A 72089-nucleotide genomic window follows, 5' to 3' on the forward strand; every position below is an offset into this window, starting at 1 on the left:
TCCAAGCAGTGGAAAACTGCCTAGATGGACACACCATACCACCCTGATGGAAGACTTTGGAATGTCTAATTTGAAAACCAGGCATGTGGCACAACAGCAAAGGCCTCTGCCTCCTTTCTCCTCCATCTCTTTTCCTCTCCCTCACCGGCACCACTGAGCCAAATGTAAACAGTCTCTTCTCTGGAAACTCTAAAATTTTACCGCAATCATTTTGTATTGGTTTTAAGTGAGTACCAAATTAATTAGCAAAATAGCGCCACCAAATAAGTAGCTTAATGTGCTCCCGAGGTAGACAGCCTTTAAAGAATCTCTTTATTCCATGCTGGCTAAGCCACCTCCCTCTAGCATTGGATGCCAGGGAATGCATGGGCTTTGAGCCTGATGAAGTCAGGCTGGAATCCCAGCACTGGGATTTCCTAACCATATGATTTTGGGCGACTTGTTTGTTAACATTTCTGGGCCTCCACTTCCTCATCTATAAAATTAACCTCATAATAGCTATTCACTATTGTAGGTGCTTCACATAGGTATCCCTGGAGCTGCACAGTAGCTGCTGAAGTTGGTGTCATCTGCTTTTGTTGTGAGGGTTATGCAAGATAACTCAGGTAGGCACCCGGTGGGTTGCCAAGGAAAATGGTGGCCAGCGATTACTGCATGCAGCTTTGTGCTAGGTACTGCAGAGGAAATCAAGAACTATCTATTCGCCAAACATATATTTGAGCACATACCATGGATTTCTTTTAAAACGTGAAGCAGGCATGGTCAGAGAAGGTACTTGACTCAAGTTTCTCCATCTTGACTAGTTCTCTTCTGTTTGGAAGGATTTAAGGTAGGTTGAATTAAATTCCCTTCCCAGCCAGATGAGCCTCTAGGAGTCTAAGGTTTCTCTCCTGTATTTCTTTGTTGTCTCCTATCATCTCCTGAGCTCAAGGCTATAAACTAGGACATAACCTTTCGGGGTGAGGGGGAAGCATCACCAGCATTGCTAACAAGGCTGGATGTAGACCACACCAAAGGCAGAAAAGATTTAGAACATTCAAGTGGTCTCTGCAAGAGAGGGCAGAGGCTTGCACACCAATCCTGCAAATCCTGCACAGAAAGGCCACCCCCCAGGTAGGCCTTGGTCCACTGACTAACCTTCCCATTTCCGCTTCTGTCACACATGCTCCTTGCAAAGCTTGCCAAACTCCCCCTCTTCCATCTTCTCAGCATTCATCAGGTTATTCCCTAGGTCTAGGGGAAGACTTTTATGCCTATTGAAATTCAACTCATCTTACAAGTTCAAATGGCCCCTCTGGGGACAGTATCAGGACTAAAATTTGAGGTGCCTATCTGTGGCATACAGTGAAAATAGCAGCTCTTTAAAATGATGAGACCTGATTAGAGCAGTTAATCCCTATTAAAGCCATCACAAATGTAAGGTTAATTTTTTAAACAAAAATGAGAGTGATATTTATGTAGTATGCATAAACCAATTATGAACATAAATCAATTAATAAAAAGTTAGTATGACACACCATATGTCAGCTTATTGCCAGATGCCAATATTTATAACCATATCTATCTATATCACAAAATACCCTGCCACATAGATTAACATATAAACACTTTTGTATTATAAGATTACATGTGATTTGTAGATTTATATATGACAAAACACAATTAGCCAAGGGAAAAACTATAAAGATGATTGTCATACTCAATAGCCTAAACAATAAAGGAATGCCAAAAACTAGAAGATGATACCTAAGCAGCAATGATTTAAAGACAGAAATTTAGTATGTAAAGACCAAACACTCAGGTTTGAGGTTACCATACTGAAAGGAAACTCTGGTTATAAACTGTAAAGAATAGAATAGAATAGAAGAGAATTTTTATCCACTTAATTTGACTAAGCCAATCTAGTGGGTGAATAGTACCCCCCCATGTCCTTCTGAAAGCTCAGACTGTGATTTTTTTTTTACATTTTTTAAATTTATTTATTTTTTTCAGCGTAACAGTATTCATTGTTTTTTGCACCACACCCAGTGCTCCATGCAATCCGTGCCCTCTCTAATACCCACCACCTGGTTCCCCCAATCTCCCACCCCCCACCCCTTCAAACCCTCAGATTGTTTTTCAGAGTCCATAGACTCTCATGGTTCACCTCCCCTTCCAATTTCCCTCAACTCCCTTCTCCTTTCCATCTCCCCTTTTCCTCCTTTCTATTTGCTATGCTCTACAAATAAGTGAAACTATATGATAATTGACTCTCTCTGCTTACTTACTTCACTCAGCATAATCTCTTCCAGTCCCGTCCATGTTGCTACAAAAGTTGGGTATTCATCCTTTCTGATGGAGGCATAATACTCCATAGTGTATATGGACCACATCTTCCTTATCCATTTCGTCGTTGAAGGGCATCTTAGTTCTTTCCATAGTTTGGCGACCATGGCCATTGCTGCTATAAACATTGGGGTACAGATGGCCCTTCTTTTCTTTGGGGTAAATACCCAGGAGTGTAATTGCAGGGTCATAGGGAAGTTCTATTTTTAATTTCTTGAGGAATCTCCACACTGTTCTCCAAAGAGGCTACACCAACCTGCATTCCCACCAACAGTGGAAGAGGGTTCCCCTTTCTCCACACCCCCTCCAACACATGTTGTTTCCTGTCTTGCTAATTTTGGCCATTCTAACTGGTGTAAAATGGTATCTCAATGTGGTTTTAATTTGAATCTCCTTGATGGCTAGTGATGATGAATATTTTTTCATGTGTCTGATAGCCATTTGTATGTCTTCATTGGAGAAGTGTCTGTTCATATATTCTGCCCATTTTTGATAGGATTGTCTGTTTTGTGTGTGTTGAGTTTGAGGAGTTCTTTATAGATCCTGGATATCAACCTTTTGTCTGTACTGTCATTTGCAAATATCTTCTCCCATTCCATGGGTTGCCTCTTTGTTTTGTTGACTGTTTCCTTTGCTGTGCAGAAGCTTTTGATCTTGATGAAGTCCCAAAAGTTCATCTTTGCTTTTGTTTCCTTTGCCTTTGGAGACATATCTTGAAAGAAGTTGTTGTGTCAGACTGTGATCTTATTTGGAAGTAGAGTCTTTGCATTGTCATTAGTTAAGGATCTCAAGATGGAATCATTCTGGATTTAGGGTGAGTCCTAAATCCAATAACTGGTGTCCTTATGAGAAGAGGAGAAGACATGGATAGCATATAAGAGAAGGCCATGTGAAGACAGGGGCAGAGCGTGGAGTGATGCAGCTACAAGTCAAGAAACACCAAAGATTGTTGATAAGCACGAGAAGGCAGGGGAGAGACAGGGAACAAATTCTCCCTCAGAGCCACCAGAAGGAACCAACCATACCTATGCCTTCATTTCAGACTTCTGACCTTCTGAACTGTGAAATAATGCATTTCTGTTGTTTCAAGCACCCAGTTCAGGATTACTTGATACAGCAGCCACAGGAAACTAATAGAGCCACTTTAACTCTGATATCTAAAGGTGCCAAAGTACCAAAACCAAGAAATAAAAAAACCTATCTAATTTGTGAATATAGAGGCTTAAATTCTAAATAGAATATTAGCAAAGAAATTCCTGAAGAATAATACATACTAGTTTACTATGACTGGGCACATTTTTTGTAGGCATATATAGATGTTTGATTACTAGAAAAACCTTTGAAAAATATCCATCACATCAGAATCAAAGCTCTATGACCATCTTGATCAGTGTCAGGAAGGCAACTTTTAAAATCCACATAAATGAGTGCCTAATAACTTTTTTTTTCTTTTAAAGATTTTATTTTTGTAAGTAATCCCCTCACCCAATGTGGGGCTCAAACTCATGACCCCAACATCAAGAGTTGGCACACTCCACTAACTGAGCCAGCCAGGCACCTCCCCTAATAACTATTCTTAATAAAGTGTGATTATAAAGATAGTTGCTTAGTGGGCCATACAATATACATCTGGATGCATATATGTGTGTATCTGTGTATACAGACATATACTTCCTAGGTCTAGCCATTGGAAGGACCTAAAAGCAATGGCCCCAACACAAGCTGGGCCACACTTAGTGCCCAGATCTTGATTTCTAAATACCATTGTTTTGGAGAAATGGGCTGGGGCAGCAAACGTACAAGATGAGCCTGAAGCATCGTGTACTCACAGAAAGTAGGAAATGCTCAAAGAATAAAAACATGTCAATGGGATTCAGGAGGCAACCTGAAAGAGTACTCAATGGCTCAAGTTGAAATGACTTAAGCAACAAAGTAAAGTTGTATTGGAGTATAACCCAAAGTGTAAAATAAATATCCATGAGTCCACACTGAGCTAAATACATGATTGAATAAATAAATGAGAGGGAAAGGAAAACTCTTTCAATTCATAACTAGAAGGAATGATGGACATAGAAAATTACCATTTGGCAAACACCACAGTAATAATTACTTCTAGAAAAATCATCAGCAAATGCTAAAATTAGTGGGTAAAAGTATGATGAGAAACAGGATATTTACATAGTCTCAAAATATATTACCATAAGATATTTATAATTACCAAGGGAAAAATAGTAACTCCACAGTGAAGAAACCTGACAAACAATGATGATCATCATTACCATCATTAGTGTTGGGGCATAACTTCATGCACCCCTTGACATGGTGCCCTAAGAAGGGCCCATCACCACTTCTGTTGCATTCTTGCTAAAAACGCAAAATCTGAATTTCATTAAGGAAACCTCAGGCGGCAAATTTGAGCAATGTTACAAAATAATTGGCCAGTTCTCTTCTGAATTTTCAGAATCAATAAAAATAAAGCCTAAGGAACTGTCCTCCCAATTCATAAAAGACAAAGGAGACATGACAACTACATGCCATATGTGTTCCAGATTGGATGCTGGAGCAAAAAAAGAAAATAGATATTAGTAAAACAATTGATAAAATTATTTTTATCAATTTGTTTTTTATCAATATATAGGCCTTGGTTTAATGATATTGCATCATGTTAATTTTCTGGTTTTGATACTTGTACTATGATTACATAAGATGCTAACATTTAAGGAAGCTGGATGAAGGCTAGGTAAGAATTCTTTGGACTATTTTGCTATTTTTTGCAAATCTGGAATCATATGAAAATCAAGAGTTAAATTAAGAAATAAATTTAAAGAAACAAAACTTTTTAAATTATAGTGTATCTCATACAGTGGAATTTTATGCAAATATTAATCTTAGGGTTCTCTTAAAGTAATGGAATGCCAATGAGGAAATGCTCACACTATTTTAAATGGAGATATACATGAAAATTTTCTATTGTATATGATCCCAATTGTATATAATTATCCATAGTTATATGATAGCAGAGCAAGAAAAATAAAGGAAATATATCATCACATTCTCCTTTTACTTAGGAATGCAAGAGATAAACTCTAAGAACTTAGGATAATTCAGTTAGGTGGTTATGAAATAAATGTATAGAATTTATGGTATTCTGTATGCAAGCAATAACAAGTTAGAAAATAAAATATTTAAATAAAATCCTATTCACAATAAAACCTTTAGAATACTGGGAAGAAACTTCCACTTTAGTCAGAAGGATATGAAATCCAAGTAAGTAAGAAGAGCTGGTAGAATTGGATAAATATGAGGGGAGACAAAAGAGTGAATCTGTATCTTGCACTCTATGTTACTGAGGGTAACAGAATATACCACCACCAAATATGTCAATTTGGCATAAGGATTATTTTGAGCTAATTATTTTAAGAAACTGCAGACACAGGAGGGGCTTTGAAAACAGAGGAGAAGTGACCCCTTTGTAAAGGAAATTTACATTAGAAAGGTGGCCTGTACTAAGAAGAGAGCTATTACTAGAGATCCCTTTCTCATCTTAGACACTTATCTGCAGGAGACAGGATAAATTTTGTTTACTAAACATTTTCTCATCTCACCTTCTTAGGAGTTGCCTCTGCTCCACCCTTTTGAAGCAGCAGGCCCCTACCCCTTTCCACAGCTCAGGATAGAATATTAATCTCAATAGTTTGGTCACCTTCTGGGTCTCATATCTTTGTGGGGCTCCCATACATGCCTGCATGTAATTAAAATAGTTTATTTTCTTCTGTAAATCTGTCTTTTAGTATAAGGGGTTCTCCGCCAATAAACTAGAAGGGTAGAAGGAAAATTGTTTTTCTTCTTCTACAACATTATAAATACCCTATAACTATGAATTAAACTGTTAAATGTGAAATGTTTAACCACTGGGGTAAAATAAGCTGGGCATCATTAAGGTAAATACTTAATCTTAGGGGAAGGAACAATTCTTTGAGAATAAGTAGGTAGACGCTGTAAAGAAAAAGACTCCCACTTTTGTCTACACTGACATTTTAAATTTATTTATTTCAACATGACCATAAGTAAGAATAAAAGTGAAATGAAAAATTTGAGGAGGAAATTAATATATGTGACAGACAAATGTCAATAACCTTAATATGTAAAGAGCTCTTATAAATAAGCAGGAAAAAAGGCCCCAACAAAAGAAAAAGCATTGGCAAGAGACATGGACAGAAAAACTACAAATGGCAAAAGAAAGAGAGGGAGAGAGAGCGAGTGGTGGGGGAGAGGTAGAATGTGAGGAAAGGACAAAGGAAAGAACAGAGGGGAAGAAAGGAAAGCAAGGATGTGTGACTTCATGAGTAAATGAGGAAATGCAAACAAAATACGTTCTTGTCTTTGAAATTGGCAAAAAGTACAAAGAATTATGTGAGGTTAGTGAGGATACAGAGATAAGTACACTCCCATAATGTAGTGTGAATAGGATATAAATTAGTGCAACTTTTCTGAAGTGCACTTTGGCAATATAACAGGAGCCTTAAAGAAATTTCATTCACTTTGATCTAGAACATCCAGTTATTCAGTGGATATATCAGAACTGTTCCAAAGAAAGTATGCATAATATACAGCAGTATTTATATGAGAAAAATATTGAAAACTGTATAAACAGGCAACACTAAGGACATGGTAAAGAAATCTTGGTCCATTTCTCTATTAAAAAAATACCATGTAGCCATCAAAAAATTACCAGAAAAAGGTGAAAATTTTAAGATAAATATGAAATACATTGTTAAGTAAGATATAATATGGGGTGAAGTGAGAAAAAGCATGCTACAAAATAGTACTAAAATATAATCTCAATTTAAATGTATATATGTTTAAACTATATAAACACCTCCACCATTTGGCTTATTTCAAATGTAACAACAAAGTCTGTTTTGAATATATTGGGAAACTTCTACAAGCAAAAAATTTTAAGACATAGTTGAAATTGAAATGTTGTGATATTTTAATAGAAGAAAATTCAATTATATGATTTGAAATCATCTACATGCATATATATATATATATAAAATTCATATCTTTGATAAATATTTATCAGGCACCGATTATGTGGCAAGCACGCTAGTAGGCTCTGGGGACAAGATCGTGAACAAGAATACAGACTTGTGCTCCTGGCATTTACATTCTGATGTAGCAGTTGTATTCAACATATAAATACACAAATAAATACATAACTACTGATTTCAATAAGTGCCTTGAAGAAATATTATAAGTTCCTACTATCACACATAAAGGGGACTGATTTTTTAGGTGAGTGAGCATTGTGTGCAGAGCATGCCAAAAGAACTAAAAATTGTTTTCCATAATGCCAAAGTGATTCTTATTTTGATGGGATCGTTAGCAATTATTAGTGATTTTTCCTTTTTATCACTTTTGCTATATTTTCCCAATTCAGCAACACACATGTATTACTTTTATAGTCAAAAAATAGTAAAATACTTAGCAACACACTTAGCCAAGGAGGTAAAAGTCTTGTACACTAAAACCTGTAAAACACTGATGACAAAAATTAAAACAGACACAAATAAATGGAAAGATATCTCCTGTTCATTGAATGGAAGCATTAATATTGTTATAATGGCCACACTACCCAAAGTAATCTACAGATTCAGTGTAATCCCTATCAAGATCCCAATGACATCTTTAACAGAAATAGAAAAAAAAATCTTAAATTTATTTGGAACTACAAAAGACTCCACATAGCCAAAACAACTTTGAACAAGAACAAAGCTGGAGATATCACACTTCCTGATTTCATAATATTATAAGCTACAATAATCAAAACAGTATGATACTGGCATAAAAACAACACATAAACCAATGGAACAGAATAGAGATCACAGAAATAAACCCACGCACATAGTCAACCGATGTTCCACAGGGTGCCAAGAATATGCAATGGGGAACAGATAGTGCCTTTGATAAGTGGTGTTGGGAAAACTGGATATCCATGTGCAAAAGAGTGAAAGTAGGTCCTTATCTTACACCACACACAGAAGTAAACTCAAAATGCTTTAAAGACAAAACGTAAGACCTGAAACTGTAAAACTCATAGAAGAAAACTGAAGGCAAGAGCTTATTGACATTGATTTCAGCCCTGATTTCTTGGATACAATAACCAAATGCACAGGCAACAAAAGCAAAACTAAACAAGTGGAAGCACATTTAAAAAAAAAAAAAAAAGCTTCTGCACACAAAGGAAACAATCAACAAAAAGACATTTTAAACCCACAGAATAGGAGAATCTATTTGTAATCCATATACTTGATAAAGAGTTAATACCCAAAATATATAAGGAACACTTAAAACTCAATAGAAAAAAAAAACAAATAGTTAAAAACTGGGCAAAGGACTTAAATAGACATTTTTCCAACAAAGACATACAAGTGGTCAACAGGTACACGAACAGGTACTCAATGTCACTGATCATAGAGAAATCCAAATCTAAATCACAGTTGAGATATGTTACCTCAGACCCCTTAGGACAGCTATTATTAAAGATAATAAAGGATAGCAAGTCTTTTGAGGATGTGGAGAAAAGGGAACCATTGTACAGTGTTCGTGGGAATGCAAGTTGGACCAGCCACTCTGGAAAACAATATGAAGGTTCCTCAGTAAATTAAATAGAATTACCCTATGATCTAGCTATCCCATTTCTAGGTATATACCGTGAAGGAATTGAAATCAGGATCTCAAAGAGATATCTGTATTCCCATGTTCATTGCAGCATTGTTCTCAATATCCAAAGAATGGAAACAACCTAAATGTCCATCATCGGATGAATGGATAAAGAAAACGTGATTGTCTTTATCAACTGGGGATGCTCTCACAAAGTACCACAGCTTAAGCAACAATTTATTTCTCACCATTCTGGGGGCTGGAAGTCTGAGCTCAGGTTGTCAGCATGGTTGAATTATACTGAGGACCCTCTCCCAGGTCACAGTCAACTCCTATCCTCACATGTCACTCAGAAAGAGAATGAGAGAACTCTCTGAGGTCCTTTTTCAAAGGGCACAGACCCCACTGATGAGGGCTCTGCCCTCATGACCTGTTTTAACTTCCTAAGATCTCACCTTCTAATACTATCACATAAGGAGTTCAGGTTTATGAATATGAATTTTGGGGGGGGAGAGACACAGACTTTCAGTTCATAACATTGATATATACATACAGTGATATTAGTCAGCCCTTAACAAGAAGAAAATCCCACCATTTGTAATAACATAGGACATTATGTTAAGTGAAAGAAGGCAGGCACAAAAGGACAAATACTATGTGATACCACTTGTAATGAGGAATCCAAAATAGTCAAACTCATAGGAGCCAAGGGTAGATGATGATTGCCAGGGTCTGGTGGAAGGGGACCCAGGGACTTACTAGTCAACAGGTATAAAACTTCAGTTCTGCAAGCTGAATAGGTCCTAGAGATCCACTGTACAGCATAAGGCCTGTAGTTAAAAATACAGGATTTCATACTTAAAAATTTGTGAAGTGGGGGGACACCTGGATGGGTCAGTGGGTTAAGCCGCTGCCTTCAGCTCAGGTCATGATCCCGGGGTCATGGGATCAAGTCCCACATCGGGCTCCTTGCTTGGCAGGGAACCTGCTTCTCTCTCTGCCTCTGCATGCCTCTCTGCCTACTTGTGTGTACTCGCTTGCTCTCTCTCTCTCTGGCAAATAAATAAAGTCTTAAAAAAAAAAAATTTGTGTGGGACGCCTGGGTGGCTCAGTTGGTTAAGCAGCTGCCTTCGGCTCAGGTCATGATCCCAGCGTCCTGGGATCGAGTCCCATAACGGGCTCCTTGCTCCGCAGGGAGCCTGCTTCTCCGTCTGACTCTGCCTTCCACTCTGTCTGCCTGTGCTCGCTCTCGCTCGCTCTCTCTGACAAATAAATAAAATCTTTAAAAAAAAAAAATTTGTGAAGGGGATAGGTCTTATGTTAAGTATTTGTATCATAAAAATATGTTCATGGCATAGATGGTGGTGATGGTTTCACCATGTATATTTGTCTCCAAACTCATCAAGCTTTTTACACTAAATGTGCACAGCTTTATGTATGTCAATTAGACCTCAATAAAGCGTTTTTTTAAGAAGTAAACAGTAAGTATAAAAGAAAAACATACCAAAAGTAGAATAAAATTGTTTAAATATTACTCCTTAGCTTGCAGTCCTCCAAAAATCATACTAACAAAGGTAAGCAGACTTGTCTGACAAGAGTCCCTGTATGTGCCTCATCCTTTTGTCCTGATGAACACATAGCCTTGTCCAAACTGCCTCTCAAGCCATCTTTCAAACTTTGTCATGATGTAAATAAACCTACTGTAAGCTTACCACAAATACAAAAAGAAAGCCTATTTTGAATATACTTGAAGCATACTAAGAACAAAAATTTTAACATACTTGAAATTGAAATGCTGTGACACTAACAAAAGAAAAAGAAAATTCAAATTACAGTTGACCCTTGTACAATACGGGTTTGAACTTAAACTATGCCATTCACTTATATGTGGATTTTTTTATGAGTACAGTACTGTAAATGTATTTTCTCTTCCATATGATTTTCTTAATAACATTTTCTTTTCTCCAGCTTACTTTATTTTAAGAATATAATATATAACACATGTAACATACAAAATATATGTTAATCAACTGTTTATGTTATTGGTAAGGCTTCCAGTCAACACTAGGCTTTTAGTAAAGTATTGCAGGGGTCAAAAGTTATACATGGATTTTTGACTGTACAGGGGCGGGAGGTGTTGTTGGCACCCTTAATACTTGCATAATTTAAGGGTCATTTGTATGTGATTCGAAATAATCATTAGTGTAGACCCCAATTATACGAAAAAGATACTGGGATGATTTGTGTATAGCAGTATCCTCCAACAATTATAGGATATTGATGTGGAAGAGAAATCTGATAGTGACTAGAAAAGAGTCTGGTTCAGACAAAGTGTGATTCTAAAGAACAATTAATGACAACAGAACAACAAAAACAACAAAGCAATGGGAATATATTGTAGCGCACTCAAGGCAAATGTATGTTTTAGGGCCATTTCTTGTGATCCCAAATTGAGCAATGCTCACTGGGCAAAGTTCCAGAAATCAGGAGGCTTTCAATCAACTACTGTAAGTGCTTCAGGGGTTACCTAGTGCTAGTTACAAACATTTTGGCATATCTCCTTCTGGGCACATGTAGTCAGATTGAAATTCCTCAACCTATTTGGAGAATATAACTTGCTTCTTCCCATATGGGTTGGCCAAGTTCTTGCCTGAGCCAATGAAATATGCAAGGAAGTAAGGCAGGGCCAGTGCCATCATGGTCATCAAAGCCTGTATGGGGCTGGAGGCTCCAGTGATGTAAGTGATCATAACGAGCAGAACTCCTGTCATCTGTCAGGCATGTATCATGGACAGTAAACATGCTTCTCTGCTAAGTCACTGAGATTTGAGGGTGTTTTGTAACTCTATCAAAACTTAATCCATGATGACCCATACTGTTATTAATCCAGAACATCAGCTGTCCTGGATCAAATTTATCTGAACTTTTATTTCTAGTAATAGAAAGTATAGTTGCTGATATACAGCTGGCAAATAAATAAATAAATAAATAAAGGATATTGGTCTAACTTTCATAGGACAGAGAGAGAATAGCTCATAAGTAGCTATTACACGTGCTTTGGATTCTGTAAAGAATAAGAACGGCGTGTTCAAGTTCTTGCTACTCTGAGCGATATGCCATAGGCCAGTCATTGACCTCACTGAACACCATTTTCTTTTTCAGATTTATTTATTTACTTGAAAGAGAGTGAGCGTGCAAACTGGGGGGAGGGGCAGAGTAGGAGAATCTCAAGCAGACTCCCAGCTGAGCACAGAGCCCAAAGTGGGGCTCAATCTCAGGACCCTGAAATCATGACCAAAGTCAATACCAAGAGTCAGATGGATGCCCAACCAACTGAGCTACCCAGGTGCCCCAGAGCACCAATTCTTCTTAATCTGGAAATCACACAGTAACTATTTCTCAGGGTTACTGTAAGGAGAAAAAAAGACAATGGATGTTAAGCATCTGGCACTGTGGCCAGAAGACAGCAAGTTCAGTAAACAACTAGCAGCAGCAGCGGCATCATTATTACTGCTCTGTATGTATTCACAATCTTCCTTTTGAAATACCATTAGACCAGTAGCTTGTGAACCTTCTGGCTCCCCACATAACCTGAAATAAGCATTTTTTTTTGCAGGCAAATACGCCATATTTATTGATTCCTCTGTCTCTGCTCAATGGAAGAAAGTACTGTTGGTAGAAATAAAATATCAGCCTCAACTTGCACATATACCCAAGATCTTGTAAGTCATTACAATGTGTTTTTGAGAGTTGCCACTTCACTGCTCTATAAAAAGCTTCCTGGAAAAAGTATTAACAGATGGCCTCTTACTCTCTGAGACTGTTAGTAGCACACCAGATGGCAACCCAAATGAGAAGATTCAACTTAAATTCTCCAAACTGAAGGAAATGTGACACTAGCTTTTTAATAGGTGTGCAGCATTAAAGGTAGCAAAGAAATGATCGGTTAAGATAAAAACTCATTTTCTCTCCACATTTCAATGTGGAATACAGTTCCCATTGTCTCACCAGCTTGCCAGATAGTTCATATAAAATGCGGGAAGTGGTTTGCCCAACACAAACAGAAATTTTATTTGAAATGACTGACAGATTTATGAGGTGTAAGGCCAGTCTAAAGAATGAAAATACAAGGCAGTGCCCCAGGGACAAACGCTCTGTGCCACGGACACTCCTTTCTCTCTAGGACCAGTCATTAGTTTGCAACATTTTGCTCTTATTTTTAGAAATATTGGGCCTCGGCTCAACTGTCAAACTTTTGACAGAGAGGTAATAACTATTCCAGGAAACTTATCATCTTTCTTGATGCCCAGGCATCACTACTATCCAAATTCTCCCCGGTGCCTTTGCCTTCCAAAACAACCCTCTCCCATGAAGGTTCAGGAAAAGCCAATGGAGTCTTTATATTAGCTTAGGAAGATATCCTTCTGCTATCATAGGTTACAGGAATCAATGTGTATATCTTTAGATATCAGAGAATCCCCAAATATCAATGTTTCAAGAGGCCATGGACCCCAGCCCTAAAATTGGTACTCAGCTATGCCATTCTGCAGGACACTGGATCTTCAAATATGGAAGCCAGTGGGACACATGGTACAGATGGGGTTTTGGCAGAGCACCTGGAAATACGGTCTGTAGCATGAACACACAATATTAAAATATGCATATATATTCTCTGAATCAGTCAGCTGGGGGGAATGGTAAATCACAGTCTCCCTGACTACACAGGGTCCTCAAACGGTCAAACCTGGGGATCGTTCAGTCTTGACCACTGCTGTCTTCTCCTGTCTCAACTGCAGCTATAGTGTAGTGTTGGAAACATGACTTCCAAAAACCACATCAAATTTTCAGGAATTCCTTCCCATTTTCTTTTTTTTTTTAAGATTTTATTTATTTATTTGACAGAGAGAGAGATCACAAGTAGGTAGAGAGAGGCAGAGAGAGGAAGGGAAGCAGGCTCCCTGCCTAGCAGAGAGCCCGATGTGGGGCTCGATCCCGGAACCCTGGGATCATGACCTGAGCTGAAGGCAGAGGCTTTAACCCACTGAGCCACCCAGGCGCCCCTCCTTCCCATTTTCTTATGAACTCTTAGGCCTGCTGGATGCAGTGAAACCCAAGGATTGGAGACCTTCCATACCTGTGAACCATTAACTAAGACTATGGGCACCCTACAATTGGAAGAGACTGGCATGGCTCCTGGGCTCCAGGGAACAGGAAAAATCTAAAGAAAGTATGTGTCCACCAAGGGGACTGACTAGCATAGGAAACCAAGTTCAAAGAAATAGAAGTCATCACATGTACCCAGCACTATCTAAGGGAGAGAAATCCTAAATCTGGGATCTTTAAAGAGACAACCTCTGCTGGGAGGTAGAGACAGATCACTGAGCTCCCTCAGAGCTGGTGTAAAAAAACCTACCCCCCAGGCCTCCTACCTCTCCCAGCAATATTTGGCTCCATGATTCTGCTTCCCAGATCTGTGGATACGGAGAAGGAGACACAAAAGCACTGTGGCCACTGGAAAGAAAGAAGGCTAGTTATAAACACTTTCATTTTTTGCTTTGTACATCACTGGCTGGTGTTGCAGTTACCATGAGCGTATGCTCATTTCTGATACCCCAACACAGTTCAGGACCGAGAACCAGACCCTAGAACTGGAGATCTTATCCTGGGGTCCATGATCTTTTGGAATAGAGCTTTAGTAGTTCGGTGAACTCATTGGTAAACACATGGTGGTGCTGGGAGGGTGGCATACCTAGAGCGGGCCAGGGAGCTCTGTCTTGCCCCCATCCCTGTAATACCTTGCCCTGTACCTCTCTTCCATCTGCCTGCTCCTTCTCTAGAATGTGGTGAGCCAGCCAAGAAGTCACTCTTGAGAAACCCTCCCCACAACTAATCACCCACCTGAGATGGCATCTAGGTACCTAGAGGGCACCATCAAATCCCCCTAAGTTAACAACCACAGCAGGTGTGCCATTTCTACTCTTCCTACAGATGATCAGAAAAGCTTTTGCCGCCTCTCTCAGTTATAACCCACACGACTGTCCTCAAAGTAAAATAACTCTTACATTATTTGCCAACCAATTACTTGCCCCACAGATTGGTTTGTCTTTTCTGCCCTGCTAAGTCAGTACAGTTGGCTCATCTTCCAAGAATTAGAAGAGAGGGCCAATAGAAGTCTAGTTTTTCTCGATGCCAGAAATGTCTGCATTTTCTTTCCCATGTGAGGTGCTAGGGCTCCAAAAGAGGTTACATTAATCTCATAATAATTAAAGGAAAACATGATTGCCAATTAATGGCAGGGACAATGCATCAACCTGCAAACCACAGGCGATCCTCTGAGACAAAGAAAGCATTGATATAAAGGCAAATATACTGATAATAACCTCGTGTATTTATCATGGTGGTGGATATAGGCAAATCCCACAGAGAAAGCCTTCCTTTCGGCTTCGGCATTGGCTGCCATCCAAAATTCACAGACTATAAACAATGAAAGCCTTTCCATGAAGAAAGTTCGGAGTGGAACTCACTTGGGGTCCCCAACTTTCTGAGGAAGTGCTCAAGCCATAACTCAAAGGAACATTTTCATCAGCCCGAGGTGGCAGGCAGGATAAATGGCCTGGCCGTGAATGCACGCGTTGAGAAGGAACTGAGAGGTGCTCAGGAAATGCCTGCGGGAGGCCGCGGCCCTCAGTGGGCCGTGCCATGGAGGAAGGCCCAGACAAGGTGTTAGGCCGCGGTGGGAAGCCTGGCTCCTCCAGGCCCAGCTCACTCCGGTGGAACACAATGGCATCATTGTTGACTCTCTATTGCAAGGAGTTTGAAGTTCTGCTAGCAGCCTCATTCGGGGGAAAGAGTCGACTGGGCTTTTCTGTTCTAGAAAGCTCTGAAGGTGGAAGATGGCCCTGGGTCAGGTCGTGGGCACTCAAGCCTGCTGATGGCCTCATCCAGGAGATTCTAAGATCAGTGCTGTCACTGCCGCTCCCCCTAAACAGATGTCCACATTAGTTTACACTCTCTTTTCCTGAGGTGTTGACGTTTTGCAGCTTTTGAAGAGGTAAATTTGTGATGTGTGAAATGAAAAGTACAGTCCCAGGTCCTTTGAAAACTGAAAAGATAAAAGCCATTTGGAAAAAAATCTTTCCCTTTGAGGTCACTGGGTTGATTTCACCTTGGGCTGGGTGTTACCAAACTTAGTGACGAAGACTTCCTTTCTAAATATCCAAGTTTTTGCATACTGAGAGAAGGGAGGGTAAGGGGTACCCAGAAGAGGCTGGGAGAAAGACGGGATGATCAGAAAGAATTCTCAGGGGGAGCCTGGGTGGACGCCTCTGCCTTCGGCTCAGGTCATGATCTCAGGGTACTGGGTTCGAGCCCCACATTGGGCTCTCTACTCAGAGGGGAGCCTGCTTCCTCCTCTCTCTGTCTGCCTCTCTGCCTACTTGTGATCTCTCTCTCTCTGTGTCAAATAAATAAAATCTTTAAAAAAAGAAAGAAAGAAAGAACTCTCAGCAGCTGGGTTGACTGAGGTCCAGACCCCAAAGAAGGTGGTGCTGGAAGGCCTAGAGCAATGGTCTCAAATCCACAAGGAGCTTGTGGGAATGAACACTCCTCGTGCTTTTCTCAAGTGGTGAAATAGCCGTGGGGTGCTCTGGTGATACAGAGGAGGAAGAAGTCACTTCCTCCTGCCCAGTGAATCACAATCGAGCCCCGCACCTCCTCTGGGCCAGGGTCTCTGGCCTAAGGAAGAGGGAATGTTGGAGATGATGATGGATGCCTGTGGCTTCCAGAATACTTGCAACCAGAGACATAGGGTTCAGAGACAATGCTTACAAAGAGATCCCACACAAGAAGAAGTATCACCAGGGAATTTCATGGGCACTTGGGGACCCTCAATTAGAGCTTTTCTGTGGGCAGACGCTGGGGACTGAGTTAGACTCCTTCCCACACACCAACCCCCTAGGGCCTCCATCAGAGTTACAAATGGCTGCGTGTTGTGGAACAGTATACACAGAATAAACACATGTGCAAAGGCCAAATACCTATTTTATATATACTGAATATGTAAAGTGTCTGGGACAGCTGAGAGGGGTCAACACATCATAGATATTGATTGTGATTATCACATGATCAGAATTCTGAACAAGTTCCATCCCTGGACTGAATTCCCTGGGGACAGGCTCCTCTTGGGATCTCCTGCATAGTTCCTGGAAGAGAGTGTCAGTGCAGGTAGGGTTCAGTAAATGTTTTTCAATGAGTAGATGAATAAAAGAAGAGAAAGAATGAGTGAATAAAGGAAAGGAAAAACATGACATAGGGCAGGGGAAAGAAAGAACTTTCTCTCATCCTCCACCTCAAATCAACACTGTTGATCTTACCTCCTAACATCCTTAAAGTCATCCCCTCCCTCCTCTCATCACTGCCCTGACCTTGTCGCCCATTCAGCCTGGCCTCCTCACAGGCCTCCTAGCGGGTCTCTCCTCCCCAAATCTTAATTTCCTTCCCAAACTATGCTCCACTCTGCAGTCACCAGGATTGGTTTAAAATTCATAACTAATCATTGTGCCACCCTCCTTCTTAAAACATTACAAAGATCCTTTGCACTTGGGATAAAGAGCAAACTACCTACCATGTGGTGGCAGATGTAGGCTAAGCTCTTGGAGAGATCTGCGTGGCCACAGTCACGGGACTTATGAGCAGGGAACAAGGAAGACGATTCAACTTCCAGGTAAGAATACCCACACCTGGGGCACCTGGGTGGCTCAGTGGGTTAAGCCTCTGCCTTCGGCTCAGGTCATGATCTCAGAGTTCTGGGACCGAGCCCTGCATCGGGCTCTATGCTTGGCAGGGAGCCTGCTCCCCCCTCTCTCTCTCTGCCTGCCTCTCTGCCTACTTGTGATCTCTGTGTCAAATAAATAAATAAAGTCTAAAAAAAAATAAAAAAAGAAAAGAAAAGAAAAACAATACCCACACCTGGGGAGGGCAGCCCAGGCAGGAGTGGCAGATACTCTACCCAGATACTGAAGACACCTGTGGCTGAAGCTGAGTAGAGGAAGAAATTTGAGAGATCAGTTTGGCTTTTGATTTCTTTGGAGTTAAGAAATCTGAGCTGCGGACTTCACTTACAAGGAGAAGGGATTTCTATTTGAGACCTTAACTTCTTTAGACCTTAACTTATAAGAACAAGAGGATTTAATTTATTTTTGTTTTCCAACATTTTATTATGATATGCAAAAGGTAACCTAACACAGTATCTATTCTAATTGGAACTGAGTTTTTTCAAATATGGATACATATATACTTTGCAACTCATCTTGTGTTTCCAATCTTAAAAGGAGTATAATATCATCTTTTTTTCAATTTTAAAATAAATGTTTTCCCTGGGAAATCTTCCCATTTATTTAATTTTCTGATGTTTTATTGTGCTAACATACATATAAGATAAAACTATCTTGAACATTGTTAAATTTTTAAATTTATTTTTATTTTAATTTCAGTACAGTTAACATACAGTATTATGTTAATCTCAGGTGTAGAATATTCCATACATCTCCCAGTGCTTGTCACACGTGTGCTCCTTAATCCCCATCACCCATTTCATCCATCCCCCTAACCTCTGCTTTGGTAACCGTCATGCTTTCTACAGTTTAATAGTTTAATTCTTGGCTTCTCTCTCTCTCTCTCTCTCTCTCTCTCTCTCTCTTTCTCTTTCATTCCTTTACTCGTTTGTCTTGTTTCTTAAATTCCACATGAGTGCAATCATGTGGGATTTGTCTTTCTCTGACTGACTTATTTTGCTTAGCATAAGGCACTCTAGCTCCATCTGCATAATTGCAAATGGCAAGATTCTTTGTGATGGCTGAGTAGTATTCTGTTGTATATATAGACCACAACTTCTTCAACCATTCGTCTATTGATGGACTACTTCCATAATCTGGCTATTGTAGATAAGGTTGCTATAAACATCAGGGTGCATATATCCCTTTGAATCAGTGTCTTCGCATTTTGGAGTAAATACCCAGTAGTGGGATTACTGGATTGTGCAGCAGTTCTGTTTTTAAATTTTTGAGGAACGTCCATACTGTTTTCCACAGTGGTTGCACCAGTTTGCATTCCCACCAACAATGCAAGAGGGTTCCTTTTTTCTCCAAATCTTCACCAACACTTGTTTTTTGTGTTTTTGATCCTAGCCATTCTGACAGGTGTGAGGAGATATCACATCATAGTTTTGATTTGCTTTTCCCTGATGATGAATGATGTTGAGCATCTCTTCATGCATCTGTTGGCCATCTGAATGTCTTCTTTGAAGCAATGTCTGCTCATGTCTTCTGCCCACTTAGTTGGATTATTTGTTTTGGGGGTGTTGTTATCTTGACCATTCAGTGATACTCAGTACAGTCATACTGTTGTACAATTTTCAGCACCCTGTATCTCCAGAACTCTTTCATCCTGTAAAACTGAAAGCCAATACTCCTTAACTAACTCACTCCCCATCAGCACCTGTAAAAGACCATGCTACTTTCTTTTTCTATTTTTTAATCTCCTCTTTTCGCCCTTGCCCTAACTTCTGGTAACCACTATCCTACTCTCTGTTACTGTGAGTTTGACTCTTTTTTTTTTTTTCAATTCCACATTTCAGTGATATCATGCAATATTTGTCTTTCTGTGTCTGGTCTACTTCACTCAGCTTGATGTCCTATAGGTCCATCCATGCTGGTGTAAAAGGAAGGATTTCCTTCTTTTGTAAGGCTAAATAATATTCTGTGTGTGTGTGTGTGTGTGTGTGTGTGTGTGTGTTCTTTATCCATTCATTCGTTTTCTTTATCCATTCATTCACTGATAAACATTTAGGTTGTTTCTGCATCTTGGCTATCATGAATAACACTGCAATGAATATGGGGGTGCAGATACCCCTTTGAAATAGTGATTTCACCTCCTTCAGATATATACTCAGAAGCAGGATTGCTGAATCATAAGCTACGTCTATTTTTAGTTTCTTGAGGAATCTCCATACTGCTTTCCATAATGGCTCTACCAATTTACATGCCCACCAACAGTTTAAAAGGGATCCCTTTGGTGCCACATCCTCACTGACACTCATTATTTTTGACTTTTTGGGAATGGCCATTCTAACAGGTGTGAGGTGATAGCTCATGGAGGTTTTGATGTGCATTCCCTGATGATTAGCATTCTTGAGCTCCTTTTCATATACCTACTGGCCATTAGTATGTCTTTGGTAAAATGTCTTTGAGGTCCTTTGCCTATTCTTCATTGGTTATTTGCTTCTTTCCCGTGTAGCTGTATGAATTTTTTATGTCTTTTAGATATTAACCCCTTATCAGATATATAACTACATCATTTTTTGGTGGGTGCCGGAAGAGCCTGTGCATAATTCCCAATGTTCCTGGCCCCCACCATGATGTGATGAAAACAGAGGTGGACAAGGGAGCCTCCACCAGCCTGCATCCCAGCAACTATGAAGAGCAAAGTCCCCTGCTGATCTGCATTGGAAAATTCATGGGGATGAGAAACTGAATTTAGTTGTGTTACTGAATGAAATGTGTTACCACAGCATAACCCAGCCCATATGGACCAATACAGACTGTCTTTGATGAAAGAGTTTTCTAAGGAAATTAGTAGTGCAAACAATTTCAGGGGCCAAATAATCTATGTAAGGATGTAACTTCCCTCTAGTACTTGAAGAGTGCCCTTTTAATTAACATGTTGATAAAAGTCATTATTGCCTCCTCATTAAGCAAGTTCCCAAAGATCCTATCTGATCCCAAGTTGAGTTATGTGAATTTATTTTACAGAATTCCACAATTGGTAATGAATTCTGGTAAAGACTTTCTGCCACATCTTCATCTTTTTGACTGAATGCTTACTGAACACCTACTATGTTTCAGGTACTTGTTCTAGATATTGGGGTATCAAGAGTAAATAAGAAAGACATATTTCCTTCCTTCAGGGAGTGGGGAAATGTTCTAAAGGAAAAGAATAGGGTGCTTGGAGACCTACCTGGCCAGAGGAAACAGAGAAGTCCTCCTGGAAAAGATTGCATTCTTACCGAAACTGGAAAGATGAACAATCAGGAATTAGCCCGAGATGGCACCTGTCAGTACAATCTTGATCGAATGGAATATTCAAGAAATAGGGTATTTAGGTTCATTTAAAGTCCTAACTTTTAAATTAAATAATTAATTATACCTCCTTTATAAAGAGAAAAGTTTCAGTACTCTCATAGCTGTCTTCTCATCTGATTGTTACAAACTCTCAGTGAGATGGGGAGTTAAGAACATACTATTCTCTCTGGTTTTGTAGACATTTTCTGTGCCCTACCCATGTCCCTCAGCCCTGACTCTTTCCATGCATACTGGCCCAACCTCCAGCTGCCAGCCCCTGAGTCCCTCTACCTGAGCCCTATGTCTGACCACTAGTGTCTGATCTCCCTGCCCATGTGGCAACTGCAAAAGGTGAGGGATTAGCCACGGCTCTGAGCAAATGGCTGTTGGAGGTTAGTATATGAGTAACCAAGTGCCTTCATCCCTTGAGCAGGACAATTCAGAGGCACGTGTTCTACTCTGGTACTTAGAGATCTCCAGGATTATGTCCCTCTTGCCCTCTGCGGTGGCTGGACGGTAACACACCCTTTATTGGCTACTTTCCTGGGTCATTCTTTCGTTCCTCTGCAGGTGTTTCCTGAGAGCACACCTCTGTGATGGTTAATTTTGTATCTCAACCTGACTCAGGCAGGGTGCCCAGCTGTTTGCTCAAACACTGGTCTACATGTTTTATGAGGGTATTTCTTTTAATGTGATTAACATTCGAATCAGTAGACTTTGAGGAAAGTGGCTTATAAAGCAGATGATCCTCCATATAGGGGAGGGCCTCATTCATTCCTGTGTTCGTGGCAGACATCATGAGTTGATCCCCCTTCTCCTCAGAAACTTCCATGGTCAATAGGGCTTGGCAGACCAGAAGGCACCCAGTGGCCGTCCCTTTCTGAAACGCATCACTGTGCTCTCTGAATTTGGCAGCAGCTGACAGTGTCTGCCTCTTATTCCCACCTCTGGTGTCTTACCAGCCCCTTGAAGCTGGAGCCAACTGTGCTCATCACTCCCCTACCACCACTCAGGTGCTGATGCCAGCCTGCTCCATTTCCTGTGGTGCAGAAACCACTCCTTCCCCCACAAAACCTTCCACTGGGGGACCCCGGAGCTGGAAAAGAAGCATCGATCCTGGAGCCCAAAGCTACAGGGCTGCCCACGGCTGAGTCTAGCGAGTCATAAAAAGAGTCACAAAGCTCCATCCTGTGATTCTTGAAGCTCCGCATGCCAACCCAGGGCTCATTTCCCCTGCTGGCCAGAGTGCTTACAGAACCCACCAGCTCCAGAGACCATGCTCAGACGACACTGGGCAGGGCAGCCCATGGAAGACAGGGCCCCCACAAACTTAGCTCATGGTTGCAGCAAGGCGGGACCCCCCCACACACACCCAACCCCGGGGACCGGAGCACACTCAGCTGCAGCCCAGGCAAGAGAACGGACAGAATGGAAGCACTGGAGGCTGCAGGCAAATGGACACGGTGACAGCGACCAGGACAGACACAGTCAAAGCCTTCCACAAGGAAATGCAGCAACTAAGGTCAGGCCTCTGTGCCCTCACCCCACCTTCGAGCAGCCATCCTGTCAGATCAGCATGGGCCAGCTGGGCAGGCCAGGGTGTTAGGAACTCCAAAACCCTCGACTCCCAGTGAGAAACCAGTACATCACTCTCCAAGGTCACTCTGATGAGGTCATCCACAGTGAACCAAATGCCGTATGACCTACACAAGGGAGTAAGAAACCAGGGCACTAGTATGGGCATCACCACCAGCCCCCAAGATGACACACCCAAGGTCAAGGGCTATCCACATGCAAGATCACATTGCAGTAGCTCCATGTGGTCTGATCAAATCCCAAAAACAATCCAGTGATATAGGCGGGATGTATCACCCCCTTTTATCCACAAGGAGACTGATGAAGGCTCTGAGAGGTTAATGTACTTATCTATGGCCACACAGCCAGTCAGGGGTACAGTCAAAGTTCATACTCCCAAATCAGGGCCCATTCACACCTGCAATGGTTTCTCTCCCAAACTCTCAAACAGTGATCACAAAGCAAAGCAACACATACTTTCCAGAGGTTTGTGTGGCCCTGTGCTGAGTGCTGGAAAAGTAGTGGTAAATACGATACCGCAAAGTCCGTGGTCTCTGGATCCCATACAATAGTGGGGGAAATGGACAACGACCCAAGAACAAGAACACAACTCAAGGGCACAGAATGGCGGGTGCTGTGAAGAAAAAATAAAGCCAAGAAACGCGAGAAAGATGTGACTAGTCTGGAGAGTGGGTGGTCAGGGAAACAGGGGTAGGAGGAGATGACGTTTTCAATGACCCCATGCATCTAGAGGAATTCAGGCTCCCCCAGCCTGCGCCTGCACAGGGCTAACTGTCCAGATCAGGTCTGGCCTCTGGCTGTGATGACCTGCAGGGTCACCCCATGTCCCCACCCCCTCCACCAGCAAGCCTCCCCCAGTCCTGATTCTCCACCATGGAAGTGGCCCGCAAGCTACAGACTGGGCCAGGAGCATGCAAGTCTTGGCACACTCACGTGTGTGTGTGTGTGTGTGTGTGTGTGTGTGTGAGAGAGAGAGAAAGAGAGAGAGAGAGAGAATGAGAATCTGGCTTGAGACAAAACTCAACCAAGTCTAGTTTATACAGAAGGAAGGAAAAGAAATCCATGAGAAGTGCATTGCTGCTCACAGTGGATACAGCTCCCATGTAGAGAAGAATTGGCCTTTCCCAGGACTCTAGAGTATGACAGCTGGAAAGGATAGCCCCTGGTAGGGGACACCCAGATCCAGGAAGGAGATCTGTCCCAGCTCACCCCATGGGTCACTGTCAGGGTCAGGGTCAGGGCTCGAATTTTAGTACCGGGAGGGCAGAGACTGAAACACAATTCCTAACCTCCAGGTCCTTATGGCTTCGGCAAACAATGAAGAAATGTCCCAAATAATTGCCCAAGACCTTGACACTAGACAAGTAATAATTCCATTCACTAGCTGCTTTTTTTTTTTTTTTTCAGAAGTCTCCCTTAACCAGAGACCTGCTTCCCTCTTAATTGTTTCTATTCTGCCTATAGTGGTCTGCAATGGGCAGTCATCACTTTCAAGGGGGTCCCACTTTTGGGAAAAGAGGAGAAGATGCCAGATGCAGCCCAGGTGTGGTATGGACTCAGTTTACCGAGCACCCCCAGCACCCAGCATGAGCAGCTCTGCCTCTCCCCTCCCCACCACCCTCCCCTGGAGGAAAGAAGTCCAGAGAGGGTAAGTGACTTGTGCAAGGTCATCCAGCTCTCGGGTGGCAGAATGGGATCAAGCCAGGCTCAGGGGAAACCAAACATTCCAAGCAGACCCAAAAGAGGAGACCAGAGGACCAGAGATTGGGGGCTCCTCAGGAAATCTGGTTTATTTGCCAAACCAGAAAATAGAAATTCTAGGGCGGAGGGAGACTGCCTATCTCCACTGAGTCCTGGAGACCTCCAATCAGATGGGAGAGAGCCTTGTGAGGAGTCAGAGAATCCCAATGGCATTTGTTACCACCCACCTTGCATTAGGACTCTCTGTGCCCAGCTTCAGCCCTGGCCACCATGAGTCCCCAAGCACCCTCAGGGCATTCCGTCCCTCCCCAACCCGAGTCATCCAAGACCTCCGGTTAAGTTGGGTTTTCCGATAAACAACAAATCTTTAAGTATGACCCATGTGATATCTGGGATAGACTTACAGAAAGCAATTATTCCTTGTTCATCTGAAATTCATATTTAACCACGGGTCCTGGATTTTACCAACAGCCCTATTCTTGCAGTCCCTCTCGGTGGCTAGCACCTGCTGCCAATACTGGTTGATGGAGAAAACAGTGTAATATCCCGTTTTGCAAAAGTATTTGAGGGAGAAATACTACAGGCTGCCGCCACATTTCTTCCTCTTATGTCATTTTTGGAGGACGTTTTCGCCACATAGAAAGCCAGCCTCTTGCGGGATGCAAATGAGGCCCAGTCCCAGAGGGGGAAAAATTGAGTTAGAAAGCAGTTAGAAAACAACCCCAGGGGATCCGAGACCCGCGCTTCATCTGCGGAGTCTTTTATTCTCGTTAATTCATAACAGTGTCTTTTAAATCCTGAACTAGAATTCGAGAACAGTCAGCTTGTGAGTGTGACAGTCATTACTCCTAGGAAAAGCCCCCTCCGGTAGCTGGGCGCCCTCCGCGCGTTCTTGGTGCCACAGCGGACTCCAGTGGTCACGCGGGGAACCGCATGCTGTCTGCACCGCCCAGCTGGACCAGAGCCCTGCCCCTGGGCTGGTGAAGACAGGGCCGCTTCTTTGGCTGCCCAGGGGCCTGGGCTGGGTGGAAGGATCTCCGCCCAAAGACACAAATTCAAGTGCGCCACGTGGAGACAAAGCCCTGTCCTGCTGCTGTGAAGCTCTGACCAGAACAGTGTTGTATTTCATCTTGCATGCCAGTGTACCATTGCTGACCCAATTTCACAGATGTTCTCTTGAAACCGGACTGTGCCTTGTGAATAGTTTTAACTATCAAGCTGCGGTGATGGAACCGTCAAAAAAAAAAAAAAATCCTTTAAATACATGAGAGGCAGTTGGGCTCAGAATTGATTCTTCTCCTGTCAGTTGGTTATACTTAAATGGTTAGCTGGGGGATGTGGGCAAGTTAAGAGGACAGGAATTAAGACCCCCCCCCCATTCGCACCCATTGCTTCTTACCTCCAGCTAACAACAGTCTCGCTTCATTTCTGAGAAACGGAGGCACTACCGATCGGTTACTGAAAAAACACACAACTCCCATAACCTTGTTCATTTTCATATACGTAGCTCGGAGCAAGAGGTCCTCTGCCTTTGATTTGAAAGGAATAAAAGAATAAAGGGAAATGAAAAATATGGTCACAGAGAGGCGGGCTCTTGATCCGTACACACACACACACACACACACACACACACCCCTTGGTGCCTTTCCCCTTTCACAAGTTGGTCTTCACAAGTTGGTGGCTTCGCAGTTTTTAGTTGGCTCCTTTGCACATCATTTCAGCTGAAATCTCCCTCCTCGGTGGGGACACCCACAGAGAGGAATGTTGCCTGGGGAAGCAGCCCTTGCAGGGGACCATGGAGACCTGAACAGGGAGGCAGCCACAGAATAGACTTGGTAGGTTGGGTCTGAGGTCTGCTCCACTGGGCTGAGTGGCTTCCCTCCTCTGGGCTTCATCTCCCCTCCTGGAATGCGGATTTGCGCAGTCTGAACCTGTGATTCTAGCTATGAGGCCTCTGGTCAAACTCTTAAAAAGAATTATTTTCATTCATTCATTTTCATTCATTCATTCATCTGTTCAGCAAACATGAGTGACTAAAATGTGCCACACACTGTGTTAGAGGCTCAGCATAGAGAAATTAATAAGGAATGCCTCCTTCTAGGATGAGGTCACTGCAAAGAGACAGAGGTATCAGAGAAGTACAAAGCCAGGGCCTGGATGCCCACTGATGGCAATGAAAATTTGTGCACACTCTCTGGAGGCCAGTTTGACCCCCACTCCCAGATTGCCAAATGCACACACCACATGAGTCAGGAGCCCCAGTTGCCTGACTAACTCTAGTTATCTTAAGCAGAAAAAAATAATTAAGCTATTGAGTCCCAGGGAACCCAAGGGAAGGATGAAGGCTACAGTCTTAGCCCCAGGAAGGGACACAGGTGACCAGGCAGTCGCCATGACCACAGTTGGAATCACACCGTAAAAACTAGTGACACCCGTGCTATTACCATTGCTGGACGCCTGCGACCACCACTCGCCTACCATTATGGCAGAGCCTACGCTCTTTGCCCTGCCACCATCCTACCACAAAGCTGGAGTCACCACAGTTCCTGCTTTACACACTCAGGGAAGAAGGTGTCTGCTTAGCTGGGTCAAGGTCACATGCCCACATTTGAGCCACAAGGGAGCCACAGGGAAAGCAGGCACCCAGCATTTGTTTCCTCCACAGCAACAAGTGGATTCTGCCTCCCACCCAGAGTAACAGCTCAGGCAATTCCACATGCAGACAAAGACATTTATAATGCCAGTGGCCAAAATCGTGACAAGTGTCCTCTACACACACCCTCGACCCAGAAATTCCAGTTCTACAATCTCCATGTCTGCAGAGAAACGTTAATGCTTTACACAAGGGCACACAGATGACTGCTTAGTGGTGTTCTCTGCAGAGAAACGAAGTCTGAAACACCTGAAGAGTCAGCAGTAGGGGCTTAGGTGAGTTCTGGACAACAAGGCTGCCGTTAGAAAGATTGTACTCATTCATTCCATGAACATTTGTTGCGGGCGCCTTCGGGAAGACAGGGGAGGAGCTGAGACAAGGAGTTGTGGCTGGCCAGCAGGGACCAGACCCCGGAGGGACTACATACACAAAGGCCAGGAGAGAGTGTTTTCTGCTTGTTCTCATTTCAGGGGGAAGCCACTGAAATGTCTGAGGCCAGGGGAAATGCAAGCTGTGGGCAGTAACGCCATCAGATTCGTGTTTTTCGGAGATCACCTTTTCAAAGAACCACGTGAACTTCATTGTAGCACAGTGCGAGTGGAGACCACTCAGGAAGTGGTCGTGTATCCCAGTGATAGGGGATGGGGGCACAGAATGGTACTGGTAGAGATAGAGATCTGGACGGGTTCAGGATATTCTCACAGGGGTAAAATCCACACAGTCTACGGGTGGATATCTACGCCCCATGGTGTTGTGAAGGCCAAGGCTGGGCATAGCAGCAGAATAAATGAATAAATAAAATCCTTTTACAAAAGATTTTCAAGTTTACATGCAAAGAGCCACTCACCTTGTGTAGTCAGCAAGTTATTTTAATAATTGAGTGTGTACTCTCCAAATCATAAAAGTCTCAGAGACAGAAGGGGTCTGAATAGTTAGTTCGGATCTGGCAAATGATTGCCTGTGTCAGGATCAGGCTTTCTGAACCTTGGGACTCTGGCCATGGGGGTGCCAAACGGCTCTCTGTCGTGGGGGCTGCCGTATGCGCGCCTGCTGCCATTCCTGGCCTCTCCCCAAACGTTTGTGCTGGTTCTTCCCTGGGGGCCGTGAGAGTTTGTCCAATCTCTCTGGCCTCAGAAGGTTCTGCAGAGATTTCAAGACAGTGCCATGCTCTGCCCTCATGCCTCACCCCCCAACCCCCACCCTACTCCCAAGTCTTCTCTCCTCCAAGTTGAACACTCTTCCTTCAACTGTTCCTCACCTGACACATCGGGTCTCCTGTGGGGGCACATTTCCATGACCGCTCCCGGTCCTCAGCTAAACATGGTTCTCTGGGTGCTGGTAGAGCAGAGGCCGAGCAGCCGACGACCTCCCTCCCCCGTGATTCTCGCATGTAGCCAGACATGGCTTTTACTCCCAGACCTACGTCATCCAAAGTCCCACACTGGGCTGCTTACCAAAAATGTTGAAGATTCGTTCTCACACGTGACCCTGCTCCCTTGGGTCACCCCAGCTTAGCACCTTGGTCCTGGGGCCTAGTGGTTAGGCCTATGTTTATCCTTCTCAAACTTCACCAGTTCCCAAGAACTGGGTACCCAGGCTTGCCTCTGAGGACAGAGAGCCGGCTGGGGAGGGGATGGAACGGCAAATGACTTGTCCTTGCGCACCTGTGCACTGGCTCAGCTCCGCACCCATAAACTTGGTGTGTTGCCTCATCACAGTCCATGGGTGGGCACACAAATCCACGGGGCCCACTTCACGTGCTTAGATTCACCCAGTCTGCCCCGCCTGTCCTGATCCACTTAGAAATTTATGATGTCTCACTTTCCTCCCCAAATACGACACACATGCCTTCCAAACCCCCACTCAGAGCCATCCCCAAGGCAAGGTGGAAAGGACAAGCCAGGGTCTGTTAAGGCAATTTTAAGTCATGGCACTGAGTGGGTGTTTTTCCAGTTGCCACCCCACGAGCCCGCCCATTTCCCTCAAGAAGGCAAGTCAGCCCTCCTTTAAGTGGTCTCTCTAAATAGGGGCCCACCTGATTGGTGACCCCACTTCTTCCTTCTCCCTGGGGAGTCTCTAACTGCAGGAAAAGCTGAAAGAGGTAGCACTATCCAGAAAGGCGCTTCGACACTCAAGTAGAAAGAGAGGAGTAAGTGGGGTCACACAGGTGGGAGTAGGTCGGGTACTGTAAGGGGCGAAACTGGCACGTCGGGAGGAAGGTCTGTTGACTGGCTTCTTTTCAGGCAGCATCATGCAGTCCCAAAACGGCAGCAAGAATTGCACACACGATGATAATGGCAAATTTAATATGATTTATTCATACAATAACTCATGCTGCACTTAACACAAATACAAGGATACCTTTTTCAATAGTGTGGAAGAGATGAATTCATAAAACCTTTAAGTAAATAATGAGTTTTGAATATAAATCACCTGCAAAGGTTCTTTCCAAAGCACACCCGAAACGACAATAAATTAGGGCGAGGGTTTTGTAAATGTCAGCCTTGGTCCCGCTCTGAACCGTCTTACCCACATAAATCACAGTCCCTGACTTTTACAGGCAAGAAAACACAAAAGCCGTTAACCCCTGGCCTTTGCTCCTCTCTGTGCCCACGTCCTAAGTCTGGCTTCCTCGCAAGTGCCAAAAACACTGGGCATCAAGCCTTTGTTCCCCACCGCAGGCGGGATTCCGCTCCTTCTGCCTGGGCTGCGGCGCCCCGCCCTCTGAGTGCAGTTGTAGGTGGCCTCCCTGACACCTCCCCCAGAGACAACCCAAGCCACGTTTGTCTTCTCCAGTCTGGAATCACCCCCTTCAGAGGCCTAGGACCTTTGTCCAGAATCCAGAGCTCACCTCCAGTGGCTGCCGGCAATGCTGGATGGGACACGGAGTAACAGCCCCCGAGCAAAGCCCTTGAGGATGGGCTCTCCACCACATCAGACCACCTAGATTTCAGCAGACACCCAAGAGGAAAGCAGCATCTGCCCCACTGGGTAGCTAAGTGGAGCTTCCGGAGCACATGGGAGGCAAGTGCCAAGAGCAGCTCTTCCCCATCACAGCAACGCCGTAGGCGATCCAAGGGCACCGACTAGTGACAACTTTCTTGGCTTCAAGCTCTCGTGTAGGGGAGAGACTGTCCAGGAGAGGTAAGTGTATGCTGAGTGCCCCGGGGAGGGAGAGTGCTGGGCTGATGGCGGGGTCCACCACAACGGGCTGTACCTCCAGCCAAAGAGATACTGGGTGGAGCCAAAGAGGCCAGCTGGGTTCTAGTTCAATGCCTGCTGGACCCCCGGCCAGAATTGAAGAGATTCCTCAAAGAAGCTGTAGTCTGCAGGCTGGACTTGGGCAAGAAGGGGCTGAGCTTCATTCGGGAATTGACACTCAAAGCCCCTCACACACTGTCCCATTAAACACTAACTCCCCAGCCCCTGCTAACCACCATTCTACTTTCTGTTCCCATGAATTAGACCACTGTAGGAAACTCACCGAAGTGGAGTCACGCAGTACTCATCAGTTTCTGTCTGCTTGCCTTTACCTAGAGCAGTATCTTCAAGGGCCATCCATGTCGTAGCACACGTCAGTTTCCTTCCTTTTGAAGACTGAGGAATGCTCCATTGTACAGACCACATGTGGTCTCTCCACTCACCCCCCGCCCCCCGCCCCCCGCAACGGACACCTGGGTTGCTTCTACCTTTTGGCTATTGTGAATAACGCTGCTGTGAACATGGGCACACAGTTCCCCATCCCAATCTCTGCTTCTAATTATTTTGGAGTATATGCTCAGCCTTAATCACTTAAAAATGTTGGAGTGTGTGTTGAGATGAGCAAGGTGGATGGAGAAGACTCACCCTGGCTACAGAGGGCGACATTTCTCGGAATGATGGCAAAAAGCCGACCTCCCTTATGCCTCCCACGCAGCAGGGAGGGGGGAAGAGCAGAGGAGAGGGACAGGCAGACTCTGGGCTGAGCACGCAGCCCGATCCCAAGATTACGACCTGAGCCAAAATTAAGAGTCAGACGCTCCACCGAGTGGGCCACCCAGGCGCCTCGGTAATGTTATTTTAGATCACAGAAGCAGGATACAGGATTGGATGTGATAGATTTCATCTATGTAAAGACACAAATGTCCTTATGGCTACATATGTATGTGGGCAGGAAAAACAGCAGAGAGAAATGCAAGACTGTCACAACGGCTGTATTCTGGAAGGTGCTCTGCTTTTCACCCTCACCATTTTCCCCATCTTCCACATTTTATACGAGCATACAGTACTCTGCTAATGGCTGAAGAGACGGGGCCGATGAAGTATAAAACCGAACCACAAAAACAGCAAAAGAAAATTAATATTGTTCAATCTCCATATGGGGAAGGGTCTCTATGTTTAACGGGAAAAAAAAAATCAGACAGGAAAAGAGCAATTTGTTTATTTTAAAAAGTGAAACCAATAACCAAAATTTAAAGGCAAATTCACAGGACTGGAAATACAAACACCCAACAGTTTTACAAAGAGAACAATGATCAAGGTCACGGATAAGCAGAGAGTTACAAGCTCAAACAGGATACCACTTTCACCTGTTTTATATATTTGTTTGCTTTATTTCTAGTTTTACCACCCTAAGCTGCAGGAGAGTGGGGAGAAGGGCCAAAGAGAGAAGCTTTTAACAATTTGGCACCAAGAGACAAGCCCAAGGGAGTAATTTGAAATACATAAAAACATTTCATTTGCAAAGTTGTTCATCACAGCATTATTTACAATACCGAAATTTTGGAAATAAGCTGAATTTTCAATGAAAGAAGGTTAGGTTAGTTATGAAAAAAGTTACACAAGAAAATACATCACCACCAGTATAAGCATCTTTGCAGAAATTTTAGTAACCACATATAATATTTAATGATAAAAAGAATATAAAACTGGAAGATAAAACACACAGGATGATCACAGCAATGTAAAAAAATTCATAGCCCAAAGAAGGCAAGATATTAAGTGACCATCTTGGGGCAAAGTACTGGTGCATTTTCTTGCCTTTTAGTACATTTCTGTTTTCCAGTTTTTCTATGATTAACACTTTACTTTTGTGCTCAGAAGGGGATACCTTTTTTCAAAGTGGTCACAAGACTCTTCAGCGATGTTCCTGGTCAGTTCACGCCACGCCATGCCACGCCAGGGCCTAGAGTCACAGAGCGCAGCCTCTTGGAGATGGCAGGGGCGGGGGAGTGGGCGTGAAGAATGGTCATGAACAGAGGGGGAAGGGGAGAAGCTGGGGGTGGGGCGCAGGGAGGCAGGGATCGGCAGGGAAGAGTCAGGGACCAGTGTGCACACTGGTCGGCCGAGGAAAGGGGCTTTGTGGAGCCAGGGAAGACTCTGACTGCTCAGCGAAGGTCGGTGTGGACCCCGTAGTAGGCACTGGCGGTGTTCGCAGAGGGCGGGGTCTAAGAGGGAGTTCAGGAAGACACGTGGATTCTTCAGGAGCAAGGGAGGAAAGAGGAGGGGGGGGCAAGCTAGGCGGGAAGGTGGTGAGAGGGCTGGTGATGGCAATGGCACTGGAGGGGGGAGCGCCGAGGGCCAGAGGGTGTTCCCTGTGGTGTGCCTCAAACCAACAGCCTTTGCATGCACACACAGAGTGGACAATTAGCCCCCAGGAGGAACCTGCCCGTCGCTGGGTAGACCCGGCTTCCATTCAGAGTGAGTGTAGGGGCAGCTCCGTTCCACTTTCTACCACAATGGGAAGGTTCTAGATCTGTGCTCTCCAGGATGGCGGCTGCTAACCATGTCAGGCTGATGAGCACTTGAAATATGACAAGCCTCACTGAGATTCTGCTTTGGAATCGCTTATTTCATTTGAATTCATTTAAATGGTTGCATGTGCCCAGTGGCCACTGGACAGCACGTACCCAGGGGCGGTGATTCTCAAAGTGTGGTCTCAGGAGAGCAGCGTGATCTGTAGGAAATGCACATTCTCAGGCCCCACCCCAGCCGCAAGGATGCAGCAACTCTGCGGGTGGGGGCCCTGCACGGCTCTGGCTCATCCTCCTGCTTGGGGGCCACTGAAGCAGGGACACACAAAATTTCTGCGCTCGCTAGTTCTGGTTTCCTCTGAACTGTATGCAAGAACCACTGCCAGAGTGAAATGGGCTTTATAACAAGGAAGTGCCCAGGGGACCATGAGGAACACACGTCCAGCTCGGCGGGCCAAGAAAGGCTGTGTGGAACCATAGAGACGTGCTCACTCCAGGCTGAGGCCAGAGAAGGAGCGTGGTCAGCTTGGACGCCTGAAAACCAGAAAGTGGCTGTGCATTCCAACATGTGTGGGAGACGGGCAGAAGGGAAGAAAATGTGGCTCTACATTGCGTTCAGGGTCAAAAACAGTGAACACGCATAACCTGTGAGCCGATCGGGAAAGCAGGCCACCCAGCGGGCAACTCAGCCTTTGCTTCTAACGGGAGAGAGACTGAAGGGAGGCTGAGAGCAACCACCGCACCAGAATCAGCTCGGACACTGGGTCCTCGCACAGAAAAGAGGAGACAGAAGGACTTCCAGCAGAGACAGAGGGACACACAAAAGCCCCAGATGCGGCTCTGGTCACATGGGCAGACAAATTACTGCCAAAACGGCAGCCGCACCCCCAACGTAGCTGTCACTTCCCTCTTCTCTGACGCAGGTCAGTTTTCAACTTCAGCAAGAGCAGAACTGGGACATTTTTGATAAAACTGTGCTTCAGGAAGTGAACCAGGACGAAGTGTACGCACTGCGGCCAACAGACGCACGTGAAAGAAAAGCCCGTGTTAAAACTTCTCATCTTAACCAGGGAGTAGGAGATAAAGCTCAACACGCTGAAAAGATGGCGTGAGGAATTTCCAGACCAGATTATAAAAGTCTTAGTGGAAGTGATGAGACCGATGAAGAGGATGAAAAGGAGAAATAAAAGGCCCAGGGACCCCATCTACTAGTATAAGCCAAGACTTCCAGAAGAAAGATGAGCCTCGGGATCAGGAGAGATGAATAGGGCCCTTCACTCTTCAACTAGAAACTGCTGTTGCCAAGACACTAAGTCACTTAATCACTTAGGAGATCGTTGTGCTACCATATATGCCTCTGTTGTGAACTAATTAATTTAAAAAAAAGCACTGTCTGAAATTACTGATTTGAAGTCTTCTTTTACAATAATATCTTGCCTTTTTTGTTACAATACACATAAGTATTCTTTCACAAACATTTACCTTTAAACACTGAAGCACTTGTAAAGAGAATTACTAGAAATCACTCACTTTGATACAGGACAATGTAAGATGTTTATTTAGAATGTGGCTGACTCCTCTGATGAGTGCTGATAACTGATCAACTTCCACGTGTTACAAATAGGAGTCGTGATCATCCCATCCTTTTTAAAGACGATGTAGGCTAAGCTTATTATGATTACCACCTGCCTTTCTGGTTACTTTCATATCTAGGGAATACAGAACTATGTTCTGGGGGATTAGAAATTACCTAATATATTAAGTGACGTTTTCACAATTCTCAAAATAATTCAGAATTTAGTAAAATTAATGTTGTCTTTAATCAGCTATTCAAAGTAGATTATTTCCTGCCTCCTGGATAAATGTATACCTGCAACCAACCATTCCTGAAAAAGGAGAACACAACAGTTTTGAATTACTTGATTTGTGGATACAGTTACACCTTTAAATGTTTTCCACCGTGAATAACAGGGCCTTTCAACAGGTGATCTTGGAGTTTAATGGTCATATTACTTGCTAACAAATTACTATTTGGGCCAGAAGTTCCTGAACATTTCTAACTAAATTTCCCAAATATCTCATGCCTCTAGTTGACTTAGCATCATTTATTTGATGCAGAAATTCTACATTAGTCGCTTCATGCATATTTTATCTTTGGATTTTGGAAAACTCGCAATCTTATTAACAAAAGTTGAAGATAAGACTTTAAGGCCTTAGTGCCTAGCATTATTATTTAACTTCACATTTTACAAACCTGAAACCTGAAATACTGATATAATACTTTGAATATATTTGGTTAAATATATTATTAAATTATAAACAAAAGAACCAGGGACTTTGTGTGAAACCTTATGTGACATATGGTTACTTTTTGAAATACACTAGATTCCAGAAGTAATTAACAGTATTTCTTGAGTACAGTGTTGTGTTTGGTTATTATGGGCTCAATGGATAAAACCATGACAGATTTAGGTTGTTCCCTTTACACTTATCCACTCAATAAACAGGCCGTGATTGCCCCAAAAAGGACAGAACGGTTCAGCCTAGCCCCAGTCCAATTACCAAGTGGATATTAATAAAGACTCAAATTAATAAAGAATCAAAACGTTAGGCGATCACATATTCTTGGGTCAAGCTGGGGACATATGCTTTGCGTGCCTACCCCTTGGGTTGCTCCTAACAGTATGGATGATCACCAAGTGACCAGCTCTAATGCCTCCTCTCCCCAGCTGCAAGGGAGCATGTGACAGCTGCCCTCCTCCCCGGCTGGCCGGGGTCATGGCATCAGTGATTGGAGGAGGTCTCTGCCCCGGGAGTCATTATACATGTTGTGGTCCTGCAAAGGGTCAGAATCAACAAAATACAGTTCCCCTGCGTGGACGTCGGAAAAGTTAGCCAGAAACTCACGGGGATTGAAACCAACCCACACAGTGTACCGATAGTCTATTGTGCGTATGGAATAGCCCATGACCTTTATATCTTTTAAGCTCGGCTTGTCAGAATTCCACTGGGGAGAGTCTGCAGGCCGGGGGTACTGGCTATAGGCAATAGACTCACGGGGATTACCAGGAAGGTACTGGTCCTCGTCCAGGTCCTGGAATCGGAAATATTTCACAAGGCTCTGGCCTTCTCGGCACTGAGCCACACGAAATGAGGGAACAGGACAGCGAGGCGGCACGTGCAGTCCTGCAAGTCCCGCGAGCGTGGGGAAGAGAGACAGAAGTTCCACGAGGTCCGTGACTTGCCGGCCTGAAACGGGAACCGATCCAGCTGAATGCAATGCTGTACAGAAGCCTGCACAGCTCACAGACTAAGGAAGGGAGCGCATCTGGGCTCCACTGGTTCTTTTCTCCTTCTGCGTTTATTTTGGGCCCATGAGTTCAGGAACAACGCCAACTCGGCACCTCCCCCCACAGGAGTATGCAAAATGAAGATGCCTGCAGCCAGTTGGCCCTTGTAAAAACTACGTGTAATTTGGGAACCACCCGTGTAATCACTGATTCTGGCAAGGATCACCAACAGAAGCCCTATCTTTTGGGTAAAACTCGGTTGGGGGGGGGGGGGGGGACAGGATATTGGGAGTCTCAGCGGTCGCACCCTGCAGAGACTCCCTTCTGGATGTCAGCATACCCCCTTGAGACCATGGGAGGTTGCAAAAACAGCACATTCACCGTCTTAACCATCCCGTAGCGTCCTGTTCAGTAGCACCACAAACATCCACGGTGCCATGCAGCCGTGCCCACTGGCCGTGTCCAGAATGCTTCTCATCTTCTTCACCTGTGATCTGTCCTCAGCGAACACTCCCTTCCCATCGCCTCCTCCCTGCCCCCCGCCCCTGGCAACCGCTATCCTACTTTTGGGGGCTCCTTGCAGGATCTCTTGTAAGGGCAATCACACGGTCTTTGTCCCTGTAGGACTGCTTCCTTCTCTGAGCACAATGTCCTCAAGGTTCCCCCACGCTGTAGCACATGTCAGAATGCCCTGCCTTTCTTAAGGTTGAGTAACACACCACTACACAGAGAGACTACATGTGGCTTCTCCACTCACCCAGCAACTGATGCTGGTTGCTTCCACCTTGTGGCTACTGGACATTCATGTACAAGTTTTTGCTTGAATACCTATATCTAATTCTATGGGATATCTACCTAGTAGTGGAATTGCGGAGTCACACCGTAACCCTACATGTAACTTTGTGGGGACCCATGAAGCCACTTTCCATAGTGGCTGCACCATTTTACCTCCCCACCAGCAACGGGAGGGCTCCCCTTTCTCCACACCATGCCAGTGCTGTAGATTTCTATTTATTTTGCGAATGGGAATGAAACGACACCTCACTGTGGTTGATCCATCTTTAAAGTCTTAATCCTACGCTTTCTATCACCGTTAAAACCATGGGCTTTGAGCCAACACTCTGGCCTTCTTGGATCTTTAAGAGTTTGCTTTACACGGCCCAATTTTATTTCTGATACATCTGATAAGTCAAATAAAAAGAAAAAAAAAGGTAAAGAAGCTTAAAAAGATACTTTCTACAATGGCAAGACCTGGTTGACCTGACTACCTTCATCAGGTGATCAAATCTGGCACCAGTGACAATGGCGAAGGCCACCGTGAAGTGCCCTCACTGTGACACACTGGGAGCATGTGAGCTCACGTGTAGTGCACGTGTCTAAAATGTTTACCCTGAATCTAGTCATGAGGAAGCGATGAGACAAATCCAGACTGTGGGCTGCTGCCCAACACAGTTACCTGGAATGCTAGTAAAAAGATGAGGTCGAGGAGAAATGGAGGCCCAGACCACGTTAGGCCTTGTCAGCCACTACAAGGGCTTTCACTCAGAGACAGGAGCATAGAAGGCTCCAGAGCAGGGCTCTGACACCACCTTACTCAAGTTTTAACAGGATCACTTTGGCTACTGTGAGGAGGAAGAACTCCGGGGGACCAAGGGCACAAGTAGGAAGACTTCAGGAAGCTGTTGCAGGAATCCAGCAGGACACGGGGTGGTATGACCCATGGTGGCAGCGTGAGGTGGCAAGAAGCAGTATAGCCAGACTGAATGGAGAGCGAGAGGCTTGCAGACAGACTACGTTTCACATATGGAGGATGGGAGACAGGCAGGGGCAGGGGCCGGCCGGGAGGGAGACAGGCAGGGGCCGGGAGGCCTCCATAGTGAGCACAGCCATTCCCTGAGAGGGCAAAGAGGATCGAAAAGAAAGGCTCAGCCTGGGGCATGCCCAAGCTCGACTGGCCAAGTGAAACAGGCTGCTGGAAGTCCCATCCAAAGTTCAGGAAAGAGACAGAGGCTAGAGATAAAACTGGGAAATAAACTAGGAACAGTACAGCTACATGAATTTACGACTTGCTGAACATGTCCCCAGAAAACTTTCAAAAAACCATCTCAACCTGTCAGATTCCTCCAAGCAAGCAGAGGCCTATAATCATGCCTATGGTTCGAGCTTTTTATAGATGACTTGAAAGAAGACAGAGCATGAAGCACACAAAACTCAAATGTAGAGAAAATAAAACTGGGCCATGTAAAGCAAATCTGGAAAGATCCATAAAGACCAGAATGATGGGCCAGAACCAAAAAAAGAAAAAATATCAACAGAAATTGACATAAAGGGCATGATTTAGATGTTAAATGGATTTAGATGGATTAAATGCAGAAGCCCAAAAAGCGGGCAACCTAGTTTCACAGAGTTCATAGAAAAAGTACTCTAACTCATACACAACTTGTCTCTGTGCTAAGCAGATCACCTCAGGAGAGAACAAAGAACCCACACAGGTCACCCATGCAGCCGCAAGGGGTATCTCATTGCAGGGGCATTTCTGGAAATGCTTTCTCAAGCTGGCGCTTTGGGGAAGGCAGAGACCAGGATAACTGTGGGTCTACCACCACTACTGTGAAGGAACTGCAGGCCTGGGGGTTTCTGCCTAGAGAAGAAAGGCATCAGGGTCGCCTTCAAGGCTGGGATGGACCGGCACATCGAAGTCAAAGCAAACTCGCCCTTCACTGCGCTGCTCAGCCGTCGGCCAACCCCTTCCTCTGAGCTTCGGAGCACCCGGTGGTCTCTGGCACGACAGTCCTCCTCATCCTGGGGATGCCACCTACTCCTTTGTCCCTCCCTCTTCCAGGCTCCTCTAGGCCCAGACCCATAGGTACTCAGGAGTGCCAACCCTGGACAGGAAGATGGACCAGGAAGCCCCTGGCTGTGCATCAGGGAGTCTCCTATCAAGCAATATCACTTCAGCGTGCTTTATACCTGGCTCCATCAACTCCACGATGGAATCGAAAGGGTCGATGTACGGGAAAAGCTTCTCGCCCGCCTCCAGAAGCGGAGCTGTCCTCCCGGGAACATAGAACATCAAGGGCACGCGAGTGGCGACGTCAAAATTGCTGTATTTGGCCCACTCTCCGTGTTCACCGAGAGCCCACCCTGGTTCATAAAAGCACAAAATAACAGAAGACAAATAATGACATCACTGCTCGTTCATTTTCGATGCCATTTCATTCCCTGTTGTAGAAACCAGAGGAAGCAAAGTTCATCACAGAGAAGGAATTCCTCTGTGATTACCACAAAAAAGGTGATTTCTCTAAATACTGCTTTCTTTGAAGTTAGACATCTTTCTTGAATGAGGAAACCTCTAAAAGGGGAAAAAAAAAAAAACCATACTAAATTCCCAAAACAAAACTATCTTCTTTAAAAGCAACTGACGTTTGCGGCCAGCTCGGGCTCCCAGGGCCCAGCCCCTACCCCCCAGCCCACACACAGGCCAGGCCTCCCCTCCCAAGAGGGGCTCCTCCTGACAGGGTGGGGGCCAGGGCAGGGCCACTGTCCTGTCCTGCCTTCTCTGGACACAAGTCCCACCGGGGCTGTTTTCCACCCAAGGGTGCGTGCCCCCAAACCATGAGCAGTGACGCTACTGCACTCACTCCCATTTTATAAGGCAAGGATAACTTGTTCCATTTTAAAAAATAGACCACAGACCAAAAAAAAAAAAAAAATAGAACTTGATTCCAGACCCTTAACCTTCATGAAAAATACAACCCTCTTTGCCTGGACTGAAAACTCTCCTTGCGCAAGACAGCTTGAATGCTCCCCCTGGAAACGTCTAATGTTCTATCTGAGTGCCCTTTTTGATATTAAAAAAAAAAAAAAAAGAGATTGCACGTTGAGTATTTCATGTTACAAAATAACCAAAGCCACATAAAGCCGCCATGTATGGACTGGAGAGGCTTCTGTGGTGAGGGGGCAGGGAGTCTCAGGAGGGCCGTTCGAGAAGGGCCATTTGGAATCAATGCAGCTGCCTCCGTGCAAAGAGAGCTTCTGAGTGGCCTTGCCTCCTTCACAGGCGCAGCGGCCTCTGTCCGCACTGGAGGAAACTGAGCACTGACAAGAGAGGCCAGAAGTGGATGGCGAACCATTAGGGAGACAGCGAAACATTATGACACTTATGTACATAACAAAGTAATGTGGGTCTTGACAAGGCTTAAGGTAGGCCCGTGAGAAATCACACGGAGGACTGTCTATGACATTAAGTGCAACCAGCAAACGAGGGGACCAAAGGGCTGATAAGCACAATCAATCCCGCCTTGTTCCGTGACTACATATTCCATACACACTCACACGGACATGCACCACAGCCATGTGTATATCCACAACCAAAGGCTAAAAGACAGCCCCCAGGTCTGCCAGCACCAGCTCGCTCCGCGCAGGTGGGATAAGAGAGCAGGGTGCTCTCGCCCTACATTATATGCTCTATGCCTTTTCCTTTTTACAATGACTCTAGGTTGATCCCATCCCACTGTACAGTTGACGATCCTCAAGAACTGTTGTCCCCGGAGTATGATAATGGTAGTATGGTTATACTTTAAAAGAGCTGAATTTTTTAGAGATACTATTCAGAAACCTGAACAACCCGGGATTTGCTTCAAAAGAGCTTGGTGGGGGGGGGGGGGGGGATGAGACAAACAAGACCCCTGGGAGTGGGTAACTGGGGAGCAGGATGATGGGGACTGGAGGTTGTTGTTTATTCTCTATTCTTGGACATGTTAAAAATTTTCAAATTAAGAAGAATCTTAAGTAAATTGTTTCCATTTTTGGAAAAAGTGGGAAACTGCCTGAAAAGAGAGAAAGCCTTGCCAGCACCAGGCTCTTGACAGAGAGAACACTGGGACTGGGGGTGGAGGAGTGAAGTCAGGTCTGAGGGCCTTGCTGGGCCATGCCAGGACTGTTCTGGTTCCTCCTAAGAAAAACTAAATGCCCTCCAAGCCTCTAGATTGGAAGCATGGCTTAAAAGGGCTCCCCACACAAATTGAGGGTTTGTGCTGCATTCATCAAGGATAAAAAAGGTTGCTACGAGGTCCCCACCCAAGCATCCAACATGGTCCTTGGGCCTCTATGGAGAAAGGTCCCAGGCCATCAGAAAACAGGCCATCATAAAAGCACCCCAAGACCCCAGACTTGGGGTACTGCTGATTCCTGAAAGAGAACACGCTTCTGTTTAAGGCAATCTAGAAAAGCACATTTCCCAGAGAAGTCCAGCTGCCCTGATCGACTCCCCAGGGCACAGGAAAATGCTTACCGTGATCGGAGACAAATGCGATGATGGTGCTATTGGCCAGCTGGAGATCATCCAAAGCACTCAGAAGGTGGCCAACCTGTGTATCCAAATATGAAACGGAGGCAAAGTAGCTCTGACGGATTTTCCGCTGCACGGTAAAGGAGGAGGAGAGTGAGTGTGACTTGAACCGCAGTAGCACGCACAGAGCGGTGTCACCTGAGTGCGCCTCCACTGACGCCCGTGACTTTCCGCTGAAACGTAAAGCACATTTCCCCACCATCTGAGTCGCTGGGCCCCCATGCTCCTGGTGAAATCCTGGATCCATGGCAGATCCAAAAGGAGGATTCTTTTTTAAGCAAATCAGATTTCACTGTAGGGCACAGGTCACAGCAGACAGATGCGCCACTTACTGTCCCTTTGTGTCTCCTTCACCTGTTCTTAAGGGTCCCAGGAGATGACCATGTAAACTGAAACACATGCCCCATCATTCCAAACTCTGCTGGGGGGGCGCCAAGGACCCCATGAAGCTGTACTCCTTCCTTAAGGACCAGAAACCAGGGGGCTCAGAACAAGAGAAATGTTCTGGGATGTGGCCGAATCACCCCAATCTCTCCCTCTATCCCCACATGGCTTTCTTCCCGCATGTGTCTCTCTCCTCTTCTTAGAGGGACACCCATCCTATGACTCCAGTATGACCTCATCGTAACTAATGAATCTGCAATGACCCTAGTTTCACGCGAGGCCCCATTCTGAGGTGCAGACGGTCAGGACTTCCAGTTTCTGCGGGACACAGCAGGACAGCAACTGCTTGTCCTCAAAGACGGCGGCGGTCATGTGAGGCTCATGTCTAATGACCTCCCAGCAGGCAGGAGAAGAGCAAAAGGGAGGGACCCAGGCTGGAGGCCAAGGGAGGCACTGAGGTGATTCAAGGCAAGATGCTGCAGCCTGGGCTGCACGTGAGTGAGAGTCTGACCACAGCCCAGAGCACCTGCCGTGGGCCTGAGATGAACAGCACTAAATCCACGCTGGGCACACGGGAGCAGCTCCACGGACGCTCGTTGCATGAACAAATCGAACCCAGACCCACTCAGGTGGTCATGAAAGACTTGCAGATGGAGCCAGAGGGCCACGCGGACCTGGGAGGAAGGCCGGGACAACCAGCCCAAGTGCGGGGGGGCGGGGCGGGGCGGGGCGGGGGCGCAGGGAGAGCCCGCGGGGAAGGAGATAAGGACTCCGGGGCTGACTGCAGGGTTCTGGTTCGGCTGGCGGCACCATTCAGTGGCTGGGGGAGCACAAGGAGAAGAGGAGCAGCAGCAGCGGCGGCACGGCCCCAGGAGCCAGTGAGGCAGAGGTCTCCATGGGCACTGGTGCGGCAATGACCCTCAGGGGCAAGTGGACAGACGTGTCTGAAATCAGGAGCCAGACTGGGACAGGAGGGGAGAAGGGGAAGAAAGCTTCCAGTGGAGGCCCTGGGGCTGACCCACTGGACAGAGCCTCCTAAGCAGCAGACACAGAAAGAGGGGTCTGCTGTGTGGAGGGGGGCGGAGGGGGTCCAGGCGGAGGACATGTCCAGGAGGAGTGGCGCCGGCCAACACTGAGAAAGCAGCAGGGACTCTGGGAAGGTAGGACCCACAAGGAGGAATTTCATTTGCCACGGGGGTCAGTGCTGACCTTGGTGAGAGCACTGAGTGGGCTGGGGAGGCAGGAGGCTGGGCAGAAGCGAATGAAGAACGGGCGGACGCTAAGGCCACATTTCACTCCTTCTGCCCTGAAGGGCAGGTGAGGGCACAGTGTCATCATCTGCTGAAAGATGGAGAAGAGTGGCATAAAGGACAAGAGGTGAGCGGCTCAGAGTGCAGAGTTCAGAGCAGCCGAACGGGCCGAAAGTCCTGAGCAGAAAGCCCTCGCGGATGGGCCGTCAGGGCTGGAGGCTGGGCCCGTGTGTGTCCACCTCAGCACCACACGGACTCAGGGCAGCAGCCTCAAGACTTGGGCTTGAGAGCGGCATGGTGGCCGGACCATCCTGTCATCGGGGCACAAGTGCAGCAGGGGGCTGGTGAGAACAGAATGCCACTTGCACAGGAGTGAAGCCCGGAGGGGACCTAGACCCGGGGTAGGGAAGTCCCCAACCATGATCCCCAGGAGGCAGGTGGGGAACGAGCATGTGGAGTGAGGCAGCTGTGAGAAGAGACTGTGGTCAGGGTGGTGACTGCAACCAGGGAGGAGCCAGCCTGGGAGGCCCGAGGTTGGGCCCTGAGGTCACTGGCTCCTGTGGAGCAGAGCCAGAGTGCGGGCAGAACCGAGAGGCTCAAGAGTGCGGGGAGATGCGGCCTGGGCAGAAACAGCCATGAGCAGGGCCCAAGCTCCAGGTGCATGTGGGGCAGGGAGCAGGACACGAGCACACCAGGGAGGTCCTCTGGGCAGCGACAGCAGCAGTGGGCAGGGGCATGGCAGGGAGGAAGGCATCTGTCCTGGACGCTTTTGCACGTTCACTGAGCTCCCTGCTGGAAATCTGTCACCACCTCATTTCTGTTTTACAGACAAGGAAACAGGCTCAGAGAGCTCAAGGGACCTTCCTGGGGGCTGTGCGGCTGGTGTGGGGGAGAACGGGAATTCGAACCCAGGCTGTTCTGAGCCGGTAAGACAAAGCACAAGGCCCTGGCATTCCATGTATCCGGGAGGGAATTCAGACTCCCCAAGGCCGCATCCGCATGCTCTGGGGCAAGTTATCACACCTCCCTGCTGTCTCCCCACCTGGACGACCTGATGGTCACAAACCTCAGTCAGCCTCCACGAGGACTGGAGGAGAGGGCACACAGAAAACATGGAGCACCCTTCCTGGGACACAGTCCATTTTAAAGGGACATTTGAAGTGACGGTCACTAACAAGGCCTCCGGGTGCAGCCTCGGAGATGCCACTCAGACAAGCCTGCTCTCAGAAACCCCGTAATGGGAAGTCAGGGATGGAGCCACAGGAGGAATCCGCTTCTTTGCCAAGTCTCACCACCGCCAGGCGAACCTAAGGAGGCCCACGGACACGAGGGGCGCACAGTCCCTAGCCCCTAAGCCCTCACTATCCAAACAGCTCTGAGTGGCAAGAGACGCCTGGATGTTTCATCTGGTTTTGAACCATACCCTATGGCAGTGCTCACAGGCTTCTGCGTGCCAGCAGAACTGCTGGGTTGCCCTTGCAAATGCCAGTCCTCAGGCCCCACTTCCAGCTCCCAGTCCCCTAAGTCGGCACTTCCGACAAGCCCTCATGGGGATTACGATGCAGGGGGTCCAGGAAGCACCCTCTGAGACCACTGCCCTCTACCTTTCACTGCAGGCTGCCTATGGAGTCTTCACACAGTGACCTAAGGGCAGAGCTGCATGTGGAATATTCCAGAAAGAGTGCTGGTCGGCGTGTTTTCTGCACTCCAGGGAGAGGGTGACTAACGAGTCCACTGAGGAGTTGAACTCTGCGGCTACTCCAACTGCAACATCCAGATAGCACTGGCCACTTCGGTGCCCCTGCCCCCTCTGTGTCAAAGCCCTACTCCCCGCACCACCCCTCGAACAGGATGGGTGCCTGTGTAGGCTTTCCCCCAGAGGGGCCGTGCAACTGAACATTCTGGGTTGCAGGGGAGCCGCCCACCACTCTACAGCTGATGAACAGTCACGTGGATTAAAGAGCATCTCCCATGATTTAGTGACGGGGTGTCCCAGCCTCCTCCTTCTCCCAGGGCTCACACCCAGCCAATCACCAAACCTCCAGATGCTCCCCTGCTTTGCAAGAGACATGGCCTGGGCGACGATATCCACCCAGCACTTCCCAAACCCTAAATTCCTCCAGACCACCCCCAGCCCCAGAGCCTCATGAGACACCTGGCACAGAGAAGAGTCTCAGTAAGACACCACGGGTGGGGCGGTGTCTACTGAGCAAAGTGGTGTCACAATGATGCCATGCCATTAAGTACCCAGCAATTCCCCCAAATATGCCCTTGGTACCTGAAAATCCGCAGGAATTGGGCCATAGGGCACACTGAGGTTCAAGGCCTGGACATCCTCCCGCTGCCTGATGTCCATCCAGGGGTTGTAGGCCACAGGAGGGAGGCCAGCAGGGACCTGGGGATCAGGAGCCAGGGTGATGTTCTCCAAGGGATACAGCTTCTGAAACTCCTTGGGGGGAATAGCGCACAAAGACACCAGGTTGTCATTCTTCCGGCAAAGGCACAAAGCTGGGACTCTCCCAGTCTCTCTATTGCCTTTTCTCCAAGCCGGGGATGCGTTTACATGGTAGCTCACTGACACTCCCCAGGTACTTCCCCCTACCTGAAGGTCAGGCCTAAGGTCACTTCACAAGACGCCAATGGTAATGAAATCATGCCACTTGTGTCCTATAAACCGAGCAGCCACACCTCTCTCTTTTCATACAAATCAATACCCCCACTGCCTCCCTCCCATCCAGCTGGAAAGGGGTGGGTGGGGTGTGTTCAATTCCCAAAACCCCCTCAGCTTTGGCCACTCCCCGAGAGTGCTCACAGAACTTGACACAGTCCTACCTGCAGCTACCACACACAATCAGCAAAGGGCAAAGCCACATGGGCAAAGTCCAGGGAAAACCAGGCACAAGCTTCCAGAATCCTCTGCCGGTGAAGTCACACAGGATGCGCTTAATTCTCCCGGTGATGAGTGGTGTGACAACATGCGTGAGAGGCTGTTGCCATGGAAGCTCATTAGAGCCTCAGCACATGGGTTATTTACCGGGGCTGCCCGCCCAGGCCCCCTCTGCCGGCACAGATCGACGCCAGAGACTCCATGCAGAAGAGTAGGGCCATTCGTAAACAGTGCAGGCACAGAGAGCCACTCCTCGCTTGGGGAGTGGTGCGAACTCTTCCAGGATCCACGTTCCCAGAAGTCAGCCAAAGGCCAACCTTGCAAGCAGGCCTTGCTACGGAGAGGAGCTCGGCCCACTAGGGGAGCTCCTGTCTGCATGAGAGGCAGAAATGAGTCTCCCATCATCAAAGGGGAACAGATCCAGCTAGGAAGGCGAGATTGGCCCTGCGCAAATCTATCAAAGCATCAAAGAGCACGCCTTCGGCTCCCAACTCACACCACGAATGAAGGGCATCCTTTAAAAATTCAAAAGAGTGGGCTGCTCAGGCCCAGGGAAGACACAACAGGGAGAAACTGAAAAAGATTTAATAAAAAGAAGGGACCATACATTCTAAATGATGGACAGGAGAGCACAGCATTCAGGGTTGCACCGAGCAATGCAGTGCCCTGTGTGGGAAGGGTCTGAGATGCCCTTCCCTGGAACTGTGCCCCAAGGACTGTCCCTTAACTGCAGCCATTGGCGGCCAGCTCTGGCTGACTTCTCTACGTTGATATTCCCATCCAACCCAATATGTGCTCCCGAGTTCAAGGACAAGAATAAAACCTTTCATTGGGGAGGGAGGAAGCCAAGCATTTCCAACAGGATTCTTACGTGCCTTAAGTCTACTTTTTAGCCTCAACCTCTGATCCCATCTTCATGCCACTAAGTACAGTGGTGCCATCAGGCAGCCCCGGTGACCAGGGATGGCAGGACATGCCCCCACTAAACCAACCCCTCCTGTAACAAATGACAGAGCTGTCACAGAGGTGTGGGGTCAGCCCTCGGGCAGCTCTTCACCTTGGGGTATCTGAAGGGGATGTGCGGCTTATGATACCCAACAGCCAGGAAGAAAGGGCGGGCCGATATTTTCATCTTTTCCAACAAGCGTATCGCTTGCTCGGTGCTCTGCTTGTCAGGCAAGGTGCCCTCTGGCACATCCGCCACGTCCACGGGGCAAAGCAGGTTGGCATGGAGTTCTCCATCTGGCCCCCTACATGTCTTTCAAGACAAAACAGTGCAAGTCAGCTCTTTAAATGCAAAGAAGAGAAGTCATGAAGGGGCATACACAATGGATTTCGCATTCACAGCAGCAGCCCTCGAAGCCCACCTCATGAGTGCTGGCCAGGCATGCACGATGGAGAGCTAAGACAGAGAAGCATCTCCTCTTTCCTAGGCAGAGGCCAGAAACCTACCAGCACTTAGCTTCTTGCTGTTAATCTTCTGTCTCCAGGTCACAATTAATTAAAGGAAACCCATGGAAACTAATGATCAAAACAAATCTGTCTCTGGCTCAATAATTTTAAATAAAGCCAATTTAAAAATGGGCAAAGGACTTGAATAGATCTCTCTCCAGACAAGATAGATAAATGGCCAACAAGCACATGTGAAGATGCTTTGTGTCATTATTCATCACAGATATACCAATCAAAACCACAATGAGATACTGTCCCACACATGCCGCGATGGCTAGAATTTTTAGAACTGGACAATGACAAGTGTTGGTGAGGATGGCAAGAGCCTGGACCCCTCCCTCACACAGGGCCCCTGGGGGTGTGAAATGGGGCGCTGTGGAAAACACTCTGATGGTCCCTCAAGCGGTTAAGCAGGGCGTCATTACGTAACCCAGCAATTCCACACCTGAGGGGCAGCAAGAAAAACGAAAACCTAAACCTACACAAATACGTCACCTAGCGATTCCACCCAAGAGAACAGGAAACCTAGGCCACATACAAACACGTCCACGAAGGTTTACAGCAGTACCGTCAATAGTAGCTACAGAGTGGAAATAACCCAAGTGTCTGACAACTCATGAATGGATAAAAAAAAAAATGCATTCTACCCATACAACGGAATACCATTTCCCTATAAAAAGTAACAGGGCTTTGCAACACCTGGCTGGCTGGGTCGGCAGAACATGCAACTCTGGATCCCAAGGCTGTGGGTTAGAGCCACACGCTGGATGTAGAGATTACTTAATAAAATCTATAAAAAGAAAGCAATGGACTATGGACTCTGAAAAACAATCTGAGGGTTTTGAAGGGGTGGGGGGTGGGAGGTTGGGGGAACCAGGTGGTGGGTATTATAGAGGGCACGGGTTGCATGGAGCACTGGGTGTGGTGCAAAAAACAATGAATACTGTTATGCTGAAAAGAAATTTTAAAAAAAAGAAAGGTATTAAAAAAAAAAAAAAAGAAAGCAATGAAGTTCTGGGGATCCTGAGTAGCTCAGTCAGTTAAGCGCCTGCCTTCGGCTCAGGTCATGATCCTGGGGTCCTGGGATCGAGCCCCACATCAGGGAGCCTGCTTCTCCCTCTCCCTCTACCTGTGGCTCCTCCTGCTTGTACTCTCTCTCTATCAGATAAATAAATCTTTTTTAGAAAAAAAGATCCCAACATCTGTCTCTGCCAAGTCATGATCACAGACAAAAACTACAAACTTCACTATAAAACCAGCTTGAAAGAAGTGGCGTATACGCAGCAGTTAACCTGAATCCTCCCAGACAGGAAACAACAGTTCCTCTACAGAACAGTGCCCTTTTCACATCCTTACCTTGGTGTTTTCATACTTTTCAGAGGAGGGATGATAAGGTGGAACAGACCAACTAAATGGGGAATCATCACTGTAATTGGAAGATATTCCTGAAGGGGGAGAAAAGAAAGCCATTAAATAAAACTGAAGCGTCCTTCAATGCCTTCCCCGCCCCAAATTTAAACTCTGTGAGCAACTACAGAAGTATCACCCCTTTCTTGGGGACTTATTTCCTCATCTATAAAATCAAGAGCTCAGGCAGACGATGAGAAGTCCCCACGAAAGCCAACTCTCTAGGTTTCTAGTTGAGTACTGAGCATGTGACCTCCTGGTCCCTTGAGCCCTGGCGATTCATGCAAAGCTGTACGGAAGAAACCCAGAAGGGCAGGCTCAGCCAACGGGCTCCAACGCTGCGGCCCCACAGAACCCTCACAGGATGGAGCCTCTCCCCCAGAACAGACGCAGCACCACCAAAGGCCAGGTGCAGAAGGGGAGGCTCAGAGAAGGCCAGTGCCTTGACTGACACCAACCACGGAAGGTGAGTGAGCTGGGACTCAAATCCAGGCCTTAGGACCCCAGGTTCAGTGCTCATTCATGAAGCAGAAACCCACTGCCAAGCTCAGCAGTCTGTCGTCTATTCGGGAGGAGAAAAGAATGGTGAGCTACAGAAGGATGGCCAGCTGTCTAGAGAACAGAAGTGCTGTGTGAGTGCGGAAGCCACAGAGGTGGTGGGCCGAGGTAGCATGGGCAGTGAGGGCCATGAAGACGCAGTGAGGCTTGTGTGGGAGCGGAAGGGAAGGGCCGCCTCGCGGGGTGAGACAGGAGGAGCAGGGAGCGCAGTGTCGGTAGAACCACAGGGGAAAGAGCATCACCAGCACAGTGACCGTTGGGGCTCCACCAGGGAGCACCAGGCAAAGCGAGACCAGAGGGAAGGGGGCAGTGGGCGGCGGGCTGACCAACACAGCAAGTATAGTGGAAAGAGCACAGGAGGCCCACAGACCCAGGTTCAAATCTCAGCACTGCCCCTTATTACCCACGCAACCTTGGGCAAGCTACTTGACTTCTGCAAGCCTCGAGTTCCTCCTCGGGAAATGAGGATGATGATAAAAATGATAAAAACCCACCCTGCCTGCTGCTGAAACATGGCTTCCCTCGGCCCTACTTCCTCTTCTCCCGAACTTGTCTCTCCCCTCCTGCTGTGCTCAGGCAGGGGCTGTCCAGGATGTAAGCGCCAACTGCGGAAAGTTCGGACGGTGGGCTTTTGGTGACATGACAGGATTCCTGACCGATTCTCTTTCCAAAATCTGGCCTTCCTTAGCCCAGCCAAGTGTTATCCTCAACCGGGACCGGCCAGCTGGGTTCTGGAAGGCTGCTGAGCCTGCCTGTGTCACCAGCGAGCAAAAGGAAAGCTACTGAAAATGTTCAAGTCATCGCCCTTAGCAATAAGCACAACCATCGTATGAAGTGGGCTTTCAACCCACTCTCACACCCCTGAACCACCGGAACTAGGACGCTACCCTGGGAGTAATCCAAGCAGCTATGACTCATTTGCCAGAGAACTAATCTGAAGTGGAGAGGAAGAACGATCTGCTCAAGGTCAAGTGCACAACTACGACGTGGCAGAGCTGGGACTGGAACCCGGGAGCCTGGATCCCTGGGGCCACTGCCCACCGGTTCCCTCTGCAGAGGCATTCATTCCAGCAGTACGTGTGACAATGGAGACCTGAAATCAACATGACACTCAAGTACAGTGGCTTGTATGTGAGATGACTGTGCTGTTGTTAAAAATGATATGCCAAGGGGCACCTGGGTGGCTCAGTGGGTTAAGCCTCTGCCTTCAGCTCAGGTCATGATCTCAGGGTCCTGGGATTGAGTCCCCAATCAGGCTCTCTGCTGAGTGGAGAGCCTGCTTCCTTCTCTCTCTCTCTCTCTCTCTCTCTCTCTCTGCCTGCCTCTCTGCCTCCTTGTGATCTCTGTCAAATAAATAAATTAGTTTTAAAAAATAAAATAAAATAAAAGATGATTGTATGAAGGGCAGCCAAAGGGGAAAAAGTTTGTTTAAAACATTCACAACATAGGGGCGCATGGGTGGCTCAGTGGGCTAAGTCTCTGCCTTTGGCTCAGGTCATGATCTCAGGGTCCTGGGATTGAGCCCCGCATCGGGCTCTCTGCTCAGCAGGGAACCTGCTTCCCCCTCTCTTCTCTGCCTGCCCTCTCTGCCTACTTGTGAGCTCCCTCTCTCTCTCTGTCAAATAAATAAAATCTTAAAAAAAAAAAAACATTCACAGCATAAAACTGTATATAAAGGAAAATCTCAAATCGGAAAAAGAATATGCCTGGAATAAGGGATCATCAAACTTCAACCCCCTTTGGTGTGGTGCAATTACAAGCAATTCATATCCTTCAGTTCATACCCCCCCCTTTTTGTCAAATAATCATGCATTACTTCAAATAAGTATTTTTAAAAGTTTTAAAGTCTTTTTTAAAGTTTAAAAAACTTTTAAAGTCTTTAAAGTGTTTCAGCATTCTCATTTTGGCATTAAAGAGCCAGTTTATCAGGCCGTGCTGCAAGTCAGCCTGGTGGCCCCCCCAGCACCATTCAGGCCTTGGGCGTCAGCTTGCACCGCTCTTGCTAATCTGACTCACAGCTGATGGGCAGCCCCGCCCAAGTGCTGCCTCTTCACTGGCAAATCCTCAAAACCACCCTGGTCTCCCTTTACTGACGGGGCTCCTGGGGCACAGAGAATCAGTCAGGTGCAGAGCTAGACTCACACCCAACACTGCTGCCTCCCCAGCCAGCATCCTTCCTTCTGCCTGAGAAGCCGAAGGAACCAAACGGCACTGTGACCAGTGGCCAGTGGCCTACTACACTTCATTTTGGTAAGAACATGAAGCTAAAGTGAGAAGTAGGATTTTGTACCAAGACACCAGTGACTAAGGAGGTGTCCCCTCAGCCCCAGCAGGCCTCTGTAAAGCCAGCTCTACCTCCAGAGGGGGATTCCAGCCCATGGGCACAAAACACAGAGGAATCCAGATTTTGGACACCAAACAGTACCAGGATGAAAGACTTTTCCAACCGACATGGTCACGTAGCCATTCTCCTTGAAGTGCTGGGGGATGGTAGAGAAGTTTCCAGCATGTACCCTCCAGTAGGAATTGAAGTCATACAGGCGGGTGGTGTCTGGTCTCCTCCCAGTGAGGAAGGACACACGGCTTGGGGCGCACACTGCTTGCTGTCAGGGAGAAGAAGCAGAGGGAAATATCCTCAGAGGCAAACAGAGTCTGGATGCTAAAAGGTAACCAGGCAACCTGAAGAGTCCTTAGCAAAACAGCCTGGCAGCTGAGTCATGCAGATCAAAGCCAGCCAGTGGCATAAGGGTCTCGTTCACACACCAGGAGTAAGTATCCCCACAAAGAGGCAGGAAAAGACTCAGCCCCCCCACCCACCAAGCAGATGTTTGGGTCCTATGTGATGGCGTCTCACAGGTGCACAGAGGCAAGAAGCTTAAAGGCAGCCCCATGAGTGTCACCATGGCAAGGAGCATGGTGCTTGCCCAAGGTCGGTTAGCAGACCTGAGAGGGGCATTCGGCAACATCCTCTTCATCCTCAGCACCAGGCAAATCCTTCTGTGGAAGAAAGCTGGCCAGGGCCATCCTTAGGCATCTTAGGGTCAAGGGACCACCTCTGCCCAAGCTTGGAGGCACAAGCTTCCTTGCCAGTACACAACCAGGTTTTCTCTACTGCCATTTTCCAGACTATGCTTCCCTCTAATAAGGATTTGCCAGGCACCATCAGGGCCATCTAACCATATGCTGAAAGGACTTCATCCCCCAGCCCACTGCACAAAGAACGCAACCACACCTATAGGTCCCCAGACATACCTGGGCGAAGGCATTCTGGAAGAGGAGGCTGTGGGATGCCAGTTGATCGATGTTTGGGGACCTTACCAGCTTGTCCCCGTAACAGCCCAGGGAAGGGCGCAGGTCATCCACGATGATCAGAAGGACATTCAGAGGAGCTGTATGGAAGGGAGGGACCTCAGTGAGATCGCCTGCACTGACAATGAACCCCCAGCCATGGTTGCTGCTCCAGTACTGAGTGGCCCCAGGCTGGCCCCTACACCCTGGACAGCCCAGCCAACCAAGCTAGGGAGGGGGAGACTAGGGCAGGGAGGCTGGGAGTGGGTGCACAGAAGAAACCCCAATTCTGGGTGGCAGAATTAGGCTCTGAGCATGGCCTCAAGCCCGGATGAGGGGGAGAGAGGGGGAGGGAAGGACAGAGGGGAGGAAAGAATTTAGGGAAGGAAAGAAAAATGGATGGGGGCGGGGGGAAGAAAGGATCGTGGGTGGGAGGAAAGGAAGGATGAATGTCAGAAGGAACAGTGGATGGGACAGAGACGGGAAGGTAAGGATGGATGCAGCCAGAAAAGGAGGTAGGGAGCCCGCAATCTGAGCGAGGGCCAGGACTGCACCTGTGGTCGAGTTGCCGGACGCCGCAGACTCAAGGGAGGTGCAGACTGAGGCCAAGACCAAGCCAAGCCAAAGCAGGCACCAGCCGGCTGGCGGCATCTCTGCCCCGACGCGGCCACTCTGGGGCGACGGGGACAGGTTGCGGCGGACGGGCCGGCCGCGGGCCCCTCGTCGCCAACGCCCTCTGCACCAAGCGGCCGCGGCCGGCCCACAGGCCGGGGCACAGAGGCCCGGAAGCTAGTGCGCCTGCGTGCCTCGTCCCCGCCCCGCCCCTAAGAGGGGCGGGGCCTGGCTGCTCCCGAGGCCCTTGCGCGTGATCCCAGCCTCAGAGGGCGGGGCCGGGGTTGGAGCGCGGGTCCTGCCGAGCCGGCGCCGCATGCTGAACCGCCTGGCCGCGGGCAGCTACCTTGCTGGGGAGCTCCCTGGAGAATCTTTCCGGGTGTTTCTAAAGATTTGCGATGCAACCACTGTCCTTAACCAGCAGTTTTCTGCCTCATTGCCTTCGTTCCTGTTTTGCCTTCCACCTAGAAGCCCTTCCCTTCACCGTGAAAGTCACACTCACTCGCAGACCAGCCCAAATGCTGCAGTTCTCCAATGCAACCCTTCCTCCATCTAAAAGGACCCCCCTTTAAAAAAAAAGATTTTACTCCTTTATTTGACAGAGACAGAGAACGAGAGAGGGAACACAAGCAGGGGGAATGGGAGAGGGAGAAGCAGGCTCCCCTCTGAGCAGGGAGCCTAATGCGGGGATGGATCCCATGGGGCTCCATCCCACGACCCGGGGACCATGACCTGACCCAAGGGCAGACATTTAAGGACTGAGTCACCCAGGCGCCCCTAAAAGGATCCCCCTTTTTACGCATTTGTTCAACAAGTACTTATTAAGTACCGCAGATATGTATACGAAGCCCTGTTGGTGGCTCAGGTATTCTAAGCCCCTGCCCTGGTGGAAATTGCATACAATAAATAAGCAAAACAAAAACAAAAACAAAAAAACAAAGAATGGCAGTGGGCATGCCCGGTCTGGACAAAAATAAGGCAAGGTGGAATTGCTTGTCATTGTCTGTAGGGTGGCCAGGCAAAGCCTCACTAGGAAAGTGACATTTGAACAGAAACTTGAAGGAGGTGAGGGAGCAAGCCACAGGGATGACTGCAAGAGGGTGCTCCCGCAGAGTGAGCAGCCATTGTGGAGAGCCTGTGTGACGGTGTTAGGGACAGCACAGAGACTGGTCTGCTGGCAGAGAACTGGAGATGGATCGGGAAGGCATCGGAGACGGGAGGAGTGAGAGTCCTAAGGCCTTCCAAGGCAAGAATCATTCACTGTCTGCCTGGGACTGTAGGTCAAGAAGGACATCACTGTCCCTCTCTCCTGGAGCCTCTGACTCACCCTCTGGGTGACATGCTAACTTTCTCCTCACAGCAGCACCATGTAGAGCCAGAAATTAAAACACAAAGAGGCTCCATCACTTAACAGAGGACACACACCCAGGAAGTGGAGGAGCAGGGTGGGTCTCCATGTGAGACCTGCTTCCTCAGGAGGGAGCCAGAGCCTGGTCACCGCATGCAGCCTGCTCCCAGATGCTGCCTCACTGCATTGCTGTTTCCTCCGGCGTGCCAGCCTGCGTGGCTGTTCACACAGGAGCCTGCGGAGCAGTGCTGCGGCTTCTGCCTGCACTCCTCAGACCGGAGCATGCCAAGTCCCTCAGGGTGGGCCGGCTCCAGCCAAGGACCCAAGCTGTCAGGCCTCAGAGGGCCCCTCAGCTGTCTGTCTTCATCCTGACACTTCCCCTGTATTGGTGGCCGCTCAGGGTCTTAACCTTTCCCTCTCAAAAGTATGGCCCTCATATTTCTGGACACTCTGAGCCTGGTGTCCCCAAAGACTCCAGTGGCTGTTTAGAAATTTTCTCTTACTTCCTCTTTCCTTGGCATCTGTAATACTTTCTCATAGCAACAGATGTCTCCTGTGCTCGAGCTTGTGAACTGAGGACCTCGTTATAGCATACTTGTCTTTATCAAAAAGCCACTGATTAAAAAAATTATTCAATAAACCCCAGGGTTAACCAAAGAAGGGAATGAAGCAAGTCACGCACAGTTCCTGCCTCCAAAAATGTCTATTCTTTCGTGGACTCCTTTCAAGTTGGGAAGCATTTCCAGAGCCAACCACATCCAGGCCCTGGGGGCGTGGGGCAGGGACATATGAGGAATAAGGAGGCAGACTAGTCCTTGCCTCCTCGCCATGCTCCGCCCCAAGGAAGACACAGTCTGTGGGGAGGAGGACAGCGGCGCAACCAACTCACTGTCACACAGATGGACTTCCGGCTTGTCAGAAAGAACAGTTTCTCCAGAGGAAGCAGCTGGGGGTTCACGTGCCCCAACACCAACTTAAGCCCCTCTGACATACTGCCGAGGTGTTGGAGTGCATCAGGAAGGCGCAGCTGGAGAGACTGTTCTGTTGGACAGCTGGGCCTCTAGTCGCAGATATAAGGAGCCAGATATGGGGGTGTGTGATGCACTTGAGATGGAGGCTCATCTGGATCCTTCTGGAAGAGTTTAGACTTGAATAAGGGGGAACGGCTGTGGTGGACACACCAGAAGGAGTCACGCCCTTGTATAATCCCCTCCCTTTGGGTGTGGGTAGAACCTGAGCTTCTAGCCAACAGAATATGATGAAGGTGAGCCCGGGTGAACCAGTCACATCTGTGACTACATTTTGGTGGATGTAGAGTCCATCTTGCTAGCACACACAAGAGACTTCTCCTGCTGATCTTGGTAAAGCCATATCGTAACCTCCCCTCAAGAGGGCCACATGGCAGGGAGATTTGGAAGGCCTTTATGACTTGAGGGTGGCCTCCGGCCCACAGCCAGTACGAAGCTGAGAACTTGGTCCTGGAACCACCAAGAAATAGACTTGGCCAACAACCACATGAGCTTAACAGAGGACTCTGAACTCCAGAAGGGAATGAAGCCAGGGTATGTGATGGCTACACAATTCTGAGCAGAAAGGATGGCATCTCTGTCCTTAATATAGCCATGGCCATAATCAAAGAAAAGACCGAGGGAAAGGCGAATTTCTTCCATGTAACAAAGCCCAGGAGACCACAGACACAGCCGAGGTTGAACTTGCGGGGCAACTTGAGAGGCTGGGAGGAGGAAATGCCAAAGGGAGGGAGATATGATGCAGAAGACATGAAAGCAAAAGCTGAAGACTCACTCTCTTGGCTACGAAGTCCCATTTGAGGAAAAAAAAAAAAAAAAAAGCAAATTTTTTTCCTCAAGTACTTACATATCCCAACAGACCAAAATGTGAAGCATCTTCCTAAATATCAAAGCCATTCACACAGTAGCTTCAACTCACTGAGAAGTTCTTAAGGGAGTAGGCTGGTTTCCCCAGAAATGAAAATTTTTAGCTGAGACCATCATAAAATCAGGCCTCCCACGTCTCCAGGTTGGCACCACTTTTGTAGCTCAGTGCCCACATCAGACTTAATAGGGGCATCCAAAGGAAATAGCCCCAGTCTTTCTACATAGAATATGTATAAATGAGTATTAAATATGTTTCTGGAATAGTAAAAAAAAATAATTATTGGTTCCACCTCCAGTTCGAGTTAGTGAACTAGACACAGGCGTTTATTGTCTTATGTGGGTTGCATTCCTCAGAAAGCTGACTCTAAGACAAAGTCAACTGGGTAGGATGTCTGTAGGCGAGGGCTTTTGGGAGAAATACATGTTAAAATGATGAGAAGGGAGCAAGAGTGGGAAGAAGCGGCAGTTGAGCTGTGATACGGGCCCTGGCTAACCCCACGGGCCAGTCTAGAACAAGAACAGCCCTTCAGGGTCGTCTCAAGTTAGGCCAATATGGCCCGATGGTTATACGCCCCCTTCACAAGCCACTGAACACAGCTACCCTGGGAGGCGTCCAAGCTTGGTGGGCTCTCTGCGGCTGTGGGAAGCCCTGAAGGGAGGGGACAGCCCTGAAGGAGGTGCCCTCTCAGCAACTGGGGCAAGAAGGCCTTCACCAGAGGGGGTTTACTTGGCACCTCCCTCTGCTCACCTCACCCCTTCCTCCCTTTGAAATCATCACAAGGCACCAAACAGCATAACCCAACAGCAAGAAAGAATGGGAAAAGATGCTCAAGTTCATCAGTTCTTAGGGAAATGTAAATCAAAAGCACAAAGAAGTAGCATTTCACACCGGCTAGGATGACTGTTATCAAAAACTGTCATAATAACAAGGGCTGGTGAGGGTGTGGAGAAAAACCGGCACCCTTACACATTGCTGGTGGGAATGTAAAATGACTCAGCTGTGGTGGCAACAGTTTGGCAGTTCCACGAGAAGTTAAACATAGAATTCTCATACGACTCGGCAGTTCTGCTCTTAGATACATACCCAAAAAGTTGGAAAACGGGTATTTCAACACTTCCGGGTACATGCATGTTTGTAAGGGCGCTATTTGCAAAAGCCAAAGCTAGAACCGGCCAAAATGTCCATCCCCAGATAAATGGAGAGTGGTCTAGCCACACAGTGGAATATGATGTGGCCATGAAGAAGCCCTGGAGCCCTAGGGCATGCTGCAGTATGGAGGACTCAGGAAGGCATCATGCTAATGGGAAGAAGCCAGACACGAAAGGTCACATATTGTGTAATTCCATTTACATACACTATTCTGAGTCAGTAAATCTATAGAGAGAACACGAGTTAATGTTTGCCAGGTGTTGGAAAAGGGGCTGGAGAACAACTGCTGAACATGTATGGGGTCTCCTTTGGGGCTGATGGAAATGTTCTGGAACTAGATAGAAGCCCTGATTATACAACATTGTAACTGCACTGAATGCTACTGAATTATTCACTTTAAAATGGGTAATTTTGTCTTAAATGAATTTTATCTCAATTTAAAGAAGGGAAAAGATGGGAGGGAGCCTAGCCATGGCTTAAGAATTCCACCAAATTTCTTGAAGCTGCCATAGTGGAGACAAATGAAGCCACAGCCTAGAACACCTGCAAAGAGAATTCAGCTAAGGAGGGAGCAGACTTACCCTAGCCAGTCCCTCAACTCACAGAGAGCAGGTATCAGAGGCCAAAAGTAAGGAATGGGATTTAAACCAGAGAGATTCATTGAAGGATTCTTTTTTTTTTTTTTAAGATTTTATTTGAAATAGAGTAAGAGAGAGCTGGGGGACAAAGGGAGAGGGAGAAGCAGCTCCCCACTGAGCAGGGAGCCTGACACAGGGCTAGATCCCAGGACCCTGGGATCATGACCTGAGCAGAAGGCAGACACTTAACTGACTGAGCCAGCCAGGTGCCCCTAATTGGAGGTTTCTATGTGGATGTTAGCCTCCCCACAGAAGACCCAAAAGCCAGCGTTTAACCCAAGAATGGGAAAAAAAAAGGTTCTCCGAATAAATGTAATAAAGTGTCTGGGGAAGACTAGGAAATCTGGAGTGGGTATTGAAACCACCAGAAACCACTCCCTCCAGATTATGACATTTTGGTGGGTCCCACTGTAACTGTCCTTCAGAACAATGCATTACTTAAAATATAGCCCATGACAAATTATACTAGTTACCAAGCATGCTTAAAGATAGCCTTAAGAAAAACATGTACTAGCAACAGGCCTTTTGGGGAGAGGATGATACACATCCTTGAAGCCGAACAGTTGGGAATGCCTGGCCCACTCAGGGCAGAATGCCGCCTGCTTCATTTTTTGATATCTCCCCTTCCCCGGGGAGCACCTGCAGTCAGTCAGACAATCCTTTTTGTTTGGGCTTGCTCACTATAGGTCATGGACTATGTCACCAGACATATTTTGCCTTTCTTCTTACTTATCTATAAGACTCATGGTCAATGTGTAACCTACTTTGGCTTCTTTGTTGTTTGTTACCTACTTTCCAATAAATATGAGACTGACGGGTTGTTTGGGGTGACAATCTTTTCTACTGTTGACCCCTGCTTTCTTTCTCTTACAGTTGACTCCTTTGTGCCTCATTCTTCTCCCATGTGCCGTCGGGAAGTGGCACCCCACAAAACTGTCGGCTTACTGCCACTTCATCTTACAACAAAGCCTGCAAATCAGTGAGTTCCGTGGCCACAGAGCTGCCAGCCAGTCTCATTCATAAGCATAATCAGACAAAAAGAAGTCTAAATATTTGAGGATGATGTACAAGATGACAGAGAAATACCAAGAAACAGAAATAGCAAAGCTGGCCCTAGAGGAAAGAGATGATTAAGGGAAAGAAAAGAACAATTTTAAAAAGACAAATAAAAATACCTTTTATTCAGGCATCTGGCAGGCTCAGTATCCAAAATCTATAAAGAACTTCTCAAACTCAACACCCAAAAAGGAAATAATCCAGTCAAGAAATGGGCAGAAGACAAGAACAGACATTTCTCCAGGGAAGATATACAAATGGCCCACAGACACATGAAAAATTGCTCAACATCACTCATTATCAGGGAAATACAAGTCAAAACCACAATGAGATACCACCTCACATGGTCAGAATGGCTAAAATTAACAACTCAGGAAACAAGAGATGTTGGCAAGGATCCAAAAAAAGGGGAACTCTCTCACTGTTGGTGGGAATGCAAGCTGGTGCAGCCACTCTGGAAAACAGCATGGAGGTCCCTCGAAAAGAAAAACAGAACTATCCTATGACCCAGCAATCACACTACTGGGTATTTATCCTGAAGATACAAACGTAGTGATCCGAAGGGGCACGTGCATGCGAATGTTTACAGCAGCAATGTCCACAATAGCCAAACTATGGAAAGAACCTAGATGTCCATCAACAGATGAATGGATCAAGAAGATGTTGTATAGATATACAATGGAATATTGCTCAGCCATCAAAAAAATGAAATCTTGCCATTTACAATGATGTGGATGGAACTAGAGTATATCATGCTAAGTGAAATAAGTCAAATATCATATGATTTCATTCATATGTGGAATTTAAGAAACAAAACAGTGAAGGAAAATAAAATGAGATAAAAAACAGAGAGGGAGGCAAACCATAAGAGACTCTTAACTCTAGGGAACAAACTGAGGGTTGCTGGAGGGGAGGTGGGTGAGGGGATGGGGGAACTGGGTGAAGAGCATTTAGGAGGGCGGGTGATGGAATGAGCAGCAGGTGTTACACGCAACTAATGAATCACTGAACTCTACCCTGAAACTAATAATACACTGTATGTTAACCAACTTGAATTTAAATAAAATATTTTATAAAATACTTTTATTAATAGCCTCAAAAATATTTGAGAAGATAGGGAATATAAAAAACAAAAGCAGATTGCTGGGTGCCTGGGTGGCTCAGTGGGTTAAGCATCTTCATTTGGCCCAGGTCATGATCCCAACATCCTGGGATTGAATCCCGCATCAGCCTCTCCACTCAGTGGGGAGCCTGCTTCTACCCCCTCCCTCTGTGTGCTCTCTCTCTCTCTCTCTCAAATAAATAAATCTAAGAAAATTTTTTAAAAAGATTGCTGTGGAAGAAATACCAGAGAACGTGAAAGATCCTTTAAATTAAAACTATAATTACAAAATTAAGAATTTGATAAAAGAACTGACAAATTAAGTTCAGAGGAATTTCAAAAACATAGAGCAGAAATCCAGGAAAGGACACCACCACTGAGTGCTGACAAGAATGCGGAGCACTTCAAACTCTCCTACTTGTTTGCAGCAGCGTGAATAGATACAACCACTCTGGAAAATGTGGGGGCGGTATTTACTAAACCCAGAGCTGAACATGTGCATGCCCTATGAACCAGCAATGCTACTCCAATGAATATGCCCAAAACACATGAGTACCTATGGCCACAAAAAGACACACACAATTCAGAGTAGCATTATTCATAGTAGCCCCAAACTGGAAGCAACTCAAATGTCCCCCAGTGGTGTCCAATAATTTGGATAGACCAACTGTGCTAAAATTACAAAATGGAATACGATGCAGCAATAAAAACAGAACAATCTATCTATACATGGAACCATATAGTTGAATTCCACAAATACGTGGACTGAAAGTAGCCACACATTAAAAAAAAAAAAGTACCTAGTATGCAATTACATATATACGAAGTTCTAGAACAACAAAATTGATCTATGGTGATAAGGTCAGAATAGGGGTTGCCTTTGGGAAACGTACTGACCGAGAGCGGGGCATGAGGACATCCATACATGTGCTGGAAATGTTCTAATATTTTACCTGATTAGTGATTACATGACTGAGTATATATGAAAAAAATATCTCTACAACTAAGATTAGTACACTTTACTGTATGTTATGTCTCAACATAATAAGGTAAAATGCAGTCTAGGAAATACAAAAGAAAATATGAGTCAATTAGGAAGACCAACATCTTAAGTTATAGAAATAGAAAAGAAAAAAAGTGGACAGGAGGAAAATTATTAAAGACATATTGAAAAAAACAACTTCAGAGCTAAAGAAACAACTGAATTCAGACTGTAATGACTTCTTTGAGTAAGTTCCTAGCACAATGAATGAAAGTGAAATTTCAGAGCACCAAGGATAAGAAAAGATTCTACAAGCTTTCAGAGATTAAAAAAATTACATAAAATTTCAGTGTGAGGTTTTATACACAGCCAAACTGTCAAACAGGGTAGAGAATGAAGAGTTTGCCAGACATGCAAGAATTAAAAAACTTAGCCCTACTTGATCCTTTCTTACAAGGCTTCTTGAAGATGCACTCTAGCAACTGAAGGAAGTATGAAAGAACACCATCATTACTGCCATCACCATAGCTAATACATATATGTATGTATGTATATATATATATATTCAGGAAATTATAGACATTGATTACATTAAATATAATTATGTTAAGTTATTATTCATACATATTTGTTTAGGAAATCCTCCAGTATGTCTACTGTGCAGCAGACCTAGAGGGTAACCAGTCCAGAGTGAAACAGAAGGTTAGAGACTCTGGGAGGAAGATCTCTAGGATATAAAGGAATTGCATCCAATAGATAATATAACTGAGGCATTGGAAGAAAAATATATGCTAAAAGCACAGAGTGCCACAGGGTACCTGGGTGGCTCACTGGGTTGAGCTTCTGCCTTCGGCTCGGGTTGTGATCTCAGGGTCCTGGGATCGAGCCCCGCATTGGGCTCTCTGCTTGGCAGGGGGCCTGCTTCCCCCTCTCTCTCTGCCTGCCTCTCTGTGTACTTGAGATCTCTCTGTCAAATAAATAAAAATAAGATCTTTTAAAAAAATAAAAATAAAAACACAGAGTGCCTAAAGCAAAACACCAGAAGTCTCTAAAAGTCTCTGTCCAAATATTAAGCAACCAGTTCAGATTGAAAGAGAAGTCAGTGACATTCAAGAAGAATTGGAGAGATTTCAGGACGTGCATAGATAAAGAAGCTAAAAGGTTTAGGGTTATAGCTAGAAGAAGACTTTTGTTCTTTCTCCCACCTACACATAAAAATTCAGCCAGCAATTCCAGGAAAAACCAAAACCATAAAAGAAAGTCACAGTTTAATATAACACAAAGGAGAATGTGGTAAGATTTGGGACAAAAAGTAAAAGGTACAAAAAAGGAACTCCATTTGAATACTTGTCATTTGAGCAGCAATGGGGTCATTACTATAGAAATGAAATCAGAAACAAAACCAATGAACAAACAAACAAAATAAAAACAGAGGCAGACTCATAAATACAGAGAACAATCTGGTGGTCACTAGAGGGATGGGGGATGGGCAACACAGGTGAAGGGGATGAAGAGGTACAAACTTCTGGTTATAAAATAAAGAAGTCATGGAGATGAAAAGTACAGCATAGGGAATATAGCTAATGATATTGTAATAACCTTGCATGGTGACAGATGAGGACTACACTTCTCGTGGTGAGCACTGAGTGATGTGTAGAAATGTCCAATCCCTACATTATATACCTGAAACTAAGATAACATTGTATGTTAACTGTCCTTCAATTAAAAAGAGAAATGGGAATAGTATCCTAACCCTACACTGAACTGTAATGAATAATATGACCACAGTCACAATACTGCACAGCTGTTTGCCTTTCAACTTTGAGAATCAATCTGCAACAAAGCCCAGAAGACTTAATTATAGTTAAAGAGCAATGAACAATGGAAAAGTACAAACACATCTGTGGCAGTGCTGCACGATGCCCGGCTCAGAACTCCCTTAAGACCGAAATTCTTATTTCCCTGGCTGGCTTGAGTGCTGTCAGCCGCTGTCAGCCCTCCTCAGGAATTGCGCTGGAAAAACAGCCACCTCAACTAAGTCACACTGGTCCTCAGGAAGCCCACATCCTGCCCCAGGGGATGGGCCAGAGCATGTTCTGAGACCGCATCACAGCCCACCTTCTCCACCCATCCAAACTTCCCTTCCTTCGACAAGTATTGATCCTGAGACAACTGCTTACGAAACCCCTGCATATTCGTCTCCATCTTAGAACCAGCACCCCTGGAAACCTGACCTACAACAATCATCAGAGGATTGGGAGGAGGAAGGGGAGAAGCGTAGGGAAGAGCTCGCACATTAATATCATTGCAAAGCAGAAAACCAACAGTTATTGCCCCAGTTGATGGGATGAAAAATCAAAGTATAGGGAGATTATTTAAAGACACAAAGGAGCCAAGAGAAAACCTAGAAATAGTGATCTATCTATAAATTAAGAGAAGGGAGAATTGTAGGGAGAGATGAAATTGGTCATGAGTCAATAACTGACAAATTTCAGTGACGAGCACTGGCTGTTAGTATACTATTTTATGTGCTTTTGTATATGTTAGATCGATTACTGCAATCAAAATTTTAAAACATAAGAGGAAGCAGAGAAGCATAATCTCTGTCACAACAGGAAGTCAGCTGAGAATGTCTGAAGTTAACATAAAAAGTTGATACAATAAGCACAGTTTTACCCAGACAGAGGCAAACTACCAGAACGAAAACTAGAAATACTCAAAATGAGAATAGAGATGCTAAGGAGTATGGCACGGGCCCTTTGCTTTGTATTATACGCTTTTTGTTCTCTTTGACCTATGCTATGGGTTGAATTGTGTACCCCTACTCCCACCTCCTACACACACACAAAAAAAGATTTGTTTGAGTCCTAACCCCTTAACCCTCAGCATCTGATCCTATTTGGAAATAGGATCTTGATAAGGTAATCAAGTTAAAATGAGGTCATCAAGGTAGGACGTAATCTTACTACAATCCTTACTAAAAGGAGGAACTTTGGACCCAAACACAAGCACACACCAAAGGCAAATGTTCACGTGAATGTGGAGGACTGGAGTGATGCATCTCCAAGCCAAGGAATGGTGAAACCTGGCAGTAAACCTCCAGAAGCTGGAAAAGGCAAGAAAGGATCCTTCCCCTGGCAGTCTCAGAGGAAGCATGGCTCAGCCAACACCTTCATGGCAGACTTCTTGCCTCTAGAACTGTAAGACAATGTATTTTTGTTGTTCTAAACCACTTCGTTTGTGGTCCTAATACAACTTAAAAGCATTTTGAACATAGTGAAATGGATGGGCTCTGGGTTCTCTTCCAGGCTCATGCTGTCAGCAGAATTCAGTTCCTTGTGGATGGAGGGTGGAGGTCCCCTTTGCCAGCTGGCCATCAGACCGAGGCCACTCTCAGGTCCTAGAGATTTGTCCCAGTTCCTTCCCAGATGACCCTCCCATTGCTGCTCTCACAACCCGGGGGATTTACTTCTTCAAGGCCAGCCTGGTCGTTGCTCTAACTTTAGCCTCTTTTATTTTTAAGATTTTTATTTATTTATTTGACAGAAAGATCACAAGTAGGCAGAGAGGCAGGCAGAGAGAGAGGAGGAAGCAAGCTCCCTGCTGAGCAGGGAGCCCGATGCGGGGCTCGATCCCAGGACCCTGGGATCATGACCAGAGCTGAATGCAGAGGCTTTAACCCACTGAGCCACCCAGGTGCCCCTAACTTTAGCCTCTTTTGAAAGGCTCATCTGATTAGGTCAGACCCACCCCAGGTCATCTCCCTTCTGATTAATTCACAGTCAACTGATTGGAGGCTTTAATTATATCTGCAAAATCCCTTCACCTTTGCTATGTTCTGTTCCTTCTAAGCAATGAGGGAGGGCATTATACAAGGGCATGTACACTGTGGGAGTAGGAGGTCTATATGGACTTCTGCCTACCACAGAAGAGCCCTGTCTTGAGCCTAAGTTCCATCAGAAAACAGATAATTTAATCTAGTCCATTCCATATTTTTCCAGTAGTTTAGGGTTTTCCTACTAATTACCAATTATCATTATCATTCAGGATTTTCTTTTCCTTGGCACCAGGCTATCACCTAGATTCTGTGAGGCAGAGTTTCATGGCATTTGGAGAACGAGCAAGCCAGCACATCTGATCCTTGTCCTTGGTAACGGTCTTTGCCAGCCTTTCCCGCAGCATGCAATCCCACCCCGCCCCGAGGTAGCGCCCCTTCATGCTAGCTTCCAATGAGGGGTCATCCTAACCTAGTATGTGGTCCACACCACCTTCCTCTGTGACATTCTTTGGAGGGTGACTCACTTTCTCTCTCCCTCTCTCTCTCTCTCTCACACACACACACACACACAATCTCCAAGCCCTTTTTGGGGAACAGGTAAATCTAGCTGCTTTCCTGTGCCACTTTAGTGCCACAGGAAATTCGGGGGGGGGGGGGGGCAGAGGGGAGGTTGTCTCAGGCACGTCTGCAGCTGAGCCCTGCTGATCTGGTATGAGGAGAATTCTAAGAAAAACAAAGTTGGTGGCATCACAATTCCAGACTTCAAGCTCTGTTACAAAGTTGTAATCATCAAGACAGTGTGGTATTGACACAAGAACAGACACATAGATCAATGGAACAGAGTAGAGAGCCCAGAAATGGACCCTCAACTCTATTGCCAACTTACCTTCAACAAAGCAGGAAAGAATGTCCAATGGAAAAAGTCTCTTCAACAAATGGTGTTGGGAAAATTGGACAGCCACATGCAGAAGAATGAAAATGGACCATTTCCTTACACCACACACAAAAATAGACTCCAAATGGATGAAAGACCTCAATGGAGACAGGAATCCATCAAAATCCTTGAGGACAGCACAGGCAGAAACCTCTTTGACCTCAGCCTCAGCAACTTCTTCCTAGAAACATCACCAAAGGCAAGGGAAGCAAGGGCAAAAATGAACTATTGGGACTTCATAAAGATCAAAAGCTTTTGCACACCAAAGGAAATAGTCAACAAAACCAAAAGACAACTGACAGAATGGGAGAACTTATTTGCAAATGACATATCAGATAAAGGGCTAGTATCCAAAATCTATAAAGAACTTCTCAAACTCAACACCTAAACAACAAATAATCCAATCAAGAAATGGGCAGAGGACATGAACAGATATTTCTCCAGGGAAGATATACAAACAGCCAACAGACACATGAAAAAGTGCTCTGCATCACTCGGCATCAGGGAACTACAAATTCAAACCACAGTAAGATACCACCTCATACCAGTCAGAATGGCTAAAACTAACCAGTCAGGGAATGACAGGTGTTGGCAAGGATGCAGAGAAAGGGGAACCCTCCTACACTGTTGGTGGGAATGCAAGCTGGTGCAGCCATTCTGGAAAACAGCATGGAGGTTCCTCAAAAAGTTGAAAATAGAGTTACCCTATGACCTAGCAATCGCACTACTAGGTATTTACCCCAAGGATACAAATGTAGTGATCCGAAGGGGCACGTGCACCCCAATTTTATAGCAGCAATGTCCACAATAGCCAAACTACGGAAAGAGCCTAGATGTCCATAACAGATGAACAGATAAAGAAGATGTGGTATTTGTATATGGTGTATGTATGTGTGTGTATATGTATATACAAAAATAAAAGAAAATTAAAATGTGTCCATATCCCACCATCTAATATAATTTTGTGCATAACTCTAAGGGTCAAGTTGCACTTGAGTAGCTGACATGATACATTAAAGATAGCTAATTACACACTAAAAAAATAAAAAGGAAACCTAGAACTCTGCACTTTCCAGGGGATGGTCCAGCAAGGGAGCACAAGTGCCTTGCCCTTGGACTTCTGCTGCACTCCTCTGACTCTGACTCTGACTCCAGGGGCTGAGGGCAGCACCCATCAATACGTTGGTAAATACCACACAACACCTTGCCGCAGCAGAAGGGTGAGGATTCAGGGGAGAGTTCAAGGCCTCCCTCTCATCCCCAATCCAGGGTCCTCAGGTGGGCCCTCCTTGAGGCCAGGCTCTGTGCCTTTGACTCACTGCCATAGCCCCGGGGCTAGCCCTGCTTACTGGGTTCCAAAGGATTCCTGGGATAAGAAGCATGATCAGAATGACCTGGATGAGAAGGCAGAGCAGTCGGCCTGCTGCCAAGAAGGGCTCTCTCACCCTGTGCAGAGAGGCAGGCAGGGTCCTGGTCTCTGTGGATGTGTGTAATGGCTCTGAGGACCCTGAGGTGGGCTGTGACTGCCATCAAATATGCCACCACCAAGGGCCCTGTCCTGGAAGTGGCTGTCTCAAGGTGTGCGAGGCAGTTCTGGGAGTCTGTTCTCCAGCAGCCTGAGGAGGGCCATACGGACAGGGCTGAGGCTGGGCTGCTCCTAGCTGGGGGCCCAAGAGGGTGAAAGTAAATGGGATCACAACCAGCATCTGATTCTGTTGAAGTAGAAGCCCCGTGGAGCACGCCCCATGGAGCATGAGGGGTCGAGGAGGGCCTGGGCATCGCTGCAGCCTTAACGGTTGCTGAGCTCCTTCTGTGGCTCACACACTGAGCCAAGAGCTTTATAAGGCCATGATTCTCTCACATGCAAGGGGTTAGTCTCAGTCCCATTTGCCTCTGGACATCTTGCATTATCCTGTAAGCAATCTTTCCCTTCCCGCCCCTCCTCTCCCTTTTTCTTTTCAAGGCCAGACTTTCCCATCTTGCTCTGTGTGGATTCCGCCCGGGGCCCAGATTGGGGGGACAAACGGGCAACCGCCCCGGAGTTGGAGCCGGAAGCAGAGCATTTCTAAGGACCGTCCACCGGGGGTCGCCCAAGTGCCGGTGTTTGCTAGCACCGCTTCCTAGGCGATTCACTTCCTGAAAACAGGTATTCTGTGTAAAGGTTAAGCTGAAAACAAAATGAGTAAAACGGAACTGCTTAATCAGATATTTGTAGGCATCGCTCTGTCACTGAGTGAGGCATGACTATTTGTTTTCCCATTTGCGTTTCATTTATTTGGATGAGGAGTTTACGTTTGGTCACTCCCTCTCCTCCTGACTTCCCATTCCTCTTGGATTCAGGGAGAACTTCTGTGTATTCCCCTAGCTCCAGCTTTACAAAGAACGTCAGGGAAGGGAAACAATGACAGCTCTTTGGGAATAAAAAAGGATTCTCGTGGTGGAAAGCTTTCTGTGCGAGGGGTGGGGCTTCTTGTCCCTGGGTCCCCAGGCAGATGCCTCTTGCAAAGGGGACCCCACATCTGGATGGCCAAAGCAAACCCACTGCCTCCTGCACTTCTGAAGTAAGAACCAGAGGACAAGTCAGACTGGGAAACACTGCAAGGCTTTGGTGATGTTCTCGGGGGCCTTTCTCCTGGTGTCCTATGAGACACACCTCAGGCATGAATCTATGCGTTGACAGAAGGGACAGTTAAAGACGGCCTGAGCTATGATGCTACCAAGGGATAAAAACCAGAAGCACATAAGAAATCTTCAGAGGTGCACCAAATGACCACGTGCCTTGTGCGACAGACGCCTTTGTGATGTTAATAGTTTACAGCAGGAAGGATAGTAGGAGAGCAACTTTGCCGGCTCAGTGACGAAAATCAGCCCTCCTTTGCTATGATATGAGGTTAATTACTGAAAGGGAGGGCAAGTTTTGCCAAGAATTTCAATTCTGTCTCTTTACCAAGACATGACATCTCGATATACCACACGCAGTCACCTGCTTTTTACTTGAGGAAGTGTGGCATTAGGGAAGCAGTGGGTGTTACCCTGTGTGGAACTGGTGGGATGTGATTTTTCTTTAACGTCATTCAAAGTCTGTCAATATGAGAGACTTCTTGAAGGGTCTCTATGGGACCCATGAGAACACTCAGGGGTGGCAGGCGTACCAAAAGGGGTTCTTGTTAAAGGGTGTATGTTGTTTACATTTAAAGTTTTCAAAAGTCCATCAAGTGGGGATTTCTCTCCATTGAATCTTGGGGCCCAAGTGCTGCCTTTGGATCCTGGGCAGGAGCAAAGCCTTGTGACTCCCAGTCCTAGCCTCGAGTGACAGGACGCTGAGGGGACCCACAATGGGCCAGTTGAAAGAACATGGGCCCTGCTGTCAGACAGAGCTGATTTCAGCCCCAGGTCCACAGTGTGGACTTCGTCCATGGCTAAACTTCTCTGGGCCTCAACTGGAAAGGTGAATCCCACACAGAGACCACCAAAGGGCCCCTTCCCAGCCTCTGGCAGGCACTTAACAAACAGGAACCGTGTGTCGCAGGCTACATGTGCCTGGCTAGATGCTGGCCCACAGAGTCCCAGATCCCAGCCTACCCCGCCCACCCCAGCTCCAGCCCCCTGGGGGGGGGGCCAGCTGCAGTGACTGCTGGTTCACCCAAGCCCCCCACCATGGCCTGTGAGCTCCAGAGAGATGTGAGCTGGGCCAGCAAGATGTGAGCATTTATAAAGCCATAGTCTGTGGCATGGCTGGGGCGGGGGTGGCACTGCTCAGCCTTCACTCAGGTGGATGCCAGCCCAGACGCCAAACAGGCTCTAGGGAGAGTGGGTGGCATGTTCCGGGCACCTCTTTCCCAGTACTCAGATCAGGGGGATTCTGGTTTTCCATTTCCTGTGTAACTTGTCTTCTCCATCAACAACAAGCTGCTGGAAGACTAAGTCCCCAGAGGCACAGGCTGGCGGGCTGCTGGTGGGATGGTATCAGCTCTTCTGTGCCACTGTCAGCTGGTGCTGGGGCGGGGGACAAGTGAGACAAAAGACCCCAACACCACGGTCTTGCTTCTCTTCCCCGTAACATCTTTGTGCGCCAAATCCATCCCGGCCTTTTCAGCTCAGTGTGTCTCCACGGCCACCCCAGGGACCAGGCGCTGCTCTGGGCTCCCAGCACACAGATATTCAGAATGAGGCTTAGAGAAGGGATGTCCCTTGCTCAGGGTTGCACAGCCAACAGAGCTGGAACCTAAACCCTGGCCTCCTAGCCACGACGTCACTCACACTGCCACAGATAGATCCAGGCCAGGACCCTGTCTGGGCAGCTCAGCCTTTTGCCATGAGGGTCATCACTGTGTGTCTTCACAGGCAGCCAGGGGACATGGAGAGTCACTGAGGCACAGAAGCAGGGTAGACAGGAAAGAGAGAGCTTCCAGAACTTAGGCTGGCAGAAAACCCCAATTTTGCTCATGGAGAACATGCACTTGGCAATTTAGGGTTCATATTAATTCTAACGAGAATACTATTAGCCACCAAGGATGTGGGGAGTGAGAGCTAGATGCTGTGGCCTGAGATTTATGTCCCAACAGCACTGGCTGTGAGTCCTACTAGCCTCCTTTTGCATCAGGAGAAAAGGAAGTCAAGCTAAGGTCTTGCAGCTTGCCAGTGACCAAGACTGACCGAGCTAGGACTCCAGCCCCACTCCCTCACTTGGCCTCTGTGCTCAGTACTACTTCGCTGAAGAGGGAGACCACAAACAAAGACATGCGCAACTGTGGCCCACTACCCTGCAGTGGGCACTCACCATGCGCTAGGCCTCACACACTACCCTGCAGCGGGCACTCACCATGCGCCAGGCCTCACGCACTACCCTGCAGCGGGCACTCACCATGCGCCAGGCCTCACGCACTACCCTGCAGCGGGCACTCACCATGCGCCAGGCCTCACGCACTACCCTGCAGCGGGCACTCACCATGCGCCAGGCCTCACGCACTACCCTGCAGCGGGCACTCACCATGCGCCAGGCCTCACGCCACCTGCATTGGCCTCCAGGCTGCCCGGCCTCGCCTTGCCTCACCACCCTGCCTCCTGAATGTTCCCCTGTGTTGGCTGCAAGACATGAGCTCTCCAGTCAAGACACCTCAAGGTGAAGGGACAAAAAAAAACCCATCAAGTAAACAAATGGACACAACGAACAAAAACGGGACCCCTGAAGACCTGGTGGGGCCAACTGCTTTCTGGCATCTTATTGTCCTGTCCAGAGATGATCCACAGGCTCCTCGGGCAGAGGCCCATGTGAGAGTCACCAGGGAAGGCTGAGCAGTGCCCCTCTCTGCCCCTCTCCTCCGGCCATGCCTCCCTGTCGATGCTGGCCCACAGCATACTGTGAAAACAGCAGCCAGGCACCTGGGGCCTCCCAGTGGCCTATGTCATCACCTTCATCTCAAAATCAGACTCCAAATCATACAGTACCCCAAAATCATGGGAGCGGGCCCAGGCTCAGTGGGACTGCCCTAGGAGATGGCACGGGGCTCAGGACGGCCTGAAGCAAGGCTGTGGGCAGACCACTGGTAATACAGATGACTAGTGTACGCACACACTGGCCAAGGGGCCTTCCCATTTGGAGCTCTGTGTTCATCCACCACGGAGAACTGCGACTGGTACCAAATGAGATTTCCCATCATGGCACAGGTCAGCGGCAGGCAAGGTATCCGGCCATCCAGGTGGACCCAGGGAGGGCCCCTGTCCTGCGTGGCCCAGGAAGGGCGTTCCTGCTGCCTGAAGGCTGGAGGAAGGGACATACATCCAGGAACGTGGCCCTCCATAAATCCTCATCAAATGTTGGCTCTCACTGCTGTTAGCATCATGCGTGTGTACCATTTCATCCAGAACCTCAGGGCCAGGTGAATTTCAGAATTCAGAAGGGTAATGAGGACAGACCATAAATCAGTGACACCCTTGCA

The 72089-nt window shown here is 46.7% G+C and overlaps 1 protein-coding gene across 3 annotated transcripts; it reads right to left on the reverse strand.

Moving 5' to 3' along the window:
- Nucleotides 1–31462: 31462 nt before the first annotated feature.
- On the reverse strand, nt 31463–53445 carry IDS (iduronate 2-sulfatase). 3 transcript variants are annotated; one of them, XM_059157237.1, is made up of 10 exons: nt 53210–53444; nt 52620–52756; nt 51793–51970; nt 48759–48847; nt 47008–47208; nt 45342–45512; nt 41373–41499; nt 39050–39223; nt 35856–36038; nt 31463–34675 (listed from the first exon to the last, which is right to left on the reverse strand). In XM_059157237.1, the coding sequence occupies exons 1-10, from the start codon at nt 53304–53306 to the stop codon at nt 34620–34622; spliced, it is 1413 nt and encodes a 470-aa protein (XP_059013220.1). In that variant the 5' UTR covers nt 53307–53444; the 3' UTR covers nt 31463–34619. The 3 variants fall into 3 exon arrangements, with proteins under 3 accessions (XP_059013220.1, XP_059013219.1, XP_059013218.1); XM_059157236.1 differs by having other exon boundaries at nt 35847–36038; XM_059157235.1 differs by having other exon boundaries at nt 31463–36038; nt 53210–53445.
- Between the last annotated feature and the right edge of the window lie 18644 nt (nt 53446–72089).

This window comes from Mustela lutreola, chromosome X, assembly GCF_030435805.1.
Source record: "Mustela lutreola isolate mMusLut2 chromosome X, mMusLut2.pri, whole genome shotgun sequence".
NCBI lineage: Eukaryota > Metazoa > Chordata > Mammalia > Carnivora > Mustelidae > Mustela > Mustela lutreola.

Bases quoted from the DNA above. Each gene is read 5' to 3' on its own strand.
- IDS (XM_059157235.1), bottom strand. From the start codon at position 53,306: ATGCCGCCAGCCGGCTGGTGCCTGCTTTGGCTTGGCTTGGTCTTGGCC. The intron at 52,757-53,209 runs GTGCAGTCCTGG...CCTTCCATACAG, and splicing joins GTCCGGCAACTCGACCACAG to CTCCTCTGAATGTCCTTCTG. The intron at 47,209-48,758 runs GTAAGGATGTGA...TTGTCTTGAAAG, and splicing joins AAAAGTATGAAAACACCAAG to ACATGTAGGGGGCCAGATGG.